A 72,089-nucleotide genomic window follows, 5' to 3' on the forward strand; every position below is an offset into this window, starting at 1 on the left:
AGTCCACCTGCATCCACCAGCTTTAGGTCTACCGTCCAGAATTTCCTGCTGAAATGTAAAAAAGAACTTTACTTTTTTTTTTACTACACCATAGTGGGCCATTCAGTTCATTAAATGTTAAATACAATATTTTATATTTATGCAATGTACACAACTATGTAGTGCCGGACTGACTATTTAAGTAATTGATGTCATTCAACAGAAAACCATTTTGACTACTTCATGAGGTACTTGGGAGTTTTCTGTTGTGTTTGTTACAGTACCTCTTTTTCTTACAGTGTTCATAAAAAGCAACGTCCTCACCTGTGCTCTCTGTGTTTGCAGTTGACACAAACTCAGTGCCTAAGATCTGGTCGACTGCTAGTTTCTCCCAGTTCTAATGTGAATCAGACCCGTTACCAAACTTGTCAGCCCCATGGCAACACTTTATTACTCCAGATCCTCTTCTTGCATTATTCTTTTCTCCCAGTTCCTGCAGTTTTTTATCTGCTCTGTTCCCCTGGAAGGTGTAGGAACTACTGATCTACAGTATAGTCCAGGTCCACTAAACATTAAGTGCATTTAAGTGTCATATTACATTGTTTTTAAAGAAAACATTTTTTGTAATGCAATAACAACCTCAAACTAAACATACATAAACATTACCTTAAGTTGTGCAACTTAACTTTCAGAACTACAAGTTTCAACCCGAGACTGATCTGTATATAGGCCTATATGTAAATATTAGTTATACACAGCCTATTTTCATTTATATATTTGATTACAATGTCTGTTGAGATGCTGAAGCGTGTTATTATTGTGGTAAGCTAGTTCGGTTTTGCAGTAGACACACTGTACAGAGTTTTCATTTTAATTACGCCCTCTTCCTTCATTTTGTAATCTGAGCCGTAGAGTCTTCATGGCATTACCTCCAAAGAAAAATCAAAATGTTGTACTTGGTTTATCAGAAATTGCATTACAGATACAGGATGCTAAACGTATTAGAAAGCTAGGTGACCAGTTTGTTAGTGATACCCTTATCTATAAGGCATACTCACCAGCAGTGGTAATAAAGTTATATTTTTTGTATTTCGTACATTGTTTGGATGAATACAATGTCTTGTTTTGTCTGGCCATTTCTTTTTTTTTTTATCTTGTCATGTTACATTTATATATATTTTCAAATGTATTGTATAGTCAGAGGTGGATTGTGTATACAGCAGCATGCTTCCTGCATTGGAACTGAATGTTTGCCATTATCATAGATAGTCCAATATGAATGTATTTGCTTGGGAGATGGCATGTAGCATGTGTTGCATAGTGTTACATTGTCTATACGTATATAATATATTTCTTTGCATCTACCTCATATCAAAGCCGTGCTTTCTGCATTACATTCAGAAATATTTATTTATATTTAAAACATATTAACATAAAGTGTGACTACTTTCATTGTTTCAGTAAAAATGAATCTCCTTTTGCGACAACCACAACATACAGTCAACTTCTCTCACATCAACTATCCCAATGCCTCTTTTAAAATGTGAGCCCTGCCGCAGTTTAACATTTTATAGCACCCACCATTCTGCATGTTGTATGAATTTTGAATAGTGAGTGGTTTGAATGGGACACCGTGAGACTGGTGGATGTGATAATGGAGTAATCCACAGCGACAGGTGAAGTACTCTGCTCCTCTGGGCTGTTTGCTTTGGTAAATGTAGCTGCCATCCTCTGACCCCAATGGGACCTGACACTTGGACCCTCCCTGTGCTTCCTCCTCACTCCACCATCTCCTCTTCCCAACATTCACCAAACATGCTTATGGTGTTACCACAGTTTTATGTTGTGCTAGGAGTTTTTGGTCAGTGATGGCAACAAAGCCAAGCAGGTTTTTTTGTTTTCATAGGAGGAGGTAATGACTTCTTTGGATCACTTGGCTAGACTTGGTGGGTTAGTGCAGCAGGTTATAGATGGATGGACAGATGATGAATAGGTAGAGGTTGATGCACGGATGAAAGGACATGTGGATGAGTTGAAGATGAGTGACAACTTGAGTGAATGAAAGCGCCTTCAAAGATACTGTACGTATCTTATACTTAACTAATCTGTTTGGTCAGCAGGGTTTGGCTGAGGGTTAAATGCGCTAGGCAGAGTGAGAGAAAGATTCTATCTGCTTTATTTACAGTATTGCTTTTTTGTGCTAGAATTTTAAGAAGAAATATTATAAATACATCAACCCATGTGTTTTTCCCCTAAATTCTTAAATATTGGCAGAAAAAGTCTGGAAATTTGAAAGATTCCTATGAATCACACATAGTTTGCACCATAGTTTGACATTTGATAAATGTAAATATGACATTTTGTCACACTGCCAGTATCTTTATTAACTAAGAACTAAAACTTTGTCTTGCTGAATCCTATTCTCTTGAATGGCTGCAAGATAATGTTGGAGCTCTTCAAGATTAAACTGGTGATGGATTATTTTAAATAGGCTTCTGAATAGGTTTAATGTTGTGGAACTCTGAATGATAGTTTGGGTAAGTGAGGCAGGCTTCACACTAGGGCGGTCCCAAACGATTATTTTTTAAACGATTAATCTAGCGATTATATTTTCGATTAGTCGACTAATCTAACAATTCATTTTTTGATTAATCTAACGATTGATTTTTCGATTAATCTAACGATTAATTTTTTCAATTAGTGATTATTTTCCCATTTCTCAATTAACAATTTACATAAAACAAATTTCAATAAGGTTCAAATCACTGTTCAAGTAAAATGCATTTTTAGTGCAACCTGAAGCCAGATGTAGGCTATCAATCCAACCACAAAACGTCACTTTCAGGAGGAATACAAAAATAAAAACTTTAAGTAAACAGAGCAAGTGCAAAAATAGTAGCCTGTATTTGCTTTTTTTTTAACAGTAGGTAAAATAATGAATAAGGTCTTGTTTAACATCCAAGCTCTTCTCCCTTTAATTTAACTTTAATTATTTGTATCTAAAGGCTGGTTAAGCACTGTAGGGAGAAGTTGGACCTCGTCTTATCCACCACTCTCTCGCCTATACACTTCTACCATAACTGACCCGAAGACCCAAGTTTTCGAGGCGAGGATGGCATGACACGAGAGGGCATGACACGAGAGGCTCCAGGCTGCCGGCGGAGAACTCTTGTGGGTTGCCACCACTCGACATACTCGTCCTTTCGTGCTGCTATCTCTGACTCACTCATTGAACCGTTGACCTGACAAAAAACTGCATGTAGGTGGAGGAGCTCGGCTAATTTCAGAACTAAGGCGGGGCTACAGATTAGGTGTCCCTAGAACCCGCGTATCTAACAGTAGTTAGTTCCGCATTACATTAATTAATTTGGACACAAGTTTTATTTATTTATTTTATTTAGTGACGCTTGTGTCGACGCGTTTATGTTATCGATGACGTTGACGAATCGTCAGGGATGACTAAATGGGTTGAAGCCACTGTTGCATTGCATGCCTTGGATGGCACACTATCTCTTACAAAATGTTTGAATACTATTCATTTGCTTTGCCAAATATGTTGAAAAAACAGTAATGCCATTAACTAGCGCTGCCTTTTCTTTGAATCCAGGTAGTGCAGCATCCCTGTACTGCACAGAAGTTGTAGTGAAGAGGTTAAGGGTGGGTGGTTTAGCGTGCAAAACACAGGACACTGGGGATGATGAGGGTTTGCATCCTGCTTCCCTCTTGCTGCTAAGTTAAAGTGTAACTCTCGCCAAAATGCATCCTAGGGTATTTTTGTGAATGTACGTGAGTCAAACTTTAGTTAAAAAGCATATTTAGGACCGAATCGCCACTTTTAAGATTCATCGTATTCTCGTTTTTGGGTCAAATGGCCTTTTGAATGGGAGAGCTAGGGGCACTCTCATGCTAGTCTCTAAATAGCTATTTTCGAAATACTAAGAAGGCTCGACACAACATGAAACTTTGCTTCAAGTATCACCAGGAGCTCTACACCTTAACGCAAGCATTGACAACATTCTTTGTGTACACAGATTTACTGAAAAGAAAGTTTTTGAGCAACTCACCGTAACTGTAGTTGATTCCAGCCGCGGCCATATTATCAGTCAAAACGTCGATTTCCGAATGCGGATGAACAGACTCCATAGGAGGAAATGAAGTTGTAATTCCAATGAAAAGTATGATAACGACAAAACAAATAATCATACGTGCATTTGGAACTAAGCTTTAGGAGCTTTCCATCTATACTATTCACTATCGATAACGTTTCCATTACAGTTTTCCCAACTTCAAATTAGTTTCATACAAACTTAATCCTTATTCTAAATCTGTTCAGGCTGCTGCATGGGCACCACCCGGGAATCCAGCCCCGCTGACTTTGATTACCTAATTCCTCAGAGATCACTCTGAGACTCTTGCTGCCAGGGGCGTTGACATGATGTGGAGAAATGTTGCCAGCCGTCATGAAACCTACCGTCCCAATCAATCAATCAGCATGCTTACACCTCTCTGTATGTGTTTGAATGTGTCGGTATGTGTGTGCATAAGTGTGTGTGTTTGAGCGTGGAGTTAGCCATTTGCTCTCTCGGGTCGGCATGTTAAAAGGAGACCCTAAATGCACCGTTTTCCTCATTCATCAATTACTACACCCAGGAAGGGTTTGCCTGTCAGGATGAGCAGATGGTGTCTGTGCATGTGCGTCTGTGTATAACCTGTACTATGCTGTATGTGTAAGACAGGGTGAGGACTGTGTCTCTACATAAGCGAGAGACGGAGAATGGTGATGACAGAGACAGAGATAGGAATGTATTGGATCGAGATGTACAGGTGTGTGAAGGAGATATGTACAGGTGTGTTACACGGGGAGAAGTGGGGTCGTGCTCGGCCGTCTCACTGCGCTCGGTGATGGCTGCGGGATAACTGATCAATCTACACCAGAGAGAGAGAGAGAGAGGGGGGGGGGAATTGTGTCAGCCAGGCGCCTTGCTGGCTTCTCTGCAGACCTTGTTAGTCTGTGTCTTCCTTTCCATACTGCTCATAGCCAGAGACTGAAAAGTTTGACTTTATTTAATTGAATTTCTTCAAAAAAAAAAAAAAAACTTGAAAAATTGTCTGCTTTTATTATTGTTGCCTATGGGGAATTTCATAAAAAAAAAATCTGGACATGGGTCACGATTGTAGAAACCAGAACTTATTCACGGACATACAGTATATTCCAAATTACTTATATTCCCTGAGGGTGCAGCAGGGAACTGAAGTGAAAGCACTAAACATTTTCTAAACAAATGGACAGCTAATGTAGCTTGTTGAATGGCCTTATATAAAAACACAATACACTGTTTTGCTACAGATTTCTTTTACACCTTAGGAGAACATTTCAGAGATGAGCTCAGACAAAACAGCCCTAGAATCCGATTTCCTTCCCTCAAACTTTTAGAACTTTGTAAATCGACTTTCCAGCCAAATGTCGCTTGTGCAAATCTTGCCTTCCTTCAGTAGGGAGATGTTTTTCTTCTCCCTCCTGCTCTTAACTGTGTACCAGCGGTTCTAGGGGCTGTCATATTGCATCAGCGCTCTGCTGATTACTTCCACCTTGTCTCCCTCGTCAGGAAATGATTCTGACACGCACTCACACCCTGCTTTCTCTGCATCAATATGCGTGCGATGGAAAAACTGCAGACAGTAAATAAATAATGAAAGACAAGGTAGGGAGGAGGGGAGGGAGGCTCTACGTGTCGTTCTCTTTTGGTCTCATTCTCTGTCCTCTGTGTGTGCGAGTGACTCAGTGTGGGAAAGTGCTATGTGCGTTGTGTAAGGGGATGCGAGTACGTGCAAATATACAGTAAGAGATGAAGGAAATTTGGATTTATTACACAAACATTTGGATTTATTGTAGGGGTGGATAAAAGGACAAACATTATTCAAGATGGTTTCAACCCTGAAATTAGAACATAAGATGCATTCATTTGTGGCAGGTTAGTTAAAGGACATTTCACTTCTGTTATTTGACATTCCTTCAGTATTGCTTTAATTTTTCGATAGTACGTGTCCTGTCATAGCGCCTCCTCGCAGGAAGGTGTGTGGATTTTTCCACTGCTCAGTGCCAAGAAGTATGCCAGTAGAGTGAGGGAGCATTCTCAGTCAAAATCCCTAAAGGGATTATCACAGAGACTTTGCATTTCTGTTGGAGGACACAGAGAGGGTAAGCACATCTGATTGGCCCACTAACCCCTTGCACCCATTGGCATCAGAGGGACCTGTATTCATTTTGGAGTTTATTTGGGTGTAGGGCTGCAGCTATCGATTATTTTAGTAGTCGAGTATTCTACCGATTATTCCATCCATTAACCGAGTAATCGAATAAGAAAACCTTTGCTTCATTAAAGAGCAATAGTGGTTTGTTTGGCTGATAACACAATAGGCTGTACCTTACCAAGAAAAAAGCTACTAAAATCATTAAAGATCCAAAGCACAGGTAACAGCCTTTTTTCCCTGTTAAGTGTTCATCTTTCTGCTCTCCAGTTGATCGAGAGATTTTATCTCCAGAAACTCTGCACTATTTGGCTTGCTACACTATGTTGGTGACTTCATCATCATCAAACTGTGTGTGTGTGAGTCTGTGTGTGAGTCTGTGTGTGTGTGTGTGTGTGTGTGTGTGTGTGTGTGTGTGTGTGTATATTTGTGTGTCTGTGTGTGAATACAGTTGGGTTCAAATTGAGTTCACAGCTTTAAAATTCTTATTTCAGCATTTATTGGAAACTGTTACAATTTTATTTGTCAAATGATATTTCTCAAACAGGATTACATCATTGCTCACTAATATGGGTCAACAAGAGGTTTTGTTGGTATTTACTGGAATAATTTAAGAATCCACATTGCTCCAGCTCTTTTTTAAAGCATCCCAGACAGCAGCACTGACACTTTCAGTGGCATGGAAAAAATGAAAATGAATGAATCAAGTAAATGACTAAAACGTATGGTATCTCTCATTATTATGCTGCATAGTGTGGAAGGTGATTTTAGCTCATTCTGTTGCTTCTCCTGCCCAAATGGGTTTAGTTAGTCCTCTCTGTTTTGTCCGGTTAGGGTTGCACGATATTGACAAAATGTGATATTGCGATATCGATTATGAATATTACGATATAGATGTTAATTTCGATATTTTTAAACAAAAGTTACGGGAAAACCCATCATAACAAGATTCATAGATTCATAACAATATAGTGCACAGTGAGACTTATATACGGCTCCGTAGTGCGGCTGGACCACAGGTCGGTCGTGAATGAAAAATATTCAATCTATCTGACGCCAAACTCTGCCTGCACCACCTTTTATAAAGGGCGGTGAGAAATAGGTGCGGGATGGGATTTGGTACCGTTTGTCTAGTTCATTCAGAAGCTTCTTGAAGCCTTTTTATCCACTGTGTGGGTGGGCATCATATCTTTGGCCAAATAATACATTATAGCATTGGTATTATTAGCAAAAACATTCTCTAGCGAGACATGTTTGGCTAGCTCTGGCGCACTCATGATTCGTTCCGTTTTGTTGTCTATCTAGTTCTTCATTTACACTGTCTCTGTCGAAATATGCACACATGTCACGTGGTATGCTACATAGGGTTTGTCATGTAGGGGCCCCGTGCGGTGACTTGCACTAACATGTGCAAGTGGCACGGTAACTGGCCAATGAAATGATGATCATTATAGCGTTTCAAGCGGGCTCTAAATCCAACACAACTAAGCCACGCAGTCAACGGACAGGACGCATCACTCCACAAAATAAACAAAAATTGATATCTTATTGTGGCACTTTCGATATAATATTGCTCAACGTGATATCGCGATAACGATCACCCCTAAGTCCAGTCGAAGGTTAAGTCTGTCCAGCGTAAAATTGGTGGAGATCATAACCTAGTGAATATTGGACTCTAAGGGGACGATCATTTTAATTTTATTATTTATTACACGGCTTGGTTAAATACTCTATTCTGATTGGTCAATCACAACATTCTACTCTCTATGAATAATATTCAGCTTCAAAATCAGTTTTGAGAAAATTGGTTTGGTCCGGAACGGGTGAGGAATAGGGTCACCTCCATGTTTGTCAGTTTGCGTCACAGTCACTGTCCAAAACAGGTCGGCTTGAACTTCTAGACCCATGAGCACTGAGGACTCATTGTGTATTCCGACCACCTCGCTAACTGGCTAATGTAGTCCTGGTATGTCTTCGGCTTCTGTCTCTGCCCGTCTGAAGCAGGAAACCGAACATTACCACTGGGGCCTGAGGACTTTAAATCCCAGTTCCAGAGAGCAGTGGGGGGGGGGGGATTAGACAGCGCTGTCTCTGATGTTATTTAATCTCACCGGCCAGGGAGTGAGCGAGCCAGCGTACCCCTGATGCACGTTATCAACCTCTGATGACCAGTGAGGGGGATTGGGCGCCTCAGACGCCACATTGCTACAAACACAGAGCACTTCCAGCCGTCTTCCTGGCTGGCCCCTAACCAGGCAGCAGTTCAATTTGGGTGATGGCAAGCGTGTTCAGTCAGGGGAGAAGTCGGTCCCGGATGATTTCCTCCTCCTCTGCTCGTTCTTCTTTAGCATTGACGCCCCTCCCCACCTCAGCTACCCGCCCAAATGTGCCTCTATCCTCTATTTCCCTGTAACTGCCCCCCCCCCCCCCCCACCCCATCTTCCCATGACTACTCCCACTCCCTACCCCTGAAACCCAAAGACCCGGCAATCGCTCAGTTGCTCAAGCTATCTCAGGAGCCTGTCTCGCTTCAACACCCCCCACCCCACAACCACCACCCCCCAAGAGCATTCCAGCATGACAAACCACATGGGATTTCACTAGTCCTTTAAAGTCTGCTGCCTCTGGGAACCACTCTTCTCCGTGCAACATTTTAGTATTCAAGGGACTACGTGACTGGGGAGGCAACCAATGCTGTTTCATTCCCGTTCCCTCCCGTTTCCTCCTGGTTGTTATTTCTGTTGATGCTTTGTGGGAGGAAAAAAAAATAGAAAAATGTTTTTTTTTATCAGGTGATCATACTTGATCACTGATTTTTTTTTTTTTTTTTTTACATTGGTGGATTTATTTTTCCTATCTTTGGAGAATCCGTCACATCAAACATTTACTGTCAAGATGTCTTTTACTGAAGTCATTTTTTTTATTTTAACACATAAAAGCATCACAACAACGATATACAAATTCTTAGTAATCTTTAAAACCAAAACACATTTACACATGCAACAATAGGGTTTAAGACAATGAGTAACTTATTGAATAATTTTGTTTTTGGAATGTGTTAACTTTACTTTGCAGGAGAGGTCTTTTACTCGGCAGGAGAAAAGTCCAGACCATCCCTCAGCTCCAGAACAACATCTGATATGTCAAATATGTATAGTGTACTGTAATTAATTCTAAATTTGAATGTTTTCAACATAACATACAATTCCTTTACTGGCATTACTCTCTACCTTTTAGACAGTTACAACCTTTAGTGAAAGAAAAAAAAAAGGTTTGAAGACATACGTAGTTTTGTTGAAAACAATTACCTTGAGATCATCTTTGAAAATATGACCTCCAGAGAGCAGTCTGACTCGTGTTCGTCTGCTGCTGTCACAATCAAATGACAGCCAATCGGATTTTAAAGAAGTGAAACTCACCACACAAGACAATGTGCCCTGTTCTGCAGTGAGTCCACTCAAATGAGAAAACGCGTCAACAAGTCTGTCACAGAAGCACTGTTGCCGTCCTTCACGTCATTGTTCTTAACAAGACACATCACACTGCCAGCGACGGTCTTAACATTAGCGTGGCATTTAAAAAGTATGGTTTTTCAAATGAAACAAAAGACAAAACTAGGAGATGATTCAGCTTGATAAAATAATCCAAGAGTCGACAGAAATGAAAGGTTGAAGAATAATCACCAGAATAGATTATTGCTCCAGAGTAAAGTGTGTTGTGTTTGTTACATCATCAATCCTTGTGGCCTCTTCGGTTTGACGGAATCAGTATGATTGTCTGTTTGAGTCCTTTACATAGGATTGGCTGTAAACTTACAGCCACACTGAAAACACATTCATAGACACCAAAAATATACATTATGATACTGTCAAAAGGTACAATAATTACACAAAAGGAAATTACAGAGTTAAAACGACACCATTATGTTTCCATTTATCTTTTTGTCTGTCCACTTTTCTTCTCTCGTCGTCCTCAAAAGTGTTGGGCGCGTTGGGTCCTGTGAACCCATTAAGTGCTCCAGGCAGAGAGTCAAGAGTCCCACCTGCCCTCCTGCAGCTGGATGGGGCAGCCATGGCTCGCCTCTCTAAAAGAACCACCGAAAAGCTTCACCATTGTTGACCGGCGTCCTCTGTGGGAGACAAAATGTGAAGGACACATTTTAATTTGCAGGTTTCGAGGTCATGCCATTGTCGTGTATTACTCTTCAGCAAATTACAAAAAAAGCGTATACATTCAGAAAGTACCAAGAGATTTGGAAGCCAACATTCAATAATGGTATAACCAGAACTGGATAACGTAAGCAGTTTGAAATAGCATGGACATTAAGTAAAGTAAAAACCCAGAAGGGCATTTAAAGCAGTTATAAAGCACCACCACCAAACCAAGTATTTCATCAAAGAGCCAGCCAAGGTGATTACATCCACGTCCCACCCACACCCAAATAATAATTACGCTGTATGAAATATTCAATACAAATTCCCAAGAAGCAACAATGAGGCATTTAATTACTGCGAGCTCTAGCTGCAGTGAGGGGGAACAGTGCATCATTTCAATTTGAGGCCGCGCCAGCAGCCGCCCCTCCTCCTCCTCCGCAAAACCTCCATGCCAGAGTGACAGCCTCTCCTTTCCCAAACTCATTTGGAAGTCAAAGACATAAAATACTGAAGTCTTCCACCAATCCCCATGACCAATTAGCACATTTTTTGATTATTATTTTTTTCTCGCTGTTGACGGGGGAAATAGTGCATAATCACAACTAAAATCACTTTAGTCTGAGTGGAGAGCAATTTGACATTTTAATACCAAGTGTCATCTGTGGCTCTTTAAAGGCATGCTGATGAGAGCTTTAGCACCAGACTCCTACTTTCAGGCTAATACAATTTATGGACCACATGTAAACATTCTCCGTGTAAGATAGGGATGGGCAACAATTTAATATTGACGTATATCGACTTTTGGTGGATTCATGTATGGTCATATCATGTTATTTTACAAAATGATGTTGTCCGACTGAATGACTCAAAGCATTTGTAAGTAAGAAAATGCAAAACACAATGAGTAAAGTTTTTTTGTTTTACATGTGTGAGTTCTGTCTAATGCACAACACCAGAGCTAAAACAACTAGGAGATTAATCAATTAGTTGATTGGCAGAAAATGCATACATTGTTAAAAAAAAGAAGCAATTTTGATGATTGATTAACTATTTAAGTCATTTTTCAAACAGAAATGCCACAAATTTGCTGGTAACAGCACAACACACACTTATCCTAACCTGTGTTGTGTGCGGTTGAATTGTAGCTTGTTTCAAAGGATATTTAACCACTGTTCCTAGAGTGGCAAGAAGAGCCCGACTGATAAAGGATTTTTAAGGCCAATATCGATACAAATATTTGGTGATTTGATTTGTAGAGTGCCCTCTGGTGGACAAACTATGCAATGCCAACACTCATAACATGGTTGAAGGGTGTTTCGTCCATTTTTATTTAATTTTTTTAATATTCATTAATCGGCCGTTGTAAATGCCGATACCGATAGTTTGGTTAATGCCTAATATCGTCCTGACGATATATCGGCCCAACAATATATCGGTCTGGCTCTAGTGGCAAGTTTACATGCATTAGTTAACTATACCTATAACAAGAAAGGATGTTTTTCTGCCTTGTTATCTTTACTATTTAACAGTTAGCTAGCTATAGACTAACAAAACAATATTTAATTCACTGTGCAGCTCAAAGGATATCGCCTGCGGCTACCGGCAACTTTTAAGGTGAAATTTTTTCTTGCAACTTACTCAGTGCATGAGTTGACGTCAATCAATACACCTTAAATGTCAGTACGACAACTTTGACCATTCCATTTGTTTTTACTGTCTCTCTTGCATGATATACACTTTAGTGATTATTGGATCTTCAAGCGCTTAACAAAAGATGAATTCCAACCAAATTATGCGAACAGATAATACATTTCAGCAGTACCGAGTAGTATAGAAACTTCTTCAGTCAAAGGATGCCTGCATACGATCCTTTTGTACCCAGATCTAGAAAAAAATACTATTTCCATGGTTTTGCTCACAGCCAATTGATTGAATTTGATGTAATGCGATGTGTGACTACCGCAGCAGCTAGTAGTGGAATGGTGGTGCCATTTAATGCAACTGAATGATTCCATTCACATGATGGATATTGAATGAAGTACTCTATTGGTATTGGTATCACTTAAGGATAGTGGTATTGGTAATGGTATTGTAATTTTTAAAAGCCCTACTATTTACAAACAGAACTTCAGCTGTTTTCAGATTCCCATGTAAACAAGAGGAAATCTTTTCACAGTGAATATATCATGTGAATTTTGCCAGTGATGCCATCAGAGGCACCAGCCAATGGTTCAGGCTTTACATAAAAGAACTGCTTTACTCAACTTAGGTCATCGACCAATCAAACAAACAAACAACCCCAATAATAATTAATTAGAAGAAACATTAAAGGTCTGCAAAGCCCCCATTGGATAAGGCTATCAGCAACTCTGTTTATTACACCTCCTCCAACAACAACAAATCATCCTTGGGACCCCAGTCCCATTACCTGTAAGGTTCATAACAAAGTCTTCAGTCATTAGGTATAAAACAGTAAATGATTAATGATGGCATTTTAGGATATTCTTCCTAATCTCTGTAGGGACAGAACCTACACTAAATATCAACTGCATGTAGACAGGTGCCGTTTGTCTCAACATCGCGCTAGTTTTGGACACCTACATTCCTTCCAATGTGTGTAGCAATCATTTACCATTTTTTCACACCACATTAAGCAATTACTGTTATCCTTCCAAGTGAATAATGGAGGGACCCAGAACAGCAGGATACCATCATCACCAATTAAAAGCCACGGATGAAATGAAACACCATCTCGTTTTGAAGGGTCAAGACGCTCTCATAGATCTGATGTTTTATTTTTTTTGCTTAATTGCAATGAGCTGACGCCTGCCTCCTTGTTATGTCACCAATGCTCCATTAATTGTGTTTTATCATTTTGGGCAGCAATTGGGCTTTAAAAAACACATTTTCATGTAATTTCAGATTTTTAAGCTATTTCATAGTTGAGAAAAACACAAAGGATGGGTGAGCGGCATGAAACAAAGGTGCCAGATTTGACCATAGTTACATTGAGAGTTTTCTAATCACCTGAACCACCAAAAACATTGAGGATAATTAGTTTCATTGGTAAATTTGAATGTGTTTTGTGTGACCGTATGCACTGGCCATAGGTGTGCTGTACAATAAGAGTAATTAGTCCCTAGACTAATAGTCTAATAAAGTCCTTAGAATAAAAACCACATAACCATGTCCCTGAGCTATCCATGGATGATGGGAGTATGACTTTCTATGGCAAACTGACCATTTTTTTTGTGTGGAGAGAACCACATAATTCTACAAATGCTGAACAACGATAAAATGTAATATAAATGAAGTCTGCAAGTATTGTTAGATATCTAAGTTAAATGAAATTACAGAGAGGAGGTGTTTCTGTTAATTAGCCTAGCCTCATTGATATAAATGGATTGGAAAAAAATAATAGTAACACCATTAATAATAATAATATAATAATACAATTCAATAGTGTCACAAACCAGTCAAACCAATTGAATCAACACCTCTCAAACAGTTTCAACAAAAACTGATCATTATAGTCTTCATGAAGGTAGGATTTATTGCAGGACTGTTGTATTAGACAGCATTAGTTTTAGTGTACCTACTAAACTGGCAATTGAATGCATTTTTCTCTGAAGACACAAAGCCTGGAATGTGACTAATCTGCAGTTTAGCCAATACATGTTTACATATAAAGGCCAAGCCAGTGACTCTCAACAAACACAGTTTGAATGTCCTGTAAAACACATGACTACTATGACAAGTCTTCCTATTAAGGCACATGAAAGAGAGCACAACAAGCATGTATACTTCAGATGTTGTGGATATGGTGTGCACATCCACATTGGATATGGCGCATCCACAGAGGCACTTTTCAGTCTTAAGCTCTGCTCTCTGTCTACTGTAGAAAGGGATGCTCTAAGAGCTGAGGCAAAGAGTAGCGAAAAGGAGAGGTGAGAATGTTTATCTTGATCCATATTCTCACATTGATCAGTCCCTGGTGGAAGTGTGGCTCGCCAGAGACAATAATGACCCTGATCTGGGCACTCGGCATGTCTCTGTTTTGTTAAGTTCCCTCGTTATCGATCCTGTGGGGCTCTTGAGTGCTGCTTGGATTCACTCCCAGGCCTCCTCGCCTCAGCACACTGCAGTGACCAGGCACAAAGAAGGCTCAATTAGCGCAGCTCTGCGTTGTCTGCTCCCCCACCTGCATGCGCCTTCAAAATCACTCCATCAACCACCAGGGACAGTGAGGGAGAAAAGACACAAGAATACAGAAACAACAGGGAGAGGCAGAGAGGGATAAAAGAGAGGAAGGGAGAAGGACAGCGAAAAGTGGGGAGAAGGTAAAGGTTGATAGTGTTACACCAGGGACACGGGAGCGACACCCAGGTTTCACCTCAAATCAAGATGCCGTGGCAGCAGCTCAGCCTCACGTCAACACTGCTGCTGCCGCTGCAGCAGAGCATGCATAACAACCTGGCTACAACGACACACCGAGGGAAAGACAATTTCCCGCTCTGGCAATGAATGCACACAACCGGGTATGGAACTGAGCGAAGGAGGAGGAAGCGATTTCTCCAGACCTCAAATTAACCCCACCACACCACCACAGTAGACAGTGTATTCCCAGTGTATGCCGGTGGCTTTCGGTGATAACAACCCAGTAAAAACTGACATGTGGTGGAATAATTCTCTGCTGATTCTGGCAAGGCAGTGTGAGGTCCCTAGGCAGCCATGACACCCTGTGATCCTAACCGAACCTGGCAGGTGCAGTTAATGCTGAAGCCACGTCGTTGGCTGATTGAGACGAGGTGGTAGAAAGACGGCGCTGGCTACAACGGGACATTGAAACAGAATCAAACTGACCGGACTAAAGCAGCTTCTGTAAAGGCTGCTAACCTCTGCAGGGGCACATGCACGCACACACACACACACACAACATAAACCTCCCACCACAAACCTTTAAGATCCAGGTTAAGGCCAATCCTCTGTATCTTTTCCACACAAATAATAAAAACACATGAACAGTCCTCAAACCCTCAGCCCACCCTGGCCCTACGCCCCCCCCCCCCCCCCCCCTCTCCCTGCAGCCTTGGCGTCACACTGAGCTGGGCCCAGAGATAAACCACTCATGACGATGAGGATGATAATGGCAGACGCCGCAGCGCCTCAAAATTCAATCAGCACCAGGATGTCAATGCGGATGAGTGTAAAAGTGAAATATGCTCGCCGACGTGTGTTAAAAGACGGCACACAGGGGTCGCAGGAACAACAACAGGCGATGAAGAGGACGATGAGGAAAAAAGCAAGAGAGGGAGACAGAAGGAAAAAAAAAAAAAAGAAGGGGAGAGAAAATTAAAATAATGTGTCTACTACTCTGCTTCGCAGCAGAATCCCACTGGCATTCTGAGCAGCCCTACTTTAACCACAGAACTGTGAATAAATTACCCTTTTGAACTCGGGGTGATTGCAAATGTGCCCCGGTTTCTCTTGAGACATGTCTGGCACTAACCCTCAGCTCTATGCTCCCAGCCAGCCTTGTCACAGAGGCCCCCCTCCCCTCCCTCCCCAACACACACACACACACACACACACACACACACACACACCGCACACACAAGCATCATAAACTTTTAATCTATCATAATTGCGGGTTGATTTTTTTTTTTCTCCAGCCAACTAGAAGCTCGCCTTCTCCCCCCTCCCCCTCTCTTTTTCTGTCTAGGAATTCTTAAGAATCTACTCATACGCTGAGATTAAAAAAAAAAGTGTTAGAGATGAGAAGGTATCGTGGAAAAAATGTGTAGTGTGGCAGAAAAATCAGAGTACAGATGGAACGGATAGAAGCAGGGCACAGACAGATATGGGGGGCACAGAAAGGGAGAAGGAAGGGAGTAATCTCAGGGAGAGACAGTGGTACTGGGCAGGTTGAATAGCAGCCTGTGGGAGTGTGCTGATGTGTTTCAGAATGCTCATTATAGCACATGGCCCATACATTACCCTGACAATACCCATTATTTATTAACCTACAGACCGGGAACCAGGCCACTATTCATAACCGCCATCCTTTGGATGCAGCTCTGACAGGCTAGAAACAAACTATATATAAATATATAGCACTGTCCCCCTCCCCTCTCTCCGCACACAAACTGCGGCTGACATTGCTTTAGCTGTCTGGACTCTAACTTTTTTTTAACGTAATTACAAACACTTTCACACAGCATCAAGACTTCAAATGAAATGTGTGTGCAAACTCAGGTCAGCCAATTTGTTTTCTTTTTTTTGCCACCAACATCTTGCACCTTGTAAGCAGCAAATAAATCTGACACCTCAGAACTACAGTCAGAAAAGTTATGCCTGTGATCATTTCAATATAAAATGACAACATGCAGGGAAACGACTTGGTGGCGAGGAAGACAAAACTGGGAAGAGACGGAAAAAAGGAGTAAGGAAAGTGCATAAGGGCTTTGGGAGCCAGCTAAACATTCAGGGCCGATCTCGAGGTCTAAAGAATAAGAAGGGGGGGGGAGTTTCAGCGGTGCAGTCAGCCTTTACTGATGCGTTATATATTGCCTGTCACTTTATTCTGCAAGAATATTGGGGCGTTGCCAAGCTCAAACCTGGAAGGTATAGCAATCCATCACCTGCGCTGTTGCAGGCGTTGGTGGGTGGGGGTTGAAATCTCATCTTGAAGCTTGTAGCCAATATTCTAGCCACCCAATGCCGTTTATAAAAGGTACCTCTCCAAGGCCGCTATCACGGACAGACCACTCATCTAGTCATCCACACGCCACTGCCCTCAGTCCTGCATCACAACACCCAAACGCAAACACACTCAATGAGAAAAGGCTTAAACCTTGTATATTACTTGCATATATATATATATACACACAGCATTATCAATAACATTTATTCTGGTGATTATACGTTAATAAGCAATTAAACATCTTTCTGCTTTGTGGTTTATTTGTTTATTGGCGGGTTAATTTACATTTGTTAAAGGTACAGTAAAGTGGTATTACAACGCGAAGAGCATCCCAATGGATAAAACCATCTTTAATGTAAATCATAATATTATAGGGAAGTTAATGCTATTTCAGATCGACTCTAACCTGATTTTCAGCTTTTGCTTGTGTTGGGACTTCGGTTGGAAATTAGTTGAGATGAGGTAACTGAGTACATTTACTAAAGTACTGTACTCAAGTAGAAATGTTAGGTACTTGTACTTTACTTGAGAATTTCAATTGAATGCCAATTTAGAATTCTACCCCACTACAATACAAAAGAAAATATTCTACTTTTTTTCTCCACTACATGCATTTGACAGCTTTAGTTACTTTAGATTCAATTTTACATATAAAACATTATGATGAGCTGATAAAATATGATGCGCTATAATGGATGAAACCACCCAACACTATACTGTATTAAATAGTCAAACCAACCTTCACCCTAACCAACTAGTAAATGCTACTTAAACACAAATGCATTAGTAATAATTACTGATGCATTCATGTGTATATAATACATAATTATATAACGGTCACAGGAGCAAATTTTCTGAATTATGAGTACTTTTACTTTTGTTACTTTTAAGTATGTTTTGCTAATAATACTTACATATTTTTTACCTCAGAAAAGCATCTGAATACTTCCACCACTGACAATGTCAATGTTGATTAATAAGCACTGTCCCATATAAATAAACCAACAAATTAACAAACATTAGAATACAGATTTGCTACTTTTTCTTTGTTTTATATTAGAACTAAAATATGCCCTTTGGGGAAGCGTTTGGTGGCACAACACTGATTTATGTCCATGCAACGAAAATAAATACTTTTTCTTAACTGATTGTACTGAGCATACAAAATGCTCACAGCCAACAGTGTTTTTAATTAAACACTATCCCGTTGCCCATTAAAGGTTTCATTTTTTTACAGTTCCCTCAGATCATTACTTTCACAGTACAATCTTCACAATATGATTGTAACATTATGAACCAGAGAGATGTCAGTTCTAAAGCCAAAAAAGATACTTAGAAGTAGAAATCAAATTGGTCTTGAATCGTTCCAGTGTTTTTGTCACTTCTACGGTTACTGTGACAGTAGGTCTCTTTAGTATTTTGATAAATTGACAGCTTTAAATGAAATAACACTGAAACAAATGTGCTAAATTTCTTACAATTTTGCTAAACATTCACGTTATTTTCATTTCTGAGAACCATCTCATCATCACGACAGAAATATGAGATGATTGGGCAAAGCCAGCAGTGAAAGGAAATACAATGCCTGTGGTGTGCAAGTACACAAAGGCCACATACCCACTCTCATTACATAGGCCTACCATTCATTTTTCACAGGTGCCATAAAAGTGAGAATGATGATGGTGATGATTTTAAATAAAAAAAAACAAGGTGTATATGATTTGAAGTATTTATCAATCAGTTCAGTTGTTAGCATCAGCATTTTCCTCCCTTAAGAATCAATGTGTGATCAAAAATATCTGCTGCCTATAATACACAAGGTTGATACTGAATCAGTATTTTGTCAACCCATTTACCAGCAAAGTTTTCAGCTCATATTCTACACAGATCACCCGCATATAAGATTTTTCAATTGAGGACTTTCAGTCTTAGATATTAACAAATTGAGTAACAGCATGTACATTCGGATAACTACCCCACTTGAATATGCTCACGACACTTATGCACACAGACAAATAACTCAAGTATAGGGCTCAATCAATTTGATTCTGATTCACAAGGTCCCGATATGATTACGTTTCCGATTCTATATCAATAAGTTTAGGGAAATTTCAGCTAAAATACCAACTTTGCTTGGATATATATAGATAGATTCTCATATAGAATAGATTCTCAGATGACTTATGTGGTAAATTGCACAAGCAAGAAGCAACCATCAAATATTTTTCATAATGCACCTGGTTCATGTTTGCAATAAGAATTGACCCCCCAAAAAGTTTAAAGTTCTTTTTACTTAACAAGACTTAACAAATATGAACATTTTTAACATATTAAAAGATTGTTTTTGGGATCGTATTAATCAACATCAGATCACTCAAGCAAAGATTGTTTTTTTCATTTGAGAATTGATTATTTTAACCCAGCCTTACTCAAGTACATCAGTGTCATGATAGCATTCCAATACTGAAATGTTGTATAGCTACAATCTTTTAATTCAAGGCCCAACCTTGCACCAGGCATCCGTGCGAGCAAATCAAGCTAAGTGTATTGCAGATGTTTGAGAGTAATGAAGAATTTGGGAGTTTTTTTGCTGACTAGACATGTATGAAGTGTGGTGGTGGTGGGGGGGATGTAATGGTGTGCTTAAGAGCTTTGCCTGGGAGAGGCAGGTTGGTCACAGGGGGGAGATTAGGCTGAGGGGCAACGAAGGAAAACCAAATCCATCTCCATCTCAGAAACATCCTAAAGCAGATTACTTACTTCAGTGGGGAGAGGGAGGAGCAGAGGAGCATGAGATGGATGAGGGAGCAGAGGAAGAGAGAGCGAGCGAGAGAGAGAGAGCAATTAGCATAGATGCAATTCTGGCACAGTCCTCTGACTTGATATTTGACCTTCTGCAAAAGTCTTGCCAAATAACGCCTGAGAAGCGCAGACGGACCATATGGCAAAGTGCTGCTGGAGGCTGAGTGCAGTGTGACTCTAAGCCTCCGTATGCTAATGTGGGAATGTAATTACAGTGCAGTATTCCTTTAGGACGTATATTTTACCAGCCCTCCATAGTAGTGGGTTTGCACTGAGACAGGCCAAGGCTCAGTGGCTTCAGAAAATACACTTTTTATCAAACAGTGAGGAAGCCGTTGAGTGGACAGTGAAATGGAACGTGCCCAGTATAACTGGGGCAGCACTGCAATATGCTGTATGAGGAAGTCAGTATATGTTGCTGGAAACTGTCAAATGTTTGAAAAGGGTAAATCACTTTTCGGAACTGCAATCCACAGCTGCTCTCCTCTAGACAAGCCCAATCAGTGATGTCACAGCAGATGTTTTCCATCAGCTGCCGGAAAAATAACTGCTGAGCCAGTGACATCACTGATTGGGGCGTGGCCTAAATTGCAAGATGCTTGCAAGTTTCAAACCATTGTCAGTGTAACTCCAGATTTCCGCCTTATGTGAGATCAAAATGAATTTACCCTTCACATCTTTGGGTATTAACCAGCTTTTCCTGTCCAACAAACTATGTGAACCATGTTGCTTGATGTTATTGAAAGTTGAGATACAGATGGGAAACATGGTCCACGAGGTCCGTGGCTGAAATAGAACACGGGATACTGCGGTTATAAGGTATGCAACACCACAATGCCAGAGGATGCCTGTTGAAATTTTTCATTAGGTGTACAGCATTGTGTTTAATGATATCTTTGACTACGAAGCTGTATCAGTATCCATAGGTAGTATTAACTGATAGGGGCACTACGAGAAGCTATGAACTGGGTTTTAATGGTGGATAAAAGCAAAGATTTTGGAAAAACTTCACTTTTAGCCCCCCTATTTAGCATTTATACTCAAACATGAAATAAACAGCTTATAACCCATTATAATGTTGTTGTAAGCAGATATAAGGACATGTTCAAGTGTTTATTAATGAGCAGTGTTTGTTAAACACCAGCCTCCACTAGAGCTGGGCAATATATCAATATTATATCGATATCGTTACATGAGACTGGATATCGTCTTAGATTTTGGATAGCGTAATATCGCGATATGACATAAGTGTTGTCTTGTCCTGGTTTTAATGGCTGGATTACAGTAGAGTGATATAATTGGTTGAATTTGAAGTTCTAGCTTTTCTATTATTTGCCTTAACCCACTTAGTTATTATATACACATTAATGATGATTATTTATCAAAAATCTCTTAGTAAATATCTTTTTGTAAGCACCAATTGTCAACCCTACAATATCGCCGCAATATCGATATTGAGGTATTTGGTAAACAATATTGTAATATCAGATTTTTTCCATATTGCCCAGCTCTAGCCTCCACCGGAATATATTGTATTATATAGGATGTAATATAATATCTGCTTAAAACATGAAATGGGGCGCGTTGACTTTCAATATTTAAAAAAAAATGTTCCCTAGCCATATGCAGCCTAAATCTAAAATACAGGAGATGCAGTATGCAAAAATCATGTTTGTACACCTAACCATCCGTCCTGACCTCCTCCTTACAAATCCTGTAGACCAAGGATATCGCAGTTATGTTTCCTTCAAAATTTATTTGGAAAACCAAATTTGTAGTATTTAAAGGGGGTTCAATATTTACAAGCGTCTTCATTTAAAATTGCTTATATGAACAACTAATGCTTATACTCAAGATCTTTTTGTCCAGTAATTCATCAGCATTTGTCATCACAATAAGGTGCAATGGCAGAAACAAGACCTTACAGACGCATATTTCACATGGTCTTTTACGCTTTAATAATAACACTAACACCGTGCACCCATACAGTGTGAGAGATATCCAGGCTAAAGAGGGAGCGACTTTCTGCAGCTAAAACAGCACTCAGACGCCACGCCTCTTCCATTTATCATGCATGGAAAATCCCTGCCCACACAGACGGAGGCTGAGCCGACCCTCGTAGGAAGATACTGAGGCAGCACCCTTGGGTCAGAGGCTGCCGCCTGTAGCCGGGATCACCTACCTGCTACTAAGTACAACAGTGCTAGCCTCCATTTCAATTAGCTTCACCTAAGTACCCTTGTCCAAGTAAAGCAATTTTACACAGGGCTACTACGAAGCTAACTCTCCTCTGGGAGCAAGCCCTAAATGGGAGACAGCGGAGAAGCTTTCAGGTGCTGCTGAGATTTCAGGAAAACAAAACAAAGAGATGCGGCGGTGAGGTCATTGAGCTCCGAGAATCAGAGCAGTGTGAATTGGGAGGAAGGCAGGCGTTGAAGGATGGGAGCAGGGGAAGAGGGGGAAGAGGGGGAAGATGAGCAGGACACGCGTTTGAGTGTGTAGATACCTGAGGGATCTGGTATGGAAATCCCCAATTTCTCAGCCAAGTTGCAGCCCTTTGAACAGCGCAAGACGTCAGCAAGCACGGCGAGAAGCCATGTGGGTGTAACGAAGCGAGGGCTAAGCGAGGCAACATGCTGCCAGTTCTCTGAAATGTTAAATTGAAATGCAAAGTAGGAGCAGGCCTTCTTGTTTTGAGCAGATTTCTCAGCATCTGTGTGGGAGCCCTTAAAACTCAGATGGTCTATACGCAGAGCACTGCATATTTACTGTAAATCAACATCATATGTAGTTTAGGATTAGAAAATACACACAGCTGAAGTTCAATCTTTAATTGCACTCGCGTGATGGAAACTTGAGTCAAATTAATCTGTGCGTCAAATTCAGTGAGTAAGAAAAATGTCACTTCAGTAAAGATTTGAATATCTACAGCCACTATGCACCTGTCAAGTGCAGTGCCTTTACTCGGCTTATACCATTAGGCTACTTTATTATACAGAATGTATGCTGGCAAGGCCTATAATTAGCACCCGCCACCCACCAAATGCATGTAAAAATCAACTTTGATGGAAAAATCAATGAGGTCAGTCGCCATAGGCGGGTTGCTGAAATAGGCCAAATTCACGACAAACTCTCATCGTTACAACACAAGATGATTGACCACAATTTGTTTTGCATCAATAACTGCGTCAATAATTGTATCGCTTTGATTGACGCTCGCTGTCCACCGTCAAATTAACAAAGAAAGTCTGCAGGTATGTGGCGGCACTGCTGGAGTAGATCGATGTAGCATTGAAAAGAAAAAATGGTGGAAGTAAGGTTAAAAGAAAGTTTACCGAATGTGGCGCTTCACAGATAAGGGTTTATGGAGAGATCAGCTTTTTTTTTTTATGACCGCAACGTCAATACATTGAGCTGCAGTGTTTTAATGACATTGTGTCTTGTATCTAACTGTACGGCAGTTAATTTCTTTTCTTTAACTGCAATTAGTACTTAGACCAAAAAGTAAATTTTGGACCGTGGATGCTGGTATTGACACAAAATGAGAGAAGTTATTGTTATTTTAAAATAACTTATTTTAAAATGTCCACCTAACCTGCAACAAGTCATCAGAGTTTAATAATTGAGACACTTATGCGGGTCACTACAATGGAGTTACACGGTGGGAGGAGCTATTTTGGGAGCCCATTGTTTCTGAAGTAAAATTCTCATTTTTATCACATTGACATTGTCAGGTGTCTATCAGTTGGAGCATTTTTTACGGCTTGGATGGGCATGAAACCTCCTTGATTAGATTATCGGTAGAAAGTGGGCATGGTGTGCTAAATGTTCTCGTGAGCGGAAGGTCGCTGTTTGATCCCCGGCAGGATAAATCTGGGGGGGGGAAGGTAAAGAAACAGCGCTTGCCTTGCCTCAATACTACCAGTGGTGGGCCCTTGAGCAAGGCCCTTAACCCCAACTGCTGCAGTGGAGCTGCTCAGTGGCCCTAGCTGTGAATATGTGTTTTATTTATATACTGAAAAAAACTTTAATCTTTGGTCGAACTGGACATGTATGGCATTGCTGTGTTTTAAACACGTATGTAGACTGTTTACGTCCGTCTTCAGCTCCGTTTCGAACCTGCCTCCCAATAGGAGTTAAATCGACCAATCAACTTGCAGGTGTGACCTACGGTTGCCCATAACACCCTTCTTTGCGTACTGTAGGTTCACGGAGACATTTACGTTTATCTTTGGAGAAGCATAATTTGGGGCTAAATAGCTTGGGAACCACTGTACTAATGCATTTGAGTTGGAAAATCCAACGCTGTTTGGTTTTATTTAATTTGGCTGAGAGACACACATACAATAAACACTGTAGGGCCAGCTCTAGGCGTGTGTAAGAAAACTCCCTTCCTAAGAAGAAAGAAAAACAAGGATTAAAGTCATCTAGTTAGAGTCATAAGACTAATATTTCACTTGAAGCAACCTAAAATGAGGAATAAGTACATAAGCAGGCTTTAGTTAAACTGGAAGGTTAAACTTGACAAAGACAAAAACAAGAGCAATCTCGTCAGGAGGAAGCCAGTGGGCAATGTAATATGCTAAAGGCAGCATTTAAGACCGAGCTAATCCAAGCAGACTCCCCCCTGCTTAGTCATTCCAGCTCTACACTGATCAGACGGGGAAACCGGTCACAGTTTGTCAAAACACAGCTTGCACTCAGAGCAGATTGAAATCATTTCTCTACTCAACAGAATGCCACAGACAGATCTTTAGAGAAGTGACAACAAACAGCTCAATGGTTTATCAGTCGTGGAGGACAAAGGGGCTCTCCGCGCAGAAAAAGAAAATATCCACCTGATGTCATCAACCGGTGCATCATAAATCCTATCCTTCGCCTGGGGGCCTCAGACTGACTTCACGCCTCTGTGACACTCTCTAACCCCAGGGTTTCTATCAGAAAAAAACCTTGAAATATCTTTCTGGGCATGGTGTCAGATGCTTGCCATGAAATATTCATAATGCGAGAGCAAAGCCACAATAGAGGTGCTGGCAGCATGCGAGGATTTGACTTGCAGAAACTGAGACGCTTAAACCACGTTGACCGATTTCTCCCATCACCAGTTGTCACTCACAAATGCACTTTCACGTCAGTTTTCTGGCTGAATGGCACAAAGCCATCTGTCATTTACTGCCTTTAACGTATAGTAGATATAAACTCATTAGGGCATCCGCAGACCTGCAATTTTATGGCGCCTGTATATTACGTTTTTATCTGTTTTGCCAACTACAATGAGGTTAACAAAGATTTGAGTTTTCTTTTTCTTTTGCAGGTCAATATTGTAACACGCATCAAGTCACTGTACAAGTTAAAGGACCAGCCTGATGTTTTTCTATGCTTTAACCCATCAACAATACATAAATCTATGGGGGGAAATATCAGATTTATAGATCAGCTAATACGGCCCCGTTGCCTTAACGACCGTTATCTACCGGACCGAATTGTTACGCAGATTTCGGTGCCTTAGGTGCCACTGAAATGCCTGCGCTTCTCTCTGATGCTCCGAAAATGGACGTTAGAGGCAACCTAAACATCGCCACGTCACGGTAGTTAACACTACACTTGGCAGCAAGTAACGTTAGCCTACCGTTAGCTAGCAGCTGTTGTAAACATGGTTAAAATGCTGACAGCTAAACGGTGTAAAAGTTTGTCTGTATTTCACTGTAGAGGAACGAAAATGTTGTGTTTTCTTTATTTTTTCTTTCGGGGGTGTTGTCCCCTTTTTCAGCCCTTCTGACAGTAGAGGTGCAACATCACCAAAATACAAGACAAGACAAAAAGTAAAGCGAAATAATTTTTTTTCTGATCCATTATTACATCCATAATGTTTGTAATTGCAGTCCTATGGTTTTAGTTATAATTAGTTGAACAACACGCAACGTTTCTATCTATAGCAAGGGTCTCAAACTCGCGGCCCGTGGGACGATAGTTTGTGGCCCCCGCCTTAATATGAAAGTTTAATGTTAGTGCGGCCTGCGAGTTTGATATGTATGGCGCTTTACAGTGTTGTGTGCGGAGCTGAACGAACCTACCAATCACGGTGGGGTATATGGCTCTCGGGGGCGGGACATCGGCCGGGCTTGACGCAAGCAGAGAAACATTGCTCAATGAGTGAAAGTTACAGCAGCGTTGCCATGGAGTGTTTTCTTCCGAGCCTGGCTGGCTGCCTCGTTTCAATTGGGCACATGCGGACATTCGTCCCAGCGCGCTGCGTTCACAACACTTCACCTTTTTTAAGTTGCTGCCCAGCGGGACATTATACGTATGTATATAAACAGGGGTTAAATTGGGCCGGGGCTCTCTCAGAGCACGGCAACAAACCGCCCAGAACTGCAGACAATTAACCACCGCGGGTCAACTACATAATGCCATAGTGTCTACGTCGGTAGGATTAACAGATAAAATGCCTTCTCCTAAAGCTGAAAACCCCGCGGTGGAAGCCCGGTGCTCGGAAGCTTCACCGGCCTTCTCGAGTTCATGTTGCTGACCGAGCCGTGGAACCAGTCCTCGCTGTCGCATCTCCGCCAGCGGTAGGGCTCCGAGCCGGCCACGGCTCGCCTCCGAGCATCTGAGAGCCCCACTCAGTGCCGTGTGTGTGTGTGTGTGTGTGTGTGTGTGTGTGTGTGTGTGTGTGTGTGTGTGTGTGTGTGTGTGTGTGTGTGTGTGTGTGTGTGTGAGAGAGAGAGAGAGTAAAGAGAGAGAATGGGAGAAGAAGTTTGTGTGAGGTGGACCTGGTCACCACAGACCCGAATCTTCTCAGCTGTTGCTACTGTCATATGCTGCACTGTCTCTTCATGTGGCACATTATGTTTGGCACATTGTATGGGTCACTTCTTATATCATAACAAGGTAATACAATGTGTAATCAACTGATGACTGATTAAAAGTAATGCAAATGCCCTAATATCTGTTGATACTACAACAATGCAGAGTATAGGTATACTTAACCTTGCAGTTTTGCACATATCATGTAAGACTCAATTTCTCAATTTCTTTGCACAAAACTCTCCAGACAGATTAACGGGTTTTTGAGAAGAGATTTGAGAAGATTGGAATTTTTTTAACAAAGCTTTTCTTTCTTGCGGCCCAGCCTCACCCAGACTCTGCCTCCAGTGGCCCCCAGGTAAATTGAGTTTGAGACCCCTGATCTATAGTATACATGTGAATATACCTGTAATTTCTATGGTCAAATAAACAACTCATTGGCACTGCAATGCAAGAAACTATCCAGTTAACATGATTCTTTTCATGACATCCACAGTTACTTTTTTGTGAATGTTAGAAATCGATAGAAGAACTGTAATTTAGTGGTCTGCCATAGAAATCCATCGTTTGAATGAGAGAGAGTAAGAGAGACAGAGAGACTGAAATTCAAATCCTCATATACAAAGCATTTTCTCTACACTTTAGAATTTTTTGATTATTTTAACCCTTTATTATTAGTTGGTGACTTGTTGCCCTCTTAGCAATCTAACCATTCTTAAACTTAAAACTTAATTCTTAAACTGGCTTTTGCCTCATGTTTCTCCATTGTTTTATTTCTCGTTTGCTTGATCATTTCAAGGTCTTACTTTAAACAATTTCTCTTGTGATGCACAAAACAAGCTGCAATGTAGTGTTAATGGACAATCGCGCACCATTAATTTTCGTCCACTAGTGCTTGTTTTTGCCACTGATATGCTCAGATTATTCTAAGTGTCTGACAACATTATGGAAAGGATCCCTACAAAGGTCGACCTTTTTGGGGTAAGATCCTTTTTGTTTAACGTGAAACGGCCCCAAAATCGCTGTCGCCAAACCCACCAGACTTCATTTAAAGAAACACCAATTTTATCATCGTAAAATACACTTCATTCAAGTTCTACAGAAACATATACAGCTATCAAAAGCTGTCTTGGTTCGCCTTTCCACTGTTTCAACAATAATTACTCTGGTTTGGTTGACATAAACCCTTAATTTACCCATTTACATGTGAAAATTGCTGGCTCTATAGACGTTAAAACTATTGTTTATTTAAATATTGTGGGTGAAACAAAAAGGATCTCACTCTTTAACAAAAAGGTATATCTCTGTAGGGATCCTGTAATAATATAGCTTATGCCCAGGTGTATGACAAAGCCACAAAGTAAGCATCAATATGCCTTTTGAAGGAATTTGGCAGTAGCTGATTGAAAATGGGAAGTACCATGTTCAAAAACTATTTTTCTAATCTACTGTACATTACTCTTACAGTTTAGTCATTTGCCACTGGCCTAGTTGCACTTAACTTAATTAGGGCAATATTTCTTTAAGGGCTTTGTAAAAAAATGTTGCATAGAGCCAAAAGATAAATTATGTGCAAGAATCAAAATAAGTCAAGGTCACATCATTCTTTATGCAGAACAAAAAACACCTAGTTGCAATGCTCATGCGCTCATCGCAATTACATGATGCATTTGCGGAAGATTTCTCTTTCACACTTTTTTTTTTTTACACAAGCTCTCAGTAATGACGAGATACCTTTTAACTTCTCAGTCAGAGTCAGCATCAATAATTGATTTTCATCTGTTTAAAATTTAAAGTGCCACACATTAACGTCCCCCCGCACCTGCTCTTTCACGCTGTCCATCCTCCACTGGGGCTGCTTCCTATCCCCATCTCTCTCTCTCTCTCTCTCTCTCTCTCTCTCTCTCTCTCTCTCTCCCTCTCCCTCTTAAGACAATGGCAATGAGTTCTCTTTCACCACTGAACCAGGGATGTTAAATCAAACAGGGGCAGAAGAGGCAACAGACCACATAATGTAAGGGCATTGTCCAGACGCCTCCGATTACACTTTGGCCTTAATTGGTGGCAGTGGCAAAAAACTATGAATTCTTTAACAGTGCCGTGCGGTTGTGCCTTTTCGAGCACAGCTGAGGCCTAAGGAGGACAACTACTCGGTGCAAATGGAAGCTGACAGGAAATCCACACGGCACGACCAATCTAGGGGAAAAAGGGCATGAAAATGAATAAGGGGACCCATGCTCTTAAGTAGCTGAGGGTAGCTTGCAGGGAAGATGTGTATAATTAAGCGGTCTGCATCGTGGTTTATAGATGGCAAAATCCTATTGTCTTGACAGGAGCTTAAGGTTGCCCTTTAGGTTGAGATGCGCGGCAGTGTACGGCCTCATTTTCCCTTTTCTTCACACACCCCCAGACCTCTGCGACCAAATTAATCTGCGGTTTTAAAGCTTGAATAAATCCAGTAAGTTAGAGATCTGCAGATCTAAAGGCCGCCTGTCCCTCAGGCTTTTCCTTCTTCCTTTTTTTATTTTTTATTTATTATTTCTTCACCCCCTCTCCTTTGCCCACGGAGATTGGCTGGCAGCACTCAGTGTTATCTCCTGGGAGGCAAAGGTTGGGGGAGGGTGTGAAGGCCACAGATTTGTCCTTATCTATTCTGAGCACACCTAAAACAAATTAGACCTGGCTGCCGTTGCTTATTTGGCTCCCGTGCTCTCATTAAGGGGCTGAATCCAAGCTATTTTCCTCAAGTTCCCATTTCCTACCATTTTGGGCCTTGTCTTTTATCACAATTGCAAAGGTTTCTAGGCAGCCATGCCACCTTTTCATCTCACCCATTTCATGCCGTCATATCAACCCTACACAAAGAGCAGAGGGAGAGAAACAACATCCCCTTACTCGAGGATGCTGTTTTCCTGCACGTCTTGACGCTGGCTTTTGACAGGTTCATTGAAAGGAGGAATCTGTTCAATTAGATTTTAGTTTTGCCCTTTTCCTGCTTTTACTAGGCTACACCGTGTCATGCTACTAATCAAACTGAAGCCCCTTTGGATGTTGTCATTTCAAGAATTCTTTGTCTTAATTGGTAATATGAACGGCGTAAACAGAAGTGCTGTTTAAGTCAAGTGTTCCTATCAATATATTCAACTACCCAGTGGGCTGGCACTTTAAATCCTATGATTATGTTTCTATCAAATTATATAGTTATAGTAAGGAGAATATAATAAGGTATATTTATAGTGAGGAGAATGTTGTTTAGACTTCTATCTGTATGCATCAAACTCCTGATTCTGCATTATTGAGACATTCACCAGCAAAACCTGGAAACCAACATAAATAATACATACAGTGTACACGTCAAATCCATATGTTGGAAATGTTTTCAGAGTCTGGTTAGATGTTAGATTGAAAGCCTGTAAGTTTCCTGTAAGATTTCATTACATTGGTTGGACTTTTTGTTGTTGTGTTGATTAAATGAAATGTCTGACTGCACAACACAGTGAAAAACAGACAGACTTATATAACTTTAAACAAATATTGTACTAAACTCAACTTCTGAAAGGCCTTTTTTATTAATTCATAATAGCTATGAAATCTTTATTACTCTATTTCAAGTAATGTGGTTTTATGTCAGAACATTAACACTAGAGCACTTTTTTCAGTTTCAGTGTCATGTTTAAAAATCCAATCCACTAATAACATCAAATTCAATGATGAATTGTAGGAACTGTGTATATTTCTTAAGAAGTCTCAGTGAAAGATTATTATAAAGTTTGAGATACAACCTTAAAGAATATTTGAAAATGTATATAAGATGTATACAGTCTTAAAAACTATTTATGAAGGAAACCCCCCACATAACTCATAACTCATAAAAGCAATATAAAATGTCCCCAATAAACTGAATTCAACTGAAATAAAACCTGCAGTGACTACATGTTTTGCTTTTTAAAGCTACATTGTGTAAGAATTTCTCCCATCTAGCGGTGAAATTGTATATGACAACCAACTGAATATTACTTTCTAGCCCCTCCCATTCTGAGCGCATTTTAACTCCTACGGTTGGCCGTATTATAACAAGAAGTACGACTTTGTCTGTGAGTGTTCCTTCCAGTAATAATAGTTTTACGTTATTTTGGTACCATTTCATTGCTAACATCAGCTATCAGGTTCCCAAACATATGCAAGCTAATGTTAGTAAAGTATCAGTGCTATTGTTATTCTTTATATTGTACGAGATTAATAGTGTAAGGCAATGTTTACAGCATAGGAGAGAAGTAACGGAGGTTTGTGTTTTTAATATATTTCTCTGAGCAGTATGAACAGTCATGTCAATGAAACCAAAATTAGCTCTTAGTATCTCCATCGTTTACATGCAGCTGTTCTAGCTGTAGCTAGTCTGTGTTAGAACTGCACATGACGTGAGTTGTCTGCCAGGAAATCATGACACATATGATTACATTTATGTTTAGGGCTGCCACCTCTTAGTCGATTAGTCGACTAATCGGTCGTTTTGGTCTTAGTCGACTAAGATTTCTTTAGTCGATTAGTCATTTTTTATGCTTATTCATGCTTAATTACTCATTTCCAAGAAACTTATGAGCACATTTATGGTAAACACAATATTTAAAGTGGTGCTTTTGCAGGATTAATTGTGGAGAAACTCAGTTTTACAGATGGTTAATTAACTACATTTATATTGTGCTTTTCTAGTCTTAACCACCTCTCAAAGCGCACAGCTCTCTCAATTAAATCAACTAATCGATTAGTCGACAAAATCGTATAAGTGTTGGTCGACTAAGAATGTCTTTAGTCGAGGACAGCCCTATTTATGTTACAAGGTAGGCAATCCTTTTTTATCATTGACTCGAGGAAAAGTATCCTAGACATCGTTCTAGCGTTATGCACAAACATGCTATAGTTAGCCAAGCAACTTTAAAACTTTAATTTACACAAATTTACACAAATAGACAGAATTACCTTTTGAGAAGAAAGCAGGCAACTTCGGTGTTCCTTTTAAAATCCTTGCTCCTTATGAGCTCTTTCCATCTTGGAAAAGCCACTCCAATATTAACTTTGGTCTTGTTGCTTTGCCTGTCACGTTGTCGTTTGAATTCTCTTTTTAACTTCCTTGGCGACTCTGTTATCTTCTCCCCCTCCCTGGCATTCGACACGGTGACACTGAGTGTATAAAAAACGCGAAAGGCGGAGATATGTCCCTCTTTGGCTAATGTATTTTAAAGATGGAGGCGCAACATGACTCGCTCGTATGTATTCTGAATGATTCTGATTGGCAGATTCTACGCGTACGAGAATACTTTGATTAGTTGGTGGAAGTAATTACACATGAATGAGCACATATTTGTGAAAGAACAAAGGGTTTTTTGCTAAGAGTCAACTCAAAACATTACACCATGGAGCTTGGAGATTATACGATTATTTTAAAGCAGGGTGTTACCATTGAAACACTTGTTGGATGCTGAATACCAAGTACCATAGAACACCCTCATGGGTTGCGAGGTAAATCTGAAGGGTCACAAGGTAATTAACACAAAATGATGTCAATTTTTCTGATTATTTTAAGTTTTTTTTCTTTTGAGGCCTTTTACCGCTTAAGGAGTATAAAAATCCTTCAAATGACACAATCTGAGAAGGAAAATCAATGGTTGGGGGAACTGTTTATGTCCTCTGAGGCCATAACCTGTGATGAGTGGTCAGAACTACTCATTTGAAAGGGGCCACAAGCCAAAAAGATTAGAAACCATACACAACACGTGGATGCCCTCACACTGTGTTAATGTTAGTGCCAAAATGATAATCAATCTGTTAAGCATTGTAAGCTGGCAAGCGTTTAGAAAATTTAGGAAAATGCTAAGTCCCTTTTTCATTAGTCTCTGGAGAAATCAAAGTTTAGGTAAACAAGTGAGGTAAATAGAGAGGTGAAGACGCAGCTTGCCCACATACGAGTATTATTGCATTTGAAAGTTAATGAAGGACCTTTGAGCCATAGGAGCTCAAGCTATGCAAAGGTAACTGCTCTGGAAATGTTAGGTTAGATGAGATTCCTCTGCCAGACTAATCCATCCTGGAGCCTGAGAGCAGCACAGAGACGGAGAGCGAGAGAGAGAGAGAGAGAGCAGAATCTGCTGCAGAACAGCACAGCAGTGACACAGGGCAATTCTCTAGGGCCTTGCATTAGCGCGCTAAATTAAAGGGGGTATTAGATTAAATTGGCTCTCCGATTTCAGGGGTGTGAGTAAAATTCTGATTTGCATTTTCCACCGCTGCTTAAGATATAATTAGTTCAGGGTGATTCCCATGTGGAAAACACTGACAGCCAAATCTAACTGGCTGCCAGTAGCTTATCGTCTCTTCCAAGGCAAAAGGTACTCAGCTCGGCTCATGTTTGGTGCGTGTGCTTGTTCGTGAGTATTTGTTAAGAGTGTGTTTGGGTACATCTTAACAAAGAGCGAGAGAGTGTGCATACGTTTTACTTTTCACGTGTGAATTTGCACACATGGGCTGTAAATTCTCCTTCTAAACTTAGTTCAGCACCTGATTCCTCACACTTCTCAATCCATCTCCGCTGTGAGCGGCCATTAGCACCACAGACAAGGTGGAAAAATAGGGAACCTTGTTACGTATAAACGTTTGTTGAAGCAAGAGCACAACTTCTCACCTCTGAGATGCCTTTAAACTCTAACCCATTTCCGCAACCGAAGGTGCGCCTGTAATTACAGATGCAGAATCCAAATAACAATTACTGCTGGAGTAGTCCATAATATGAATTACTGAACTCAGCGAAGGAGCTTTTAAAAGCAAGTGTGGATTCGTTTGAGGGGTTTTCACACCCTTGGTAATTCTAACCGTCTTTGCAAATGGATGTTTTCCAAAAGTGCCTCTACCCATGCATTATGAACAGAAGGCTAGCTTCCTGGACACCTGTTTGATGACACCTGTTAGTACACGATATATGGAGTCAACACAAGCTTCCGATTTCTATGGTTAACACGTCCAACCTATAACCCATCAGGGACCCCTTTTTTTAACCTCTTAACCCCTGGTTTCCTCATAATTTCTACCACAGTAAGAGTCAGACTCTGTCTCTATTTTGTTTCACCTTGTTCTAACACTCATTTTAAGCTACTGGACAAAATACTAAATGAAATACAGTATGACTGTAGTTTTAATGGCTGCACAAAATGAAAATAATTTGGATATCTTAATTTTACACTGCAAAAATCTCTTTCAAGTCATTTTTTGTCCTTAATGTGCGTCCTAAAAGTATCATTTTCTTAAAGCAAGTGAAATATAGTGATTGTTTTCCCCAATCACCTGTTTAGGGTATTTTCAAAATCAAGTTTCGATTTTTCGAAATCGAGTGTTTTTTGCAGTGTGTTTTCACCAAAATGTATCCTGATACAAACTTTTGGAAACTTTGGGATCTTAACTCACATTTTAAAATAAAGCTCTTTAGGTTTGAACAGTGCTTGTCTGCACAAAGTGTGTTTATATGACTGCCCCCCTGTTTTGGGTTAAAGAGGTAAGAAAAAAATAATACTAATAATTTTGTCTCTCGATTTCTGTTTCAGTTGCAAAATGGAAACGCTTTTCATACTTGGGACTCCTGTCGAATTCATTAACAATTACTAAGATTGCAATCAGAGATATGAGCTGTGGATGGCAGGTTGTCAAACTGGGGTTAAACTGACAGAAATCCTCCATGTAGCAATAGATTGTAGAGTACATGAGACATAAATGATGAGAATCATATGAATAAATAATATGTTATGTCACATTGAGCTCGTCAACACTACGAGGTCAAGAAAAAGCTGCATTTTGCATTTGGGTATAATCTCAATCTACTTTGCATCCTTCCATACTTTACTAATCAATGAACAGCAACAGGTACAGGTGATATTTACATCACAAAAAATAATAAGAAAAACACAGCTAAAAAATAAACTTAAAGACTTATCTGCAAAAATGAACATTTTCAACAACAACAAATCTATGATGAATTCTAACTAGAATTAATCAATCTGATGGCACAGGTTCACAATAAACAAAGAAATCCATCCATGGTGTTTTTCCATAAGTAGATAAGGTAATATTTTATAATTAACCTTTTTTATTCTCTCTATGTAAGTACTTAATTAATGAGCAAATCATCAGGCCCTCAGGTTGCATTTGTTGGTGACTCATCCATTCAAGCTCGAGTTAAGCCAGTGAGCAAGTTCAGACTCTCGGGGTAAAGAGAACCATATTTGCAACTTAACATTCATATTCTGCCTTTGCCTTTGATAGCCAAATGTCAGCTACAAAATAAATCAATTAAAATGAACCTTTAAAAGCAACACTGCCCTCTGATTGTGTCTAATGAAGCCACTTGCTACTTGTCAATTAAGCCTCTGCTTAATATGTTTTTCTCTTTCTTATGTGACAGTGTTTTGTTTCTGCCTCTGCAGCCTTCTTGATATAAAGCATGCCTCAGATTGATCCATGATTGGCCATAATGACACACGTATAATATAAAATGATTTTATCTCAACCCTACTGTATATGCACAATACGTTCATGCTTCAGTGGGAGAGGATCAGTCTGGGTGTTTCACTCCCCTTCCTACACAAAACTTGGGGTATGTTTTGAGAAATCAGCAGCCCTGCCATCACTTTCACCATCTCTTGGTGGTCGGAGGCTGAGACTTTGCGGGATATTGATTCTTCCCATCCAGAGACGGTTTCCATAATTGGTTAAAATGACCGGGTGCAGAGAGGGATGGCTCTCTGCTGAAAACCATTTCCCAGCCCTGCTTGGAGCTGAGCCAAGCTCAGGGTTGTTCGGATGCGTTCCAGCCCCAGCCTGACTGGCAGCAATTAGGGGTGTCTGAGCCAAGCTCAGCTTGCGCTCCACACAAACACCCCTAATTACTGCCAATTAGGCTAGGCGGGTAGGCAGATTTGAGAAGCCGGGGGGATGTTCAGGCATGGGTGGGCATGGAAACAATTTCCAAGGGCTTAGAACGTGACTGGATGAAAAGGTTAATGCTTTGGAGTGCAAGGGGATAATAACAAAAGAAGGGGAAGCAGAGCCCCGGTTCTCACCTCCAGCGACGAGCCTGGCTTCTTCTTCAGCTCCTCACATTTCCTAAATTTGCAGATCTGGTGGCCCGTTTTGCGGTTCCGACAACTGCTGCAGACACCACAGTTGATTAGCCGCCTGCAGGGTGCACAGACCCCACACCTTTTCCTTTTCTTCTTCGCTGGGTTTCCACTGGATACCGAGGAATTATTCTGTGGGCAGTCTGCCAGATTGGCAATTTGAAACGCACTGTCTGTAACGGCTGCTGAGGCTGCGGGGGAGTGAAGGGCTGTCATGACGATGACCCCGGGAGGTAATGAGATGCCCCCTAAAGCCGGGATAGCGGAAAAAGTTCCAACGCGTTCTGGGAGATTCATTATCTCTGCTTCAGCAGCGCCGCATTTCAGCTTGTTCATGCATTCTCCTGCTAAAGGTCTGCAGTGTTCGGGGGATAAGGTAGAGAGGAAATTATTATTTGCCATTTGCAGCGTCTCTGGCGGCACGCCAGGCTTCCCCGGCCTCTGGGAGTCATTTCTATGCATGCTGGTCCTATTAGGGTTTATTGCCGCTGATTTCCTTCCCCAGAGCATGGCGTTATCGCAGTTCCAAGGGGACATGCCAATTCTAGCACTGGGAAAAATGGGCGTCGTGATGCGGGCAATCTTCTGTGGAAATGCCCCGTTGGTTTTATAAAAGTTTGCAAAAGACCTGTACCTTTCCATTTCTGCGTTATAATCCAAAAGCTGGCTTAATCCACCATCCTGAAGATTATCCTTTTGTAACAGAGACACATCTGCATTCTGTCCGTTTTCAATGCAAAGCGCATTGTTTATGTTAGCCATGGCTGAGGAATGGTTGTCAATGTTCAGGAGAAGAGAGCGAGCTACAGTGGCCTTTGTCGAACTGGAGCTGGTTACGAACAGTGTGCTACCATCCTGGTTTATCTTCTCCAGTGCTAAAGGCAAAAATAAAACAAACAAAAAAACAGTTACACATAAAAGAGGCACATTTTTTAATTCTAATCAGATTTCATTTCTCTGCTTCAACTGCTGAACATTTGAAGAATCTTCTGGCACATTGTTTACGCCCTGCATTTTCTAATGAAAACTATCACAAATTGTCAGAACTGATCTTCCTCTGGTGACAATAACGTGATAGCTGTGACAGACCAACATGTCATTATTATAATGGGGGAAAGAATTAGCATGCTTCAAAAAAGATGCCACACTTTTCAACAGTGTTTTTGGATATCTTGTCAAGTATTGTTACGTATTTTGAAAAAAAAGTCCAACCAGCTACTTAACAGAATGAATAAATACATTTTAATACACAAGGGTACATTTCATCAAAACATATTGAATATTCAATCCAAAATATCACTTTTCACTTTTTTGAAAAGTTAGAGGAGAGCCCCACCAGGATTCAGTTTGACAGCAGTAGCTACAAACACAAAGATTTTTACCTCAGTCCTGCAAAATAAGTTCTTAAAAATCATCTGCTTTGGGTGCCAGGAGGAACCTTTTGTAGTTAAATATTTTCACATTTTTCATCTAATCCAAATAGTAGACTTGGCCCATCCATGTAAACCCAACTTTGTCCATCCTCTGAAGAGCACCTGGTATTCATTCACGGCCAGCTCTAAACCATTTACTCAATGACAGCACAGATAGCCCCCGGTGGATTTACATCCAGATCATGGACCAGACCAACTACTGTCAGCTGCCTTAGGATGGGGTGTGTGTGTGAATGGGTGAGTGGGGGTGTACATGTGCATTGTATGGGGGGGAGGGGGTGTGGGGGGGTGCTCCATTTCCTCTCTTTCTCTCCACCAGTCTGTCTGGATTTGGTTTCCACAGATAAAAGCCCATTAGACACATCTCCCCCTACTTCCATTACCTTTTTCTGGGCTTTCTACTCTTAATTGCCAAAGCTGATCCATTGCTGGAACACTAAAGCATTTCAAATCACTTCCATGGTGCTACCCAGCAGCTGTCTCGAAAAAAGAAAATTATAAATATACACACATGGAACTGGAGAGATCACTGGGTAGCATTATTAAAGTCCTCCTGAATACTGAAGTACATCAGCTACTCAACATGTCTTAGCAGGTAAATACTTGCCTTAACCCAAAAGTGCAAAATTATTCAATCTCAATATCATCCCAGTGCCTTTTACATGAAGCATTTGAGTCACAATGCACTTTCTATCACGCACCTAACTATCCATCATGATTTCTTTTGAACTATTATTATTTTTACACAAATGTGCCACCAAGAGTCTCATCCAAAAATCCAATTCCAGATCTGCAGGTTCAGTGTCGACGTGGCATCCAAAACAAGCCGCAGCCACCAGTAAACAAAACACTCCTTAGCTTAATGATCAGCCCTCCTCAGGGTCATTATTACTTAATCAATTCACCCCTGGAGCGAAATACGCAGCCCAAAGGCAATCAAGTCACGGACATTGATTTTCAGCCTGTAAACAAAGTTTAGAGAGACAGAAATGTTCAATACTTGCTGGAGATAAACACAGAGAGAGGAGGGAGAGAGGACAGAGAAGAGAGAGAGAGAGAGAGAGCGAGAGAGAGAAAGGTGGAGAGTGCGAGAAGGTGATTGAAGAAAGAAAAGTAAAAAAAAAAAAAAAAAAAGCCACGTCTGATGACGAACCATTGTGCCGCTGCTGCACCGCGATGCCGTTAATTTCACTCGGTTTGGTCTGTGCTAGACATTCAGATCAAAGGTCATGCATAGATAATCCGAAGAGAGGACAGCGGTGCAATAGTGCAAATAAAACGGTATAAAAATCCATCCGAAATTGCCGGGCTCACTTTGCAGACACACAAATCGGGACAGGAAAAGCGGGATAAAACGCATGCAAGTGGACGGCAAAATATGGACGGACACAGGGGGGGAGAGCGAGAGAGAGAGCGAGAGAGAGCATCACCTACCAGGTTCCTGTTGAGAAGAGCTCCCAAGATGCTACCAGCCTGCGACCGTGTAACGGCACATTACTGCGAAGCGATACGTAGGGGAATAATAATGCAAAGATGTGAGAAGACGCACAGACATAGGCTGCCGGAGGAGAGCAGGGCGAGTGCGTGTGCGTGTGTGTGTGCGTTCAGAGCGCTCTAAACAAAAGGACCATTTTTATCGACTTTCTTGTCACGTTACCAAAAAAAAAAAAAAGGTTGGAAAGTGCATAAATAAGCCAAAAGGTGTCGTAGAAAAAGCCGTGGGGGAAATCGCAGATGGGGGGGGGGGGTAGGTGTTTCCTCTCCTCTTGATCCGGGGGGCTGTATTGTGTGTCTGCCTGGTCTCTCTGCTCAGTCCGTGTCTCCTGTCGCTGTGTGTGGCTGATTGGTGCTGAGGTGAGGAAGCAGGGATGTGGACACCTACTGATCATTGGCTGGAAATTACTATAGAAACACTCGGGAGGTGGGAGGGATGGATGGATGGCTCAGGGCGCCCTGCAAGGAGAAAAATATCTACGGGAAACATCTGCGTCTTGCAACCTTTTTTTTTTTTTTTTTTTTTTAAATACATTTATTTCATGACGAGGCATTTAGAGTGGAGGCGGGGGGTTGTCATTTGTGAGATGCGTCTTTTAATAAGGATTGGGCAAACTTGTCAAATTAATTTGAATGGAGCTGAGCTGTGATTAAGATAAAATGCTTCCGCTGGGTTGTTTATCCCCACCCCCACCACCCCCCACCCTCTCCCTCCGTCCAGCGACAGCCGTAATTACTAAGACCTCCGGGATTCATCACCATTATAAATCCCGCCTGCTGGCCACCCATGCCTACAGCTCCCACAGGCTGACAACACGGGCACGCATGGCACATTTATTCCACGAGCCCCCATGTGTGTGACACTGTGCGTTCATTCATGTTGAAGCCTATAAACTCTGAGTTAAAATGAAATTATCACTCCAAGCAGCGTCCCGGATTATTTCCCCCCCACATCAGCATTTATCTATGAGCCTCATGGGTGTAGTTTAGAAAAAAAAAGTTGACATGGGACTATCGCCTCTGTAACTCCATACTGAGGCTAATTACTATTTCATCACCATTATGGAAACAGGTTTTAGTAGACATCCTACTTTTTACAGAAACCTATCCAGCGATGTTATGCTATAATATTACTTTACATCGCCTACTTACCACACAAACTTATAAACAAGAGAATGAAAAAATAAGGTGTATGAGAACATCAGACACTAATTTTACATCAAGATAGCCTTTTTATAATAAGGCACCCTAAGGGTGTTGTAACTAATGGCTTTATTAATGGTTTATACAGTAATGCTTCATTGATCAGTTATAAACTACCAGGTTGTGAAAAATCCCACTGTCTGACGTTAATCATTTCTATTTGGTAATAATGCAGTTATAAATGCTGGGAAGCCGTTTATAAATGCTCATGTCTCACTTTCTGATAAGAACTCGTCTGCAGTTAAATGTTAATAAGTCATTAATAAAGGGTTTTAATCCCTAAATTCTGCATGTTTCAGTGTTAATAAATCAAATGGATTTTGTTCCAGATTGCCTGCAGCCCATTTAAAAACAATACATGGTCAGATAGTCAGAGATTTGTAACAACTCAAAAGTTGTTCTTATCAATGGCTTATAACGGATCTGTAAAGATTTAGTTACTGATTGATTAACCAAGGATACATGGTTGCATCTTTACAAAGTGTGTCTTATTAGAAAATGGTAGTGCCTTTTCCATTAATTGTCACTTGTATGATTATGATTCAGACAGCAACTGACAATGATTTATTATCAATTAATTTGCAGGTTATTTACTGGATTAATCGTGAAGAGAGTCAGAAAATAGAAGGAAAAGAAAGTCCATGATGAGTTCCCAAAGTGAAGCCCTAGATCGATGTAAAATTACTTGTTGTGTCGGACCAATTGTACAAAATAAAATGGATCAAATTTCATATCACAGAAGAACAAGAGAACCAGCAAATACTCGTATTAGGGGCCGGAAGAAAAGCTGTGAATTTTTGGTATTTTTGCTTAAAAACAGACTTAATCTATTAACAAAATTGTTAAATTTTCTGTCAATGGACTAATCAACAAATCGCTTAATCATTTCATATGACCGATCACGTAAAATGACATCATGTCACAGAGGAATAAATAATCCCTGCATTGCTTCTACTTTCAGACAGGTTTAGGAGTAAACAAACTGACAGCTACACTGACACATTTCTTAGTCACACAGCCCCTCCAGGTAAGCTGTGTGACACAGGCCTATAGGCTGCTAAAGGCTACACTTTGATGAATGTCTTATGAGCTGGCAATAGATATAGGACAGAGAAAAAGACTTAAGTACAATAAATGTTTTACAATTCTTTGTAAATATCTGTTTAGACCCGACTTAGTTTAGAAGTGACGTTTGGTTTATTAACAAATGCTTGTTTTGTAGTTCACATATCCTCAGTTTTGATACATTCTCCAAGATTCTACTTATTTAAGCATAAAATAACCATATACTAATGGGGAAATTCAAAGACACATTAACCCTAAGGATGCTGAACTCATTACGGGGGTTTAAGTCTGTTTTTTTGTTACTGTGTTGACCTGACTTAAAAGACCTCAGCCCTAAAACTTCCTCTTCTTCATTCAACAGCTCAGCTGTCAAATCATCGCTCTCTCAATGGCGGTCAATCAGCGTGGGCGTAATGACGTACCAACAACTTGAACCTGGAGTGACTTTTGAGGAGTGCAACGGATACTTGTCACTGAAAGCAGCAGAGGTGAGTGGGCATGGAAACAGAAACTGGTCGAAAAGAAGTAAGTGTTAAAGGAATCAGGGATTTTTTTTAGTTGGGTTTGGGTTTAGGCTTCGAGTCTTGGATAAAGACTTGGATAAACAATTGTCTGTCAACACACCTTTGAGCTGTAAATACTCCAAACTTGGGTGCACAGACTTTATATGTTTCTTCATTTGCTTCATCATTTGTCTATAATTAAGAAATAAAACACATAATTTGCCATAAAACACTTAAATTAATCAATGTGAACCAGTTAACTTACTCAGATTTTCGGTGACTCTTTCAGTGTTTGGGGCTATGTGCATTTTCAAACTATACATGCCATCATGAAAGAGAGATAATGAGAGAAAGCATCTTGTTTCCTTTATTTACAGATCAATTACTATGTATCCATTTAGCCTGGGTCTTTATAACAATATTGTTAATTCAGTTCAATTTTATTTATAGTATCAAATCATGACACGAGTTATCTCAAGAACCTTTACAGATAGAGTAGGTCTGGACCACACTCTATATTATTATTAGGCATTCTATACAGAGACTAACTTCAAACCAGGTGCACATTGATGTAAGCGTAACAAAATATCAGAATATTTCATAATCAGAGTACTTGTGTGCATACAAACAAAGTTTGTGTCTATTAAGCTGGGGATACAACCCCACTCTTTGTTGCCTTGGCCTTTTTAGCCTTTCCTGCTCATAAACTCATACTTTGGAAGTTATTTCTAATAATATTTTGTTCTTACTTAAACAGACATTCAAAAATAATAATAGTTTCATCCTATTGGTATGAGGGGTTTTCTACTGTCTTGTTTTGATCATTTTCTAGTGCCCCTTTCACACTACAATACAAGCACATGTCTTTTGGACACTACAAAAAGCACATTTGACAAATAGAGAGAGTGTGTGTGTGTGTGTGTGTGTGTGTGTGTGTGTGTGTATGTATGTATGTATATATATATATATATATATATATATATATATATATATATATATATATATATATATATATATATATATATTATATTATATACACACATTTGTCTTGACCTTTGCCGAAAATAATGATGAATCAGAGCTTTTGTTCTTGGGCAGGATTGACAGCTACATTTCAAAAAAGGACCTATCCTTGAAGCGTTATGTTCGTCAGTATCAGACCCTGTGCATCTGTGCGTGTGGAAGCTCCTCTGTCTGAAAATCATTTTATCTTCCGGGCGATAATAGCCCCCAGGGGAAATCTGCCTAGGTGGTCCTAACCTCTGTCTGCAGAGCCACGGCAGTATGTGGGCCTCTAGCAGTGGGAGGCAGGAACCCTCATGGCAGGCCTTTGTTCCTGCCTGCGTGCTCCAGCGTCGCTCCCCGTGCATCTCCTCCTCCCGTTTCCCTGGGCTTTTAACAGAACTTGAAGGAGTAATTAATAACCATGACCCCAGATTTAAATCTAGCTGGCATTTAGTCGATGGAAATAGAATCACAGAGAAGTGAAGTCATGCGACATGGGTGTTTGAGGGGTGATGGTGTGAATCCATTGATTTATGTGTCTCAATTTAATCCGAGCGTTGTGCTCACATCTGTCTAGAGAAAGACAGTGAAGATACCAGGAACGTGGACACATGCAGTCTGCTTTTCTCTCTTGAAACATTTATAAAAAAGTCCTGCAATTTAACAGCTAATTTGACCAAATAAATAAAGAGAGAGAGAGAATATAATGTGATATTATACTGTATGTCAGCAGAATGGAAAGAACATCAAAAACTCTTGTAGTCACATTATTTTAATAGCCTAAATTACTGGCCCTCTAGGTTTTGTTGTCCTTTTGTATGCTGTAGTTCTTTACACCAAGTGTGAGATATCATTGCTGCCAGATATTCTCAACATCTCTGACTCAGAAATACAAGTCGTTTTTTACAAAAAGTTAATTTTTTTACAACCTCAGCTGCTCTGAATTACGGTCCGAACAACATGACATAAAGGTGCCATAAGTAGAATTTTACACTGGTAGCTGGTCAAGGTGAAGGAAATTTTATCTTCTTGATATTCTGTTGGGTTGTTTAATGTATAACAAATTCATCATTTGTTTTGCATGAAATCTTAATCTGCAAAGTAACTACCGGTAATCTGAAATTTAGTGGAGTAGAAGTATAAAGTAGCAGAAAATGGAAATACTTAACTAAAGTAGAGAGAGAGAGAGAGAGAGAGAGAGAGAGAGAGAGCGCAACTTGGGAAAATAAACAGTATGAGATTATGGGTTTGGCAGTGATGCGCCAAAGTGCAGCAGCAACCTTGGCAGTATTTATTTAGAAATCTGCCTCATTTCCTCCTGTAGACTGTAATGTATGGTGCCCTCACCTTGTACACATTAGCCTTTTGCTGTGATTTGATGTGTATCGCCCGGTTTTACGCTGCTTTCCTCCGATACAGTCGAGCGATCCCTCCTCCCTTTCCCATCGCCTGCTAATTGGAGTGTATAGAGCACCCTTAATTATCCAGTTAGTAGCATTGCTGAAAGAAAACCGACGCCTGGCACACAGTCTTGTACAGATGACAGCACCTACACACAATCACTTCAGCAGAAAACCTCAAGTAACCCGTGGATTGAAAGCACCGTGTCTGCGTGTAAGCTGCATGATGAAAGGTCGCAGTCATATTCTGTCGATGTCTCTTTTCAAACTTTCTTCAGGTAGAAGGAATGACACTAGAGACTTCTGGTAGTATTGCTTCTGGTTCTTTCTGTTTTTTATTTTAGCACATTGTGCACCAACATATGCAACATTTACATCCCCCCTCGGATCCATCCATCACTCTATAGGAGTGTGTTACATAAATTGTCTTTTTAGGTGGGTTTTCTTCCAGCTTTGAATCTCCAGCACACTGAAAAAGCACGGTGGAGCAGCTGTGTTTAGATCGTTGATCGGCTGCATTTATCTATTTAGAATATAGCAGTGGGGGAAGAAGCATTCAGTTCAGTTCAAGTAAAAGTAGCAATACTACAATGTTAAATTCTCCATCACAGGTAAAAGGCCTGCATTCAAAATCTTAAAATTATTTGCAAAATTATAATAAAATGTACATTATTATATACGATATTACTAAATTGTTAATACTAATGTATCGGTGTGTAACGCTGCATTCATGCCATGTCAGAAGAATGGAAAGAACATCAAAAACTCTTTTTATTACATTATTTTAATAGCCTAAATTACTGGCCCTCTAGGTTTTGTTGTCCTTTTGTATGCTGTAGTTCTTTACACCAAGTGTGAGATATCATTGCTGCCAGATATTCTCAACATCTCTGACTCAGAAATACAAGTTGTTTTTTACAAAATGTTAAGTTTTTTACAACCTCAGCTGCTCTGAATTACGGTCCGAACAACATGACATAAAGGTGCCATAAGTAGAATTTTACTCTGGTAGCTGGTCAAGGTGAAGGAAATTTTATCTACTTGATATTCTGTTGGGTTGTTTAATGTATAAGAAGTTCATCATTTGTTTTGCATGAAATCTTAATCTGCAAAGTAACTAATCTGAAATTTAGTGGAGTAGAAGTATAAAGTAGCAGAAAATGGAATTACTTAACTAAAGTATGAGTAACTCAAAATTGTACCTTACTTGAGTAAATGTACTCCTGTGTATTATTAGCCTAGTGAAGGAAAAACAATCCTCAGTATGCTTTTGCAACATGTGCTTGTTAAACTAAACATGCGTTTTAGTTGGTTCAGGAGCACACGTCTGTCCGGATTGGTTGCGTCACAGCCAGGATATAAGAACGGTATGACAAAGATCAGCTGGAATTAAAAGCCACCGTACGGCCCACAATCAATATTTGCTCTCACCTATTACAGGGCTGTCCTGCTACATGAATGTAGACAATGATGATCCTTCTTCGATGTCAGACGGTATTAAACTGACCAGAGACAATAAACAGGACTGTGTTGTTGTGGAAGAGTTGGGTGTCTATAAAACGCTGTGCTTTGTTGGTAATTAATGTCAAACAGTGTTGAATGTTCTCTTGTTGTTGCAGCTGAACACGACAGAAGACTTTCCCTTATTGAATGTTTCTCAACTTTTTCTGGCCCGTGATCCCCAAATTCTCATGTTTTTATCATGTGAATTTGCGTATGGTTGGTTCTGTTTTTGAGAGGGGAACACCAAATTGAAGTCATATACGTTAACCACAAACTCATAAAGAGACCTCACACTGGGCCCAATGTTGAGAAACTCTTCAGCTGTTGACCCAATTTTCAACCATTTCTCATTGTTTCTTTTACACACTGAGGCAGATCCCCGCTTAAACCTAAATTTATCAAACACCGCCACGTGATTCAACTTCACGTGTCCCTCTTCATGAACTAGGATTGGGGACACTTTTGTTTTTGTGCTAATATGTGCAAACACTGTTGCCATTCTTATCTGGCAGTGAGGGTGAGCAAACCTCTTCGGCAAACCAACATCTTGGAAGCACCCGGTTAAGTCTATATGTCACATTCAGGATGTGACTCCGTTTTAAGTGGTTCCTGTGTTTCCTCTAGAATTATAGATAATTATCTGCTAATGTTAGCTACCGACCATTACCTTGAAACCATTCAGCAAATAGACGGTACCGTAGGGTGATTTAATGTCACTGCTCATTTTACACAAAGTTTAACAACAAAACAAAACCCTGATTGAACATTACTAGCTAAGTTTTTCATGTTGGTTTTGAGCGGTATGCACCCCCACTAACCTGGAAAACGGTTTTAAAATGTTAACGTTTTTAAAACGTTCATCCAGCGTGTTGGAGGAATAAACAGTAAATTCATCAAATTCAGTGTCCACAACGCTATTTTCCAATAAACTGTAGCCGTCATATTTCACGGGACCCGCGTGAGTGCGGATTTCATGTCGCGGCTTTTGTTGCTGTTTGTCACTTTGCCTAAGATTGAGTGACAAGTAGTACTCGCCCTGTTGTTTATTTGGTTGCCATGACTTCGTGAGTGATAACGTCCTGTCACTGTTCCAGTTGCTCACCCTAAAGGGGAGAGAGAGTGGATGATAGTTAGGTAGAGCAGACTGCTCTGCAGAGTCGTGTAATTACGACTTTATGACTTTTCATAAACAGCTGAAGGAGCGGCGGGGCGCGGTGTACATGGCGGAAACCCTGTTGTGCGTCTGCCCTTTTTCTGATACCGTGGCGGGCCGCCACGGTAATATCAACATAGAGGAAACACTGGGTTCACACCACATTGTGCTTGCACTCAGACTTGTCAGACTTAGATGTTGCACATGACACCAACATAAGCGGCAGCATCGATAATATATCATAATAATATATAATGAATATTAGGACCCCATTTACACCTGGTATTAACATGCAATCAGTTTTTGGGTAGGTTATCTAGATAATGACTTATCTGATCGCAAGCCAGTGCATTTACACCTAGTATTATTCTCGTTAGCGCAATTCATCAGACCATATCACAACTGGATATGCAAATAAACTAAGCAGAGACTTCTCAACAACCATGTCCCAGGTCAAGGAACGTGATGCTGCTGCATGGCCCCTACTTTTCCTTTGCTGAGCTTGGTTGTCAGTATAATTTGCCAATGAATGTATTTTATTGATGTGTTTCTTGAATACATGCTTGCCTGAGATAGCAGCAAGCGGCTGAGTTGGGTGACTCTTCACCTTGTTAGGCAGGTTTTGGCCAACTTGTACATTTTGATTTTACACTAGCTAAGATTCCATTGTATCCAATTGCATTCTAATTTCAATAAGTTCTACGCTCATTTACACCTTGCTTTAGGATGCATTTTCCCTTATCCACATATGGTATTCAGATATAGATCACGTTAAATTGGATAACGTGTTTGTGTTAAATATTGTTTTGTTGTCTGCTGTATGAAAATATTACAATTTACATATTCAAGTTCAAAGCTACAAAAACATAAATGTTTACCCTTGGAGTACAAAACCGTTTACCTACTGTTTAGTTAATTTTATGCTTAGTAGTGCAGTGCCTATTCTCTTTCTTCATCTCTTTTTGAAAGTACTGTAGCGAGAGAAGGAGAGCGGTGTAACAGTTAATAGGGGTACCCTCTCAATACACTACACAGTGTGTACATTAACACACTACTAATGAATATTTCCTGAAGATTTCAAGAGCTCGCACTAAACACTGCACTTCCTTGGATCCTCGGCAATTCACCTGCCAAGTGTAAAGTTGTTTTTGGTGAAAATAGAGACAGACGGAGACACCTTCCATTTTAGTTAACTAATAAACACAGAAATGCTAAGACTTTCAGGTAGACCTCCCTTGGTTTTGGTCAAATATAAGTCAGGCATAACATGTAGAACCCCTCTGTCTAGTCCTGTTCTCTTATGTGTTTAGGCTTGTAGATCGCTAAGAAGATTTTCTACCATCTGCTGAGTTTGTATTTTTTTGTATTAGTTTTTATTTTTATTCTCCAACATCCGGGGCTCGATCAGGGCTAACTGATGTCTGGATGAACTTTGTGGTTTTGATAAAAAGATCTTAGCAACCAGTAATGTTTAGATATAGAGACTGTGAAACAGACAGGCAGAGAAACATGACACACACACACAAACTCTACCAAACCCACTTATCACTGTGATCATTTCATCAATATCAGGTGAAATGAATACAACTTTTAATACTTCTTTTACAGAACTGTCAACCAGAACGAGCCTCTATTTATCTGTGTGTTGACTCAACCTCTAAGCCGCAGCCTTTGCTTTGACAAAGTCCACAATGGCAGATGCTGAATTTGTCTACTGTACAATAGCAATGCAAAAACCAATGTGATAGAGCAAAAAAGAGTTTTGAACAACTATGACAGTGAATGAACTCTGCGTCGCAGTAACACAAAGCATGACTCATGAAAGTATTCGTGACACAGTGTGCAGAAGTCAGGGTCTTTGATTGTGTACAAACAGCTGACTATGTATTTTCAGGATGAGCTTTATTGTGACAGCAAGTATAGTGAGAATGGTTTCTGCCAGGTAGCCTGGCATTGCATGCACTAATGTAAGATCCAGGATAACTGAGAACTTAAACAATTCATCTGAAGTATCAAACTGAGACATCTTCACTCCTAAACTGCCCAAATTTGGCATAATTTCTTGACTTTTGAGACATAAGTGCTTGACATTTCGATATGTTGAGTCGGTTTAATACATTCAGAAATGTGAAGAACTGTCTAATGGGTCTCAGTTTGCGTCAGATTTCTCAGCATACGTGGCCGGGTTAGCTCAGTTGGTAGAGCAGGCGCACATAGAGGTTTACTCCTTGACGCAGCGGCTGCGGGTTCGACTCCGACCTGTGGCCCTTTGCTACGTGTCATTCCCCTTCTCTCTCCCCTTTCATGTCTTCATCTGTCTTGTGGAATTAAAGGCCTAAAATGGCCCAAAAAATTATCTTAAAAAAAAAAATTATTATTTCTCTGCATACACCAGAAGCTGCATACACAATGTGTTCTCCTGGTTGCTTTATGCTGAGTTGTCCCAAACTGCTACTTTGTTTTGTACTGAGTATGTACAGTATACTGTACTGTACAGTGTTTGCTTTTTCTATTGTATTTGCTTACTGTGTGGCTCCCAATGAGTGCAAACAGCTTCAAACTGCAGTAAAAAAATACATGTAGCCTTGGTCAGGAGGACACTGTCAGCTTGTATATACGTTGAATTTTGTTACTCACAAAATAAGGTGAGGTTTTTTAGTAAATATAATTATTAATCTTGGGTAGTAAAGTTGGGTTATGATCAGATTGTGTTCAGGGTCTAATTTAATTGTCATTCATGACTTTTTTGGCCACTTGAGGGCAGCAGAAAACAAGTTGTGAACACACATGGACATATCAACAACTTTTTTTTCAAGTTGATATGGTGAACTTGTTAACAAACAGTTGCTTATTTACACATCCAACAGTTACTGAGAAATATTCTCATTAATTTAGAGTTGTGTTTCTGGCAACCTGGCAAATGTACGCTAGTACCGGCTAGTCACTTAATGTGTCCATCTGCTGTTTGGTGCTGAGCAGGTAATGTACAGTGGGTTTTCAGCGCTAAGATGTGGAAAACCACTGCCTGTCGCAGTCGAAAGACACTATGACAGCGTGTGAATTAACCAGAAGAGTGAAGTGGTGGGCCAGCAGATAAACAATGAGCTGAAACTCTGCAGATTCAGGTGATAATTCTCTGTAGGATCATCACTACAAGCGAATTGTTTTTACATTGTCATTTGATACACTTTTATTAGAAAAACTATATATCAATTGTAGCCACTTTGGCTACAAGGTTTTTATTTTGTTCATCATTGTATTTATTCAAGAACTTTTTTGAAGAAACAACTCGCACATCCAAATATTCTTCTCTGCAGGTGCGTTCCAAGTTGATGATCTTTATTCAAGAACTAAAAGTTGCTCGCAGACACTTTCAGTATTTCACAGAAGAGATTATTGCAATGAGCACATCAAAAAGGTTGATTGCATGTCAATAGCAAAAATCCCCTACATTATATACAACATGGGGTCAAATACGGTTCTTTATCCCTTATGTTGCTAGCCTTTCACACTTATAACCTGAACAAATATGCAGGCTGACCAACTGTGCAAAGCAGACCATTGTAAGATGAAAGAGTAAAATATCTTTGGTCAAGCTCGGAGTTTAAATCCAGGTCAGACTCTGCTCCACTTGGTTTAAAAGTTCAGAGCTCAACCTCAGTTGTCACCAGCCGTTCAAATGTCATCACCTGTTTCTGAAGGTATGTGCATTGGACATTTCCATGAACTGTGTTTGTTGTGAAAAGGCTCCTACACTAGCCGGATGGACCTGGTATAACCTGCTGAAAATATTCCCCTCTGTGTCACTCATGTGAAGGGTATATTCATGTGTTTCCTCAAGTCCTGATGGATAAAAACACAGACCAGCCTCACTTTTACACTCTGTGTCAGTCATTCTGGGAGGCAGGAAAGCAGAGGGAGGCATCTATAAAACAAACATGGTAGCAGCAGTGGAAGGGCAGAAGTGGCAGGATGGGAACTGCTGGCAGACACATTACAAGGAGCTCTAATGAGGGAGCCCACACTCTCATCCCCCCCCCCCCGCCAACACAGAGAAACGCGAGGCGGGAATTAATTGTGAGGGCGATGATGGCGAGCGAGCTGAGGAGCAGGTCATTACTGCACGCCTCCTCCTGGAGCGCCGCGGGCAGAGCGTGGAAAGCCACGCTACTTGCACAATTCCCATGATCCCATAGCGGGGGGAGATAGCAGGAGGGGGAACGAAGCGGACACAGAGAGAGAGGAATAGGAAAAGATTCTAGAAGGGAAGGCAGGCAGCTTCCTCTTTGTTGTTGGAAACAAAACAATTAAAGAAAATATATTGATTATTTTATCACTATACCGGATTTTCACTATTACCATTTGCTATATGCCTTATGCTGCAGACTTGATCTTCATATTCCCCTCTGCCAATATTAAATAAATAATACACAAATAATAAACAAGTAAAAATGTAATTTTATTTGTCACTTAAGGTTCTTTTTCATCTTTTACATTTTGATTTTTAATATATCACCCACTGCAAGCTTGATCATTACTGGATTTAATTTGCAGTATGACATTGCAAGGTGGACAATGTAAAAAAAAAAACACTACCGGAAAATTGCTCAATAATCAGGTGCAAGGAGCAATGTCAAAAAAATAATGACACCTCGAAGGAGAAGGGGAAAAAAACAGCTTTGTATTAAGGTAATGATCAGATTTTGATCATTACCTTAATATTCTGATCTGCACACGGTGTAATAACTGACTCTTTGTCATTTCTCTTTGTGTGGTTGTCGCCCTTATGAAACCTGTGACATCAGACTGAATGCATTGGACACATTGCCCTCTAGTGGACATTTAATGTATGTACGTAATGTATGTCAGCCACAGACCAAAGTGACTCACATCTAGAATTGTTACTGCTATTATCCTGCAGCAGTTAAATTCAACAGCAGATGTTAAAAGATTGAGATTAATATTAAATGATTTAGTATGTCATCTGTGGTTAGGAAGAATTATAGGAGCATATATCTGCACAGAAATGCATTTATAGTAATAACAAAAAAACATGCCTAATCATTTGTCCCATGTGAATGTGAGTTATTGTGGCTGTGACAAATAAATATATTCATGAATTACAATTAATAAGTGTATCCAGGTAAAAGCCATTATTTATTATGCATTTCTTTCAAAATAGTATTGATCACAAAAGAGGAGGTGTAAATAAAGGGCAGCAGATGAGATACATTTTTAACTTTAATACATCCAATCTACGTAACTAGTGTTATTAAAATCACTCCTTAGACATGGAAAATTCATTATGACTCAGTAATTCAATTCAAAAACAGAAATACAAGCAAACGCTAACTGACTTTTCCCCCTTTATATAACCCCCACTCCCCCTTCCCCATACACAAGGAGCTTTTTACGTTATCTTAAGTTATAACGATAGAGCAGAGACACACCTCTTTGATGATGTATTTAACGACCCCATTCAGCGCTTTTCCATTTTCCCTACTTTCATGACTAGAAACCCTAATGAGACCGGTGCTGTTGCCTTGGGGATGGCCAAACCCATTGCATTAGCACATGAAATCATTTAGGCCATGTCTCCCGGAATAAAAATATCATTATGGTGGAGCTCTCTGTAACAGTGAGCTGAAAGCCCACTTCTGCCAAGTATTTTTATTTATTTGTCCTGATAAAATATTCCAAGGGAAACACTGAGACAATAAAAAAAAAAATTAAGCGTAGAGACTTATGTGAAGCAGAATTTAACCAAAAGTCAAAGATTTCAGATGTTCTGGTACATTATTTTATCTATAGAAATGGACCGGTTTATTGGTCTCCCTGTAGAGAAAACTCATTACGTCATGTAGGTGAGATTATGATAATGTAAGTGCACCTTTCTGTTAAAAACAACCTTTTTTAACTGTAAGGCCAAAATTCATGTATGAGGCGTCATTTGAAACCTAAATTCTTGTATATGTCCATGTGGGCTGGATAGTGGTATGTCACCCATTTTGATTGTTATCACTACATTGAATGGGCGTTATCAGCCTCATAGATATAGGTCAGAAGGGGCCTGCTACACCTGCTAGTAGGTTCAAAAGGCCGTTACCATCTGTTCATATGGTAACGGTCGATGTGAGCTAGGTCTGGGCCCGTAGGTGTCACTTTTTAACGCTCTGGGAGTCCCGCTGTGAATTCAGACAGAACAAACGTTGGTTAGATTTAGGCAACAAAAACCACTTGGTTAGGTTTAGTAAAATATTGTGGTTTGGGTTAAATACAAATTTTTGTCTCGTAAGAATGTTAGAAAGAATGTTATCGGTCATAATGGATCAAATTCTGATCGTGAGTCATTTCGCGGATGTTGTAAAGCTAAAAAAAAATGTATCCACTGATTTGCAGACGTCTCTTGTTAGTTCATGGGGAAAAGTGTTTTAAGGCCCCATGGCATCAAGTGACGGAAACAGAAGTTGTAATTCCACTGTTTGGCCCAGGCCCCCAGGAAGTGTGCCAGGCTTTGAAGCAAATTGAACATAGCGGCCAAACGGTGGGATTGCAACTCCTGGGCCATCACGCGAAGCCCACTGGCCCAAAAATACTTTCCCCCATAGACTTACATGGCCAAAGACACGTCTGAAAATCAGTGGATACATTTTTTTACTTTTACTGGTTTATAAATCACTAAACGGTTTAGGGCCAAAATACATTTCTGATCTGCTACTACATTATGACCCACCCAGACCTCTCAGGTCGTCTGGGACAGGTCTCCTTTCGACGCAAAGGAGCAGCGGCTCTACTCCGAGCTCCTCACGGATGACTGAGCTTCTCAACCTATCTCTAAGGGAGACGCCAGCCACCCTCCTGAGGAAACCCATTTCGGCTGCTTGTACCCTGGATCTCGTTCTTTCGGTCATGACCCAGCCTTCATGACCATAGGTGAGGGTAGAAATGAAAACTGACCGGTAGATCGATAGCTTTGCCTTCTGGCTCAGCTCTCTTTTCGTCACAACAGTGCGATAGATTGAATGTAATACCGCACCCGCTGCGCCGATTCTCCGACCAATCTCCCACTCCATTGTCCCCTCACTCGCGAACAAAACCCCAAGGTACTTGAACTCCTTCACTTGGGGTAAGGACTCATTCCCTACCTGGAGAAGGCATTCCATCGGTTTCCTGCTGAGAACCATGGCCTCCGATTTAGAGGTGCTGATCCTCATCCCAACCGCTTCACACTCGGCTGCAAACCGATCCAGTGAGTGCTGAAGGTCACAGGCCGATGATGCCATCAGGACCACATCATCTGCGAAGAGCAGCGATGAGATCCCCAGCCCACCGAACTGCAACCCCTCCCCACCCCGACTACGCCTCGAATCCTGTCCATAAATATTACAAACAGGATTGGTGACAAAGCGCAGCCCTGGAGGAGGCCAACCCTCACCTGAAACGAGTCCGACTTACTGCCGAGAACCCGGACACAGCTCTCACTTTGGTTGTACAGAGATTGGATGGCCCTGAGAAGAGACCCCCTCACCCCATACTCCCGCAGCACCTCCCACAGTATCTCCCGGGGGACCCGGTCATACGCCTTCTCCAAATCCACAAAACACATGTAGACCGGTTGGGCATACTCCCAGGCTCCCTCCAGGATCCTTGCGAGAGTGAAGAGCTGGTCCGTTGTTCCACGACCAGGACGGAATCCGCATTGTTACTCCTCAACCCGAGGTTCGACTATCGGCCGAACCCTCCTTTCCAGCACCTTGGAGTAGACTTTACCAGGGAGGCTGAGAAGTGTGATACCCCTGTAATTGGCACACACCCTCTGGTCCCCCTGTTTTAAAAAGGGGAACCACCACCCCAGTCTGCCACTCCTTTGGCACCGTCCCAGACTTCCACGCAATGTTGAAGAGGCGTGTCAACCAGGACAGCCCCTCCACACCCAGAGCCTTGAGCATTTCTGGACGGATCTCATCAATCCCCGGGGCTTTGCCACTGTGGAGTTGTTTGACTACATCAGTGACTTCCGCCTGGGAAATCAACGACAATCCCCCGTTATCCTCCAGCTCTGCCTCTAACATAGAGGGCATATTAGTCGGATTCAGGAGTTCCTCAAAGTGCTCCTTCCACCGCCCTATTACTTCCTCAGTTGAGGTCAACAGTGTCCCATCCTTACTGTACACAGCTTGGATGGTTCCCCGCTTCCCCCTCCTGAGGTGGCGAACAGTTTTCCAGAAGCACTTTGGTGCCGACCGAAAGTCCTTCTCCATGTCTTCTCCAAACTTCTCCCACACCCGCTGCTTTGCCTCTTTCACAGTAGAGGCTGCAGCCCTTTGGGCCCTTCGGTACCCTGCAACTGCCTCCGGAGTCCTCTGGGATAACATATCCCGGAAAGACTCCTTCTTCAGTCGGACGGCTTCCCTGACCACCGGTGTCCACCACGGTGTTCGTGGGTTACCGCCCCTTGAGGAACCTAAGACCACAGCTCCTCGCCGCAGCTTTAGCAATGGAAACTTTGAACATTGTCCACTCGGGTTCAATGCCCCCAGCCTCCACAGGGATGCACGAAAAGCTCCGCCGGAGGTGTGAGTTGAAAGTCTGTCGGACAGGGGCCTCCTCCAGACGTTCCCAATTTACCCGCACTACATGTTTGGGCTTACCAGGTCTGTCCAGAGTCTTCCCCCACCCCCTGACCCAACTCACCACCAGATGGTGATCGGTTGACAGCTCCGCCCCTCTCTTCACCCGAGTGTCCAAAACACACGGCCTCAGATCAGATGAAACGATGATAAATTCGATTGACCTTCGGCCTAGGGTGCTCTGGTACCAGGTACACTTATGAGCATCCCTATGTTCAAACGTGGTGTTCGTTATAGACAATCCATGACTAGCACAGAAGTCCAACAACAAACAACCACTCTGGTTAAGATCAGGGAGGCCGTTCCTCCCAATCACGCCTCTCCAGGTGTCTCCATCATTGCCCATGTGCGCGTTGAAGTCCCCCAGCAGAACTATGGAGTCTCCCCACTGGAGCCCCATGCAGGACTCCACTCAAGGTCTCCAAGAAGGCTGAATACTCCGAACTCCTGTTTGGTGCATATGCACAAACAACAGTCAGAGTTTCCCCCCCCACAACCCGCAGGCGTAGGGAGGCGACCCTCTCGTCCACCGGGGTAAACTCCAACGTAGCGGTGCTCAGCCGGGGGCTTGTGAGTATCCCCACACCCGCCCGGCGCCTCACACCCTGGGCAACTCCGGAGAAGAAAAGAGTCCAACCCCTATCCAGGAGTACGGTTCCAGAACCGAGACTATGCGTAGAGGTAAGCCCCACCAGATCTAACCGGTAGCGCTCCACCTCCCGCACCAGTTCCGGCTCCTTCCCCCACAGAGAGGTGACGTTCCACGTCCCCAGAGCCAGCGTCTGCTGCCCGGGTCTGGTCCGTCGAGGCCCCTGACCTTCACTGCCACCCGTGTAGCAGCGCACCCGACCCCAGCGGTTCCTCCCACAGGTGGTGGGCCCATGGGCTGGAGAGATGGGAGCCACGTAGCTTGTTCGGGCTGTGCCCGGCCGGGCTCCGTGGCAAACCCGGCCACCAGGCGCTCGCCGACGAGCCCGCCATCTGGGCCTGGCTCCAGACGGGGGCCCCGGGCTTCCTCCGGGCAGGGTCACTCCATCTCTACCTTGTTTTTCCATAAAGTTTTTGAACCATTCTTTGTCTGGCCCCTCACCTGAGACCACTTTGCCTTGGGAGACCCTACCAGGAGCACAAAGCTCCAGACAACACAGCCCTCAGGTTCACAGAGACACACAAACCTCTCCACCACGTGATGGTTCACGGTTTTTGATGTTGCTTTTCTTTAAATAATCTATTTTATTAACTTTAATTTCTTATACTGCACTGTAACTTTTATTCTTATACTGCACTATCAATTTTATTCTTGTCTTTTAATGTTTTTAATTTGTTTATTAATGTTTTTAAATTGTTTTTAATTGTCTTCTAACTGCTCTTTAATGTTTTGTGTAAAGCACTTTGAATTGCCCTGTTGCTGAAATGTGCTATACAAATAAAGCTGCCTTGCCTTGCCTTTCCTTGAAATGACTCATTCACTATCAGTATTTGATCCATTCAGTCCGATAACATTTAGAATGTCTTGGAAGTTAGTGGAGCGCTAAACCGGAAGTAGCCGGCTCGGCTGGTGGAGGTCTCCAATGCGCCTGCTCTAAATATTGAACTCTTATAAAGTGTGCTTGTTTATGTTATCTTGTTTAAATTTTTTTTCTGTCTGTCTTAAAACAATAGTCAGGTGCCCATATGATACATTAACATACATTAACACAGGTTTGGCTGCCGCCATGTTGAAAACAGTCGAGCCAAAACCAAGCATTGCACAATGCGGAAGTAGTGCCGATTACCCGGGTATTTTTTAGGCTCCATGATGGCTTTATGCACCACTGAGCAACTCTCGTAGGAATGAACGGGGCTCACTCACTTACGCTGTATGTAGTTCTTATAATACATTCATAGCCACTAGGTCAAATTGGCTTCCAAGCCAGGTGCACCTCCTGGGGGAAAGTCCTACTCCCTGGTGCTATACCACATCATTTTACAGCTCTGCAAACCAGGATGGGCGATCCAGCTTACCAATAGATGATAACGGCTTACTGAGCCAACTAGGAGGTAGTGTAAAATCCCACTCTTGTATCTCAACCTCCCAAGGGTTTGAGAACAGTCAGAATAAAACTTGACTTACATCTGATATTCCTCTTGGCACCCACATCAAAGCTATTTCAATAGAAATAGGATTTGGATTCTTTATGAGAAATGACATGTTTCACATGAGTCAGGAATCCCCTTTTAACTGATATTTGTTACCATATTTGTTGACGTTTTGTTCTCTGGTCAACAACACTGACCAGAAAACGATTGATTATGTTCGCAGCTCAAATCCCCCGTTTGCTTGACCTCACTGTAAGGAAGGCCGTGCTCAGCCAGACTACGCTTTTATCACAACCACATCAGAGAACTACAAAGCATCACGGCTCTACAGACATTCAGCACTCGATAATCTATGAGTCATCTTGAACCTCTGCTGCTGCAGGATTGTGACTGAAGGTAGGTCAGAGGTTGGAACTCTTCACACAAATTCTAACATTCTCCCTGCTTGTTGCATCCTGCAGATTTGTCCTGACACACCTGAAGGATTTATACACCTGACACAGTATCTGCTTAAGAAACAGAGTTTTAAATTGATTTTTCACACTATCCTACAAATTATTTTCTTGAAAGAATGTATTAGGTGGAGGGCTGAAGGAGGGTTGGAGATAGAGGGGAAGAACCGAGGGTCAAATGGATATAATTGATTGTGATGAGGAACCTAGGGAGTGAGACTCAATTTTGGGCAAAATCTCCAAGATAATGTAGCTTTATTAGCAGTACATCTATCTAATAAACCAAATATTGTATTATCTTTCTTTGCTCACCTTTGTTGTTTCAAAAATATCCTTTTGAATATATTAAACTCTTATAAAGTGTGATTGTTTATGTTGATTACAGGGGGGTTCACATTTTCTTTCTGTCTGTCTTAAAACAATAGTCAGGTGTCCATGTGAACATTAACGCACGTTTTGCTGCCACCATGTTGAAAACAGTCGAGCCAAAACCAAGCATCGCCCTCCGGCCCAAGCAAACTTATTTTATTATTTTTACATTTTTAAACATTTGAGGTGAGAAATAGGCAGTGCGGTAACAAAATTGTGATTCATATTTGATCAGCGCTGCCTAGTTCACAAGCAGTAATTGACACTGCATTAGAGATTCCTCCGCTCTGATTGGTTGTTTTTCTTCGTGCATGGTGGAATCTTGGAAATTGGAAATGGAAAATGGAATGGAAATTTTCTCAGATTATCTGTCTAATGTGCCACTGTCTGGATACACTGACAGTTTAAGCAAATATAACAAAAAGTAATTTTTTATAAAAGTTACCTACTGAACCTTTAAAGGTCCAGCGTGTAACGTGTTTAGTTGTTCATTATCAAAATCTGTGTTGCCCGTTCACAAACTTGTCCTTTTTCATGAATATTTACCACCACCATCAATTCCAAGTATTCCTTTTGGCTTAAAATTTTACATTTGCATTCTCATGAACTGGGGTAGACGCTCCATATTCATGCGCCATCTTGAAATATGCTTTTTGAAGTGTGAAGGCTACCGTAGCTGTAATACGTACTTTGAACTGCGTGGTGCAAGAGAGTTGATTGCGATATATGATCTCAACGCTAGATGGGAGAAATTCCTACACATTGGACCTTTAAGGGATCCGTTCCCAATGCTTTTCCAATGCAAGCCTCATATTCGCACCAGATAAACTATACATTTTTATACCGAACGAGAACTGTAGATTTTGTCCCCCATGGAATTATGTCAGGAAGAAATCTTATTGGCCAGCATGAACAGGAGGAATGATTACAGAATACTCTCCTCCCTCTTGTCCTTTTTTTTTTTTTTTTTTTTTGTGCAAAAACACAGACCTCAAACTGAAATAACCGATTCACCAACAATACCTCCAGCAGCACAAAACGTGATAATTTATGTAAGTGGTTGTTTGTGAGTGAGGGAGGGGGGTATCAGGGAGTGTTCGTGTTTGTGCGTAAATCATGTCTAACCATATGCTGCCTTTCTCCGCAGCGCACTAGCAGCTGAAATTGATCGTCAACCATCCTACTGCTCAAAACAGCGTGGGCAAAAGGGAGAGCAAGGTCACAGCCAAGGACTTGCCACAGTCAGTGATGGGCTGCGGAGGGGGGGCTTATGTGTCACGGCACAGCTGTTACGCTACATACTCTGAGTCACAAGCACACCTTTGCGGCTGCAGAACATCACCTTAATTAACTTAATGCCAGACTGTCTCTCCCCGTCTGGATAAATTCTGCTCTGGAAGCCTTAATCTGAGCCTTATCTCCACCATCCCCGCACACTGTTTTGGGAGTAAAGCCTTTCTTATCTGTTTTTATTTCCTGTCAGGTTTAAGTGTTTTATGGTTCAGCAGTTCAGAGGAAGGGAGGTTTGTCTGGTGATAGACAACATGGCTGGGAGCAGTTGCGATGTGTGCTTGTCATGCTGAACTGAGCCCGGAGCAGGTGGAGGGATGATTTCATGTCTTTGCTATCTGAAAGGACTGTCTCAGCTGCCAATGCAAAGATAAGCAAGGAGGCTGCAGCAGCCTGTTGCGCTGCCTGCAACTGGTTGTACATCATTCTAGGCTGACGAACAACTTGAAGAACAATCTTGAGCAAGTGCATTGTTTACCATCACATCTAGGGAAGCCATGTAGTCTCTGAGCTAGGTGCAAAAGTTCATTATTTATTTTAAAAACAACAGTATTCCTGTGTGGGAATAACAATAAAACATCAGATTTTTACTGCTAGATGTGGGACATATACACTATTAATAATATAAACACATAGAGGACAAATTGAAAGAAAAAAACATTAAGTGTCTTAGTAAAGTGTTGGCACTTCGAGCCGCCAGAAATGTATCATACATATGAATACATAATCTGTTTTGTATCTAAAAGCTTAATCTGATAAATGTAGTTTCCCAGTGAAATATAGTGAAGTGGAGATATACCGTAACGTATTATAAAATGAAAATATGCTAGTAAATACAGGTAGAACTGGTGGTTGGTGTGACATTAAGTCACAAATGTCAAGTGCAAGCTGTCTGCACATGGAGTGGCTGCATCTCATTTTTTTTACTTTGTCCCTTTGCAAAGCAATCCTCCAGTTTTCCCGCCCTTTAGTTCTATTACTTTCGCATATACTGTAGGTACACTGCAATAAATGGAATAGATAAAAAAAAACTGTGCAAAAAGAGTCTATGACAGCACAAATGTTTAGGTAGGATTAGTGAAAAGCATGAATTTCTTTGTGTGTTCCAAAAACTGCAATGCGGTTTTACTGTGATATGAGTGTCAAGGAAACTAACTGAAGGAAACTGCAAAGCCTGCTCATACTGCAACACACAATCTCTTTAAAAGGAGGTAAGTCATCATCTGCTCCATGCCAAACACCAGAGAATGTAGTTAATAGTGGGGCTTCAGTGCTTTATGAGCATGCAGTTTGCTACTAGATACTAATCCTGTACAGTGTGGGAATTGTTATAATTTCTATGAAAGGTTGTGACAGATCATTTCTGCTTTACTTTCTGTTCATTAACAGGGCCAATTCATGACAAGTTGTTGATATAATATTAGATAAACCATTGTTGATCCCCAGCGAGGAAATTCTGTTGTCGCAGCAGTACTAGGATATAAATAAATACTGATAAGTATAGAAAGTAACAGAAATAAATAATAAGAGGTAAACAAAAATAAGAATAGAATAAAAATAAGTAAAAGGGAGAGTGGTGTGAAAGCAGCAGCGGTGTAAGACCAGACTAATGTGATATGATTAAGTAATGGTACTCAGTGTTTGTCTGACATAATACACAAGTCAATGTAATATATTAACATAATATAGTATAATATGGTACATTATGATATAGTATGGGATATGAGACATAGTATAAGGTGTAGTAATATCAGGGCTCTCAAGTTTTGAACAGAGTTCAGAGTGAGATTTTGGCGGCAGGAGCTTGGGTGGGGACATGGGTCTGATCTGATAAATGACTCAAATTTGTACAAATGTTTTTCTTTTATTCAGCATTTCTGTGTGTGTGTGCGTGTGTGTGTGCGTGCGTGTGCGCAATAATTGTCTGGATAAAATATAATGAAATAGCCTAGGCAAAAGGTTTTCACAGTGGGGGCCAGGAGGTTAAGTGGTAAAAATAAAAGGAAAGAAAAAACTAAAAATATTCAAAATTATTATGGGTATTGTTATAAAAGTATTATGGGTAGGCCTATTATAAAAATTTGTATCTTTATAAAAATATATAAGATGATAATGATAATAATAATAATAATAATAATCCGAAATAGGCCAGACGCACAACAGGGTTTCCGTTATGTACATGTAGTATATAAAGTCATAATTACACGACTCTACAGAGCCGTGTGCTCTACTGAACTCAAGCGAACTGTCATCCGCGCGCTCTCCCCTCAACTGGAACAGTGACAGGACGTCATCACTTGCGAAGTCATGGCAACCAAATAAACAACAGGGCGAGTACTCTTGTCACTCAATCTTAGGCAAAGTCACAAACGGCGACGAAAGCCGCAACTTGAAATCCGCACTCAGTCAGCTGGTGCGTGGCAGGGCCTTCTGAACTCTATGGGGAGCTCACTTGATTCCTCTACCTGTTCCACTGTTTAAAAAAATAGCGGCGCAACTTGGTGGGCGTTATCCTGGTAATTTCTCTGCGTGAGAAATACAAGGTGTGGCGTGTGAGCATGTGAACGGGTCTCACGCCCAATGCGGGAGACTTGAGAGGTATAATATAGCATAGTATAACATAAGATATATGATAGTGCAGCAGTATGACATAGATAAATGTGTACGGTTTTCATTCCACATGTCCATTTAGAAAGGTAAATCTTTGTTCAGCCACAGACTTTGACTGTCTTTTTTTCTTTTGGTTTAAGGTTTTAGCTTCAATCTTCACCAAAGACGGAAACCCGTCTGACAGCAGTGACCCAAACGAGTGGGGGCCAGGCGATGATTCCCCTCTGGAGAATTGGGTGAGAGGCGTATGTCCCACAGCTGGTAAGAAAGGGCTTCCCTGCTCCTAATAGAGGGCCGTGCCTATAGAGGCTTCTGGGTGTGTAAGGGGAGGATGGAAGCACCTGCAGCCTGAATGCGGGAACACGGCTCTTAAACCTCTCAGAAGCAGTTGGTCGCCACGGGAACAGCAGCAGGCCATGATTGGCCTTGTCCAACCCTGCTGTGCCCGGGGAGGAACTCTGTGAATCGTTAAATGGCACACACACCGCAGACAGAGAGGCATTGTGAAGCAGGACAAAAGTCTTGCAATTACAAATATGTGCAGGAAATGTGAAGTAGTGTGAAACAGCACAAACATTTTCAAATGTGGCGCCTTTTGGAGCTCAATAATATCAAATAACCATTTTCCAGTTACTCTCCCTCTCTTTAAACCCCCTCCCCAATCACCCTGACCCCCTGCTGCGGCTTAAACAATTAGGCTATGTGAGACCCACACTAACGACACTCTTGTCTTTTAAGATAACTACAGGAGGAGGGGCAGCAGTGGGTGACATATTGTTGGGGGGGTCATCTGCTTGTGTATTAGCCCAGGCAGAAGATACCTAGTTTTCACCCTACATAATGAGTTTGTATGTTTAGATTGCCCCAGGTGAGATGTGTGCTAAAATTACTGGTGCTTGTGGGAGTGCTGGTTTTCTCAGCTTTTCGACGAGCCCCAGTAGCTCTGTCGCGCCTCAGATGTCACCCTTTTGTCCCACCTTCAGACTGGTGTAAAGAAAGCTGTAAATCAATGCTTTAATTCCAAATCAGCCTCTGCTTATGAGTCTCCACCTTATTTAGGACTAAATGATTCTAACCAAATATAAAGACTTTTCTAGGCAGCAAAGTGAGGTCATGTCCACAGTAATGTGGGTAAATTCAAAAACAGTGTTTTCAATCCACATAGGAATGTTAAGGTTATTTTTATTTATTTATTTAAAGTCTCTTCATTTGGACATGTGGAAGCCACTTGAGTCAGATCCCATGACAACCATATGTTTCCTTGTCCATAGTAAAACTTAAATAAGTAGTTTTGGAAAAGATCTGTTTAGGGTGGTTTAAAGCACTGGTATGGTGTGGATGGAAGACCAAAAATGAAAATTAAGAGAGGCATTTTCAAATGTAAATGTTGGTGTGAAAATAAACTGTCTCCAGTTGAGATGAAAAGGCAGGTGTTCCTTAAATACAGATTATAGTGTTGTGCTTAAGTATTCTAAAAGTGTTAAAGTCACAAGAAAGTTTACATTTTCTTAAAGGATTTCACATTTCAGGTTTGCAGGACAGTTGCTTGTGTTTTTTAACAGAAGTTCAGCTCTCTAATCTCTTCTACATCAGTGTGCAGCCTTGTGCCCCTGTACGATTCTGGGAAATGTAGGAATTGAACATCAAACTGTAAGTTGGCTTTTCATTCAGTAGACTTTATGACTTTTGTCAGTTACATTTTTTGACATGGCAAGTAAAACGTTGAAAAGCATGACTCATTTCACTCTGTTGTTTTCAGTGATGGGGAGTAACGGAATACATGTAACGGCGTTACGTATTCAGCCTCTGCTTGCCAGCAACCAGCCTCCTTTCAGCTCCAAATTTCTCCACTTCCAACCTGAAGAAGCATCTTAAAGTAAGTTATTTTTTTAATTAGCCAAGGGTAGTCGTCTGCTGTAGTTTTACTGGTCACCTTGCTATTTTAACATTGACGTGCGACTTTACATTCTCCTAGGTGCTGATTTACTAGCTCCAAAGCCGTTTAAAGACTATAGCCCCGTTTGACATGCTAACTAACGTTAGCTAAAATTAGCTTGTGGTAGCTTAGACTGCAGTTCGATTTTTGTAGTAGGCTATGCAGTTTGGGACTACCAATACAATAATCTATCTGCTTGTTCAGGTACACATTCAGCTAGTTGGAATAAAAAGAACACACCATTATAGGCCTGTTTAGTAAGCTGGATGTGATAGCCGGATTACGTTACAAATTACATTTGTGGGCATGTATTCTGTATTCTGTATTCTGTACTCAGTTTTTCATGAGCCAACATTGCCTGTTCAGGGAGGAGGACTATAAACCACCACATGGCTTATAGTGACACACAAATCTTAGAGAGACCAGAGGCCCAGATCTTTGACCTGAGGAGCCAGTTCCTGTCTATGTTTTGTTTGACATAAATCAACAAGAACACTGGGCCCACAAGAAAAACAGTCTCTAATGCCCATTGTCATCCATAGGTGTGAAATCAGTCAAGTGGCAAGTGTGCCTGAATTCTGATGACCCTGGGTCAGCAAGAGGCCACAGCTCTGTGTTTACAGATGAGGTGACGGCACATGCCTCCAGTCCTTTGAAATGTGACAAGGTGAGAGGAATGATGAGATAATCTCTGAATTTACGAGTTACAGTAGCTGCCAGGGGAAGCAGCCTTGCAAAGAGCTCTCCTGGCTGAACGCTGGCAATACACAAAGCCAATGTGGCCGTTTAAGTTGCGTGCAAGATAAGCAATAATAAATCACTAACTGCACTTTTGGATTGCAGTGGCTGCAAATCAAGCCCTGTGAATTTAAATAGTAATAAATGAATACATTTTGAATAAAACAGTTTACAAGTTAATTGCCTGAGAATATCCAAACGCACCCATATTTTGAGCCTTAATGCAGCTAACGGAACATAAAGTCATCTAATATGGACAGCAGTTAGAAGAACTTGTGTGTATTTTTAAAATGTCGTCTAACCAGAAAAGTTGACAAAGTTCACTTTCTTGTTTACAGTAGCAGCCTGAAGGGGGAGGGGGGGGTGGTAGGGCCAGGGAGAGGGAATGAAGCTGACCAGTCCAAACAACCACTGACAGCCCTGCAGCCTTGATCACTGGGACACTTCATTGGTGCACTGGTAGGTTTACTGCTTCTCTCAGGGGCGCTTTGATGGCAATTGATGAGATGGGGAAATATGGGCTTTTCATTCATTCACTTCTACGATCTTCACAACTCATCTGGGGATTTACATTTCGTGGTCTCAAGCTCTCTACTAATGGTTAACCATTAGTCTATGCAAACAAGGATTAACAACAACAGACAAGCATGAACACGCCACTGTCAGCAATCTTATCCCCCAGAAATAGAGCTGTTTTAAGACTACCTAACTGTAATTTCTTGTTTGAAATAATACTTATATTAAAATATTTATTTTAATATGTTTTGCCTGACACAACAGTAGGATGCTTAGTAAATGATGTATACTGTAGTGCTTGCACACTCAATATATCAGGACCGTCTTTCTGATGTTTATGTGAGGTTTGTTTTTACAATAAACATCTTAAAGCTTAATTTAAAAAAACAAAAGCAATCTATATATCCTCATTTGTGGTCATATTAAAAGAGGATACCAATGAGGACTTTTCCCTGTAGCTAGAATAACTCAATTTGACTTAATTGCAAATGTAATAATGTGGTTTAAAGACATTTACAACTGTGCAGTTCAACATCCAACTGGGTAACAACTGAGTTATGTAAAGAAAGAAGACAGACCTGATGTAAAAGGCTCTATTTTGTGGTCTGAGTTGCAGCTAGTGACTCCTCCTTCCTCTCTTTGCCTCTTCCCCTCCCCCATTCTCTGTAAAAATCTCATTTTCTGCTCTGAGCCTAAAACTATTGAGTCAACAAATGTCACTGCGGCTAGGCAGGGGCTGCTGAGAAAGAGGTGGGGTGTCCCTTTAAGCCTGAACTGCAGATAAAGGCAGATTTTATTCAGACAACACCCACCTGTTAGTAAAGTAAAAGAGGAATTAAATAGTGAAGTGAATGGGCTATTGAGCATGGCGGTTAAAGCTGTGACCATATGTTAAGAAATGACACCATTGTTTTCAACATATTACTGCTAAAGATTACAAAAAATTTCTAAAAATGTACATTCCCTAAATTGTATTGCTGACATCAATGGAACTGTTTGTGAGATTCTGTTTATGACCTTTAAAATCTAAGATGCAAAAATATTCTTGCAAATTAAACCTCAGCTCTGCGGCAAACCCTGCAGCAGGCATAACGCGCTTCCCCCCATTTAAAAATGAAGGGAAAGACCTGCGTTTTTGAATTTTTCTTTTAAATCACTCTTTTAAAAGCCCCTTTCTCTCACACTGCTCTCTCTATCTCTTTTAAGCCCACGTGGCCAGTGTCAACAGGAGGTGGGTCTTGGCAGACACATGAGGCTAAGTATGCAACCTGTATCCAGGCTTGAGAGTACACTCTAAAAATGAGCCAGCCAGCCGGCTGAGGTGTGCCAAAATAAGACACAGCCGTTGGAAATGAGTGCATTGCTCAACTGGTTGGACTGCAAACTGGCCACCTCTGATTGTTGCTGTAATGCTCTCAAAAACAAGGGCTATTACGCAACAGGGGAACTTCTGTAACCAGTGACAGAGAAAGAAAGAAAATGAAAGAAGGAAGTCAAGATAGACATCGTGAAAAGGGAGGGAAAAAACCCTGAGTCACTTGGCTTCCTGTCTGAGGAAAGGAAGGGGGTGGAGGCATCTGCCACAGTCAGACAGTTGAGGCCAGTGCAATATTTAACATAAAGTGCACTGGGGGTGGAGTCCTGTCCTGCTCACTGAATCCACTCCAGTGCTTCAGGGCAGCCATCATAGTTCACTATTGTGTGCGGCTGAGGGAAGAAGAAAAAAAGAGGAGGGAGCAGGGGAGGGAAAGAAAACCTGTCTCTTTGTGTAGGAAGGACTCAGCAGGAAAGTCATTTTGTAATTATTTGAGTTTGCCGGCAAAACAAGACTCTCTCCCCCCTGACCTGCAACAACATTTTGTCTACTGTGCGCCTCTGCTGCCTTACACCAGAGCCACATATAAGTGTGCTTCTCAGGCCGGCAAAACAGCGACACCCGGGCTTCTCCTGATGATGAGAGCCGACGTCAGACTGGTTTCCATGAATATTGATGTGGAGGATAGTCTGTTTCATAGAAGAACAGAAGGAGGCAAGATGGCTGCCCTTTAGGATTTGTTAAAGAGGAGATCCAGACGGTTTGTTGGAATTTCTACAAAGTGGAGGGACATAAAAAGGTGAGAAACTGCTTAGTGTGTTTATACCCTGCTTACCCTTTTACCCTTTATCCACTGGATGTATTTTTAGTGTTTTTTGTATCAGGCGAGGTATAGCAATTGTCCCCCACCGTAAAAGCAAGAGCCAACATAATAAGGAGGGGATATTAGATAAAGCTACTCCAACATGGCTGACGATTTTCTTTCTCTTTTTTTGGCCAGCTGAATCTGAAAAGACCCCTTCTGTGTTTTCCTGTGTGTTCTGTGTTCACTTCACATTCTTGCTGCCTTTGAATGCATCATATAAAATGGTGTACTTAGGCTGCTTGTTCAGGAGTTTTTCTTGAATCATAATTGAAATGCTTGCTGTCTTTCTTTCTTCAACATTTCAGCCTTGCTTTTTATTAGGCACATGTTTTTAAAGGTGTGTTATATATGTGTTTTTGTATAAGTGTATTAGTTTTAAGAGGGGAAACACAATTATTCACATTTATGTGTAATTATTAGCTATTACAAAATGATGAAATGTTTCATTACATATGTTTAGATGCAGGCAGTGTTACCCCCTGTAGCTTCTCATGTTAATATCCATGGCTGTGTATGTGTTTGTTTGTGCTGTTCAGTAGGGAGATTGTATGTAGGAGAGTTAAAGTCCAACCTGGACTTATCCAGCACTAAGTGCATAGTGCATGCACAGCAGTAGAGCTGGAATAGCTTCTGGCTTTGTGAACCTCTATTAATCACCTTTCATTGCTTTAAACACTGAAGGACAAGCAGACACAAAGGCAAATCCCAAGGAGAAGCAAAAGAGAAGAGAAATGTGGTTGGCTGAATGTAGTGAAGGCAGACAAGGTCAGAAAGCTCTGAAGGAAATGAAACTCAATCCTACCGCACCATTAACTGGGGGAACAAAAATGGTAATTCTGGAGCAGGTTTTTCTTTTCTTTTTTAAATAGAGACTAAACAAGGGATTGTTGCCAGAGAGCTGCAACAAACAACCTATTCCTCAAAAAAGTTGACTAAACATCTTTGAGAAATTGAACCCAACCAAGAGTTGTCAGGACTGTATATTTTTATTCCGGCACAAGCAGTTAAAGGTCACAACAACCAGACTGTTCTGTTCGTTCGGAAACAGAGCTATTGACAGATAGATAACTGACAATACAAAGAGGAATGTGTGTCTATGTTTTTCTATCTTTGGCTGTGTGTGATCTGTAATCATTTAAAAAAGGAACTTGTGTAGAACACCAGCATGTCCTGATATTTGCACAAATAGAGGATTAAACTACAATAATGGAGTGATAACAGTGAGATACCCTGACAGTTTGGGATTCTGTGTTAATATACAATTTTTTTTATAGAAATACACTAGTTAAATACATGATAACATGTAAATTCAGAAGTGTATTAGTACATCAGGTCTTATCTCAATGATCTACTAGCTAATTGGTTATTAGTTGTTTTCTTTCCTGAATTCACTAAGTGCTATTAACATCTGAATAGCCCATTAGATTATCTCCCTCTGGCATGTGTATTGGCCTGTGTATTCTACTGACTATAGTCCTAATGTTACCACAGTATGGCCTCAGGTAAAGAGCAAAGTAAAGGCATGCCTGCAAGGTGGAGAGTAATGACTGACCTCAAATCAGGCATTGTAACTTAACAAGCTGGTATGCAGGAATTCAGATCGCTAAAGTTTTCAGTTTCCTGAACTTAAAGCTTCAAGTTAAGACCGTTAACAGTGACATTTTGTGAAATACATGGATAAAAGGCGCTATAGAGAAGGGGAAGAGGCAGTGAAGTCCAAATAAAGTCAGTTGCTAGTCAAATGACTAGAAGACAATCACCAAGCTTTCGTGTGAACAGCTGATGATGGGGAACATTATGCTATCACAGACAAAGGCTCCTTTTCCCCTTCTGAATTAAGCATTTGTTTTAAAATGTTTGTGTTTACATGCTGCATTTCTGTGGTTGAGTATGCAGCCCCCACACTACAGTACACACACTCTTACTCTCTACTGAAAATGATCTTCTGCGGAAGAGAATCCCATCTTCAGTTCTACCTTGCTGTCAGGAAACTTTGGAGCCATCAATAGTGCTGTACCCCTCTGACGCAATGGCATGGCTGTGTTTTGATATGGCAAGCACGGTCATTGACTGTGTCGTGTCAACACGAGTGCTTAAGCAGGGGTGTTCTCCATAGTACTCATAAAATATGTTGTGACTATGAGATCAGGTGATCCACGCTTGTGTGTGTGTGTGTGTGTGTGTGTGTGTGTGTGTGTGTGTGTGTGAGTGAGAAAGCGAGAGAGACACTATATTGCCCAGTTCATGATGTGAAGACATTGTGGATAATGTCTCGTGTGAAAGACCAGATTAGGTAATACCATTTGGATTTTTCTTTTTATTATCTAACCAGAGGAAGAAGAAACATGAACAGCTAAAAACTAGCCAACAACTAGGCAGTTATGTATCTTTTGGTCTATTTTTGATTTCTTCATTCATTTAACTACTTCCTAAGCACATTAAATATCACAACCCACCCTGCATAGTTTGGACGGATTGCATCTAACCCAGTTAGTCTCTGGCTACAGAAAGCACATTATCAATGGTTGTCACGGTGAGGTTGTACAATTTATGTTCCCCTTTGTGTGCAGTTGCACTGTACACAGGATTTACACATGCTAATCCTGACCTGCATGATAAAGCCACATTCTAAAATTAAGAAATAAAAGCCCACAATATCACTGAAGGGGTTTTCATGAGCCTCTGCATGGCTGCTGTTACATCAGCAGCTGAAAAGGCACCAAAGCATTACTGGGCCTATATGGGGCTGAGTGGGGGAAGGGTCAGCTAGATCAATCACATGCACATAGCTTCTCTCATCTATCCACACCTACAGATAAAGCCGTGCGGTTGGATTGCTCCTTCGTCATGGCCCTAAGTCCCCTTTATGTCACTCCCAGGGCAAAGACAATATCACCTTTGGGAAGAATGTCCAGTTGCCATAGCGTTCCACAACAATGCTGTCCACTTACAATACCCAAGCCCTTACCCAAGCCCTCACCTCTGACCCTGCTCTGTCCAGCCCACACATCAAATTTCCACCCAGGGGCTGTTGCACAAATGACACAGAAAAGCAGGTCCAGTGGCAGGTTAGACATTTTATATTACACTACCTGCTGGCTGGTCATAGCATGGACTGCTTTCCTGAGACAAAATGGCGAGATACAGAGTGTTGTATTGATTTCTGCAATATTGATTTCTCTCTTGTCTGCTGTTGGGGGTTGTTTTTCTATTGAGAGCAGGAGAGAAGCAGCAAACCACAATCAAGTGTTTCTGCAATAGAATATGTGTGCCATAATGTAGTGGCCGATCTACACATATTTTAACACCAATAGTGCTGTGAGAATTTTCTTGTTGATAAAAGCAATGCTGGGCTTGCAGGATAAGCTCAGACATCCCTGTGGACTTTATTTAGCATGATATTTGTGTTGGTTTACCATTTACTGAATGTTTTACCCCATGCTCTACTACTGACTTGTTCTCTATGTTTGGACTAACTGCAAAACACTTGTGGGATCAAGAGAGCTATGTGCTTATCTTCTCTGAAAATAAATAAAAAAGAATGAACTAAAGCCAGATCATAAAAAATATGCCAGTTAACAATAAGATCCACCCCAACAAGAATCTAAGCCTTCCGTCCCATGAATTTCCTACCTTGTTAAAGAGACGTGATGTGATTATGGCCTGCGAGTGGTTTATTGGTCATCACTGGAATTGTGTCATAGTAATAATGTTTTTATGAGATACAAAAATGTTAACAGTAATTGCCACACCAGATACATTATGAATCCCGACTATGACTCACGGTCTTCTTTTTCCACGAGGTTGTGCGTTGTTACGCTGAGGTGTAATTACGGAGTGAGCGTGATAAGGCTCTGTTGGAGTGGCAAGGGGCCGGAGGGAGTGTTGCTGGCCCTGTGAGCATGTATCGATGTCAGGGTTTACCTCAGGGGTGAGACAGCAAGGGCAGTGACTCAAAAGCTTCCTCCACGTGAGCATACGCACATGGCCGCTCTGTTTACAAACACTATCCTGGCATTCCGCACAGAGAGAGGCAAGTGAGATGTTACGTAACCTCCCCAAAGCGAATAGCATCCCTTCCCGCCTCTCGCCGGGCCGCCTCTCCTACGCTTGGACAATTTTCTTGAATGCTGCTTTCGCCGGTTCCACTACAGGAAGTTAAGAATAAAAAAAAGGAAATTAAGAGCTACAGTCACAGTCAACAGCGTCTTTGCTAGAGAACGTTGCGAGAGTGAGAGCAGGCCTTTTTTATGGTGATTCTGCTCTGACAGCACATAGCTCCGGCGCAGGAGTGTAGGCCTTAATAGTGCCAGGTCAGGAGATTAAATAAGCTGTAAACTTCTGTGGAGCCAGATGATTTTACAAACTCTCTTTATGGTTGCAGCGTTGGGTCATGAAAACAAATTTGCAAGGTTTTATATTTAAAAAATCATTACATGTGCAAAGACACTGGTAAATGCACATTTGAGTCCACAGTGGCGCTTTTCCACTTTTTCACTGTGTTGTATAAATGATTTATTATTTGAGAAAACTTGGTTTGACTGATTTTTGAAGTAAAAATCATCTTTTGTGAATATATAAATGAAGTTTAGCTAAAGCTAGAACTATCAAAAGTAAGGGTCAAAAAAGTTATTTATTGTTATTCATCAGTCAACATGAAAACATGCAGACAAAAATG

General features: G+C 41.1%; 2 protein-coding genes across 4 annotated transcripts in view; one reads left to right on the top strand and one right to left on the bottom strand.

Annotated features, from left to right (window-relative positions):
• Positions 1-10,312: 10,312 nt before the first annotated feature.
• On the bottom strand, positions 10,313-38,830 carry cxxc4 (CXXC finger 4). Its single transcript, XM_028589396.1, has 3 exons — positions 38,720-38,830; positions 35,796-36,727; positions 10,313-10,357 (listed from the first exon to the last, which is right to left on the bottom strand). The coding sequence occupies exons 2-3, from the start codon at positions 36,612-36,614 to the stop codon at positions 10,313-10,315; spliced, it is 864 nt and encodes a 287-aa protein (XP_028445197.1). The 5' UTR covers positions 36,615-36,727; positions 38,720-38,830.
• A 25,048-nt stretch (positions 38,831-63,878) lies between these two features.
• tet2 (tet methylcytosine dioxygenase 2) overlaps positions 63,879-72,089 on the top strand; it is a 35,949-nt gene continuing 27,738 nt past the window's right edge. Inside the window, exons 1-4 of one of the 3 annotated variants that reach the window (XM_028598466.1) lie at positions 63,879-63,917; positions 64,520-64,644; positions 65,054-65,174; positions 66,438-67,345. The gene's annotated coding sequence lies outside the window, so the exon portion shown is untranslated. The remainder of the gene's footprint in view (positions 63,918-64,519; positions 64,645-65,053; positions 65,175-66,437; positions 67,346-72,089) is intronic. The other 2 variants (XM_028598476.1, XM_028598478.1) reach the window with 2 other exon arrangements.

This window comes from Perca flavescens, chromosome 2 (genome assembly GCF_004354835.1).
Source record: "Perca flavescens isolate YP-PL-M2 chromosome 2, PFLA_1.0, whole genome shotgun sequence".
NCBI classification, from domain to species: domain Eukaryota; kingdom Metazoa; phylum Chordata; class Actinopteri; order Perciformes; family Percidae; genus Perca; species Perca flavescens.

Bases quoted from the DNA above. Each gene is read 5' to 3' on its own strand.
- cxxc4 (XM_028589396.1), bottom strand. From the start codon at position 36,614: ATGGCTAACATAAACAATGCGCTTTGCATTGAAAACGGACAGAATGCA. The intron at 10,358-35,795 runs GTGAGAACCGGG...TGTCTCCCACAG, and splicing joins AGCCAGGCTCGTCGCTGGAG to AGGACGCCGGTCAACAATGG.